The sequence below is a fragment of the Carya illinoinensis genome, chromosome 1 (genome assembly GCF_018687715.1).
Source record: "Carya illinoinensis cultivar Pawnee chromosome 1, C.illinoinensisPawnee_v1, whole genome shotgun sequence".
Classification (NCBI taxonomy): Eukaryota; Viridiplantae; Streptophyta; class Magnoliopsida; order Fagales; family Juglandaceae; genus Carya; species Carya illinoinensis.
Window position 1 is genome coordinate 37,581,674 of NC_056752.1, and position 69,721 is coordinate 37,651,394.

Below are 69,721 nucleotides of genomic sequence, written 5' to 3' on the forward strand. Positions count from 1 at the left end.
AGCCAAAAATAAAAACTACTGCCTTTTGCACTTCCAGAGAGAGAAAGAAAGAGAGATAGGAGAAATGAGAGATTTTGGGATTGACGCACTGCTGCATTTTACACTTTCAGAGAAAGAAATAAATTAGAGGGGGATAAGAGAAATGAGAGACTTTGGAATTGACGCAAGTAATGAGGAGAAAAGAGAAAGTAAATTAACGGGAAAACTAAACTTAATGGCAAATATAAGAAAAAATACTGTAGCAGTTAGATAGACACTTATATATAATAACTGTTTTTATCCTTCTTTTTGATCATAGTGGAGTTCTACTTTATTGGTTTGTTTTTGCATAGTTTCTATTATTTAATGTATTTTTACCGAGCCAAAGACAATTGGGGATGTAGCTCAAACGGTAGAGCGCTCGCTTTGCATGCGAGAGGTACGGGGTTCGATACCCCGCATCTCCATCTAGCTTTCAGATGTATCGATTTTGCGGATTTTCACGTCTCTGCCACTGCCGATCTACCCTATTATAAAGTGTAAACAAATTTCCCGCGCAATAATTCTGCATGTGGTCGACCTACAAGCTAGGGTTTCTGCTGAGCCACAAATCTTGGACAACCTCAATGGAGGTCGCTCAAATCGCTCATCTGCTAAGCGAGACGCTCAGCCCTGATGGTCACGTTGTTAGAGCTTCTTCGGAAGCTCTCGATCGCCTTTCTCAGCTCCCTGACTTCCCTTTTTCTCTCCTCTCCATCGCCGCTGGTAATAACCCTACACTTATTTTTTGAATTGCATTTCTTTCTTCCCCCTTCTCTTTTTATTGCCAGTAGAACTGCAAAAATTCCAATTTCCCATATTCCAAGTACCGCCTGCAATACAAGTTGGTTCAGTTATGCATTTTTCCTTGTCATTTCATACACTTATTGACATGTCTGTTGCGAAGAATTGAAGTAAAAATAAGGAACATGGGAGAGTTTAACGTCGAAAATGATTTCGTTTCAATTTTTCTTATTTCCATCATAACTCTATGCAGCCAAACGGACCCTAAGTTTCTTGTTTCTCAATTCCATGGCTAAATTAACAAATAAGAGGTCAAAATCCCATCTTATTTATGTTCGTAATTGGCTAACTGCGCTTAATTTTAATTTCGAATCCTTGAAAATGGTAAAATTGAATTGATATGATATTATTTAGCCAGTACTTTTTACGTGGCGAAAATCAAGGCCAGTGAAGAATTTCACTTTAGAAAAGGGTCCTTTTTTTTCGATCTTTCTTAACCACATTCTCTAAGCAGCCAAAAGAGACTGGATTTTATTTTGATCCTTTTCTCGATCCGTGCTGCTTGTGTTCAATATCGTGCTGTCTTAATAATAAATTGCCAGTGCTCACTTGCTCATAAAGATCATTGCTCAGCTGTACTTGGTTTAACATAATTTACCTGCTTGTTTTTAAATCTATAGGAGGCGAAAATTATGGTCAAAAAGTTGCTGCTGCTACATACCTTAAGAATTTCACTAGGCGAATTATCAATGAAGACAGCACATTGTCCTCAAAAGTCAGTAAAGAGTTCAAGGACCAGCTCATGCGAGCTTTGCTTCAAGTTGAACCAGCAGTTCTAAAAGTTTTGATTGAAGCGGTATGTTATTGTTTTATATTGTAACCTTCATTCTTTTATTGCACATCTTCCAAAACTTCTTTCAGCAATATTTCTTACGTATGTAAGCTTTGGATATTTATTCATCAAAAAAAATTTAAGCTTTGGATATACTGGCAGTTTCGAGCCATTGCTGTTGCTGAGTTCGTGAAGCAGAATTCCTGGCCTGAACTCGTACCTGATCTACTGGCTGCTATTCAAAATAGTAATCTTTTTAGCAATACTGCTGACTGTAAATGGAACACCATAAATTCCCTTACAGTTCTTCATGCACTGCTTCGACCTTTCCAGGTGCTTAACCTCTACCCATGCATAAACTAGCTTGCTAAGATCCCATGGAGAAAACTACCTCTTTCTGTTGTCCTTTATTTTTCTAGGAGGGAGGGAGGTGTGAAAACCGTTATATTTATATGGAGCAATGTAGGAAACAGTGTGGAGGTTTTTGTTTTGCAGATAATGATTTAGTGTTCTAGAAAAAACCAATAAAAAATGTGGGAAATGCACTGCCCATATGAGCAAGTGAGAAGAAGAACAACCTGGATAGTTGGTGATTTAACAACTTGAAATTAAACTATGGCCTGCAGTTTAGTGATAATCAATCTGCATAAGCCCATCATCACGTTGATTTATTTTTCTCTCCCATCCTTTCATTTCAGTTAATTTCTTCCCTATGTTGTCTTGCTATTTTGCCTCCAAATGAGATGGTACCTTTTAAGGGCTCTGTTTATGCTCTCATTTCTTATTGATACTGTTAATTTCTGTTTATGCAACAATGGCATGAACTATCTTGTTAGTCTTCTAAATATCACCATTTAATCTTAAAAGCGATTTGTTTCTCGAGAGTTTCAGTAGTTTATTAAATGCACGTGAAAGCTAAAGTTGGTAAATGCTGATGTACTCATGTGCATTTGTAATAATATTATTTAAGGTTCTCTTAATCATGTTAATTTCTTTCTTGCAGTACTTTTTGAATTCTAAAGTTGCTAAGGAACCAGTGCCACCACAGCTAGAGCAGATTGCAAAAGAAGTTCTAGTACCCTTGCTAGCCGTATTCCATCATTTGGTTGAAAAGGTAGTTGTATTTATCCTTCCTTTGTGTCTTTTGGTCGTTAAGTCCCCTTGGCATTCTTCCACAAGTCTCCCTTGTAATGGGTTATTTGATGCGTGTGACAGGCTGTAGCTATCCATGATAGAACAGAAATGGAAATGGAGAAAATCCTTCTCACTGTTTGCAAATGCATATATTTTGCTGTAAGTATTACTCTCTGTTTCTGATACTTATTTGATGGGATTTAGGAGTCTGTCAACCAATCATCCAATTATGTGTAGCATCCAGCGGAGCTGAATTCAATGATCAATAAAATTTTGTTTACTGATCCAAAAAAAAAAAAAAAAAAAAAAAAAAGATGCATGCATGGCCTGTGATTCTGGTATTTTCCTGTGGCAATGCACTCTTTGTTTGTGGCTTTGTGATAAGACCTGATGTTCAAATATGGTCGCGTGTTAACTATTTTGCTGATGAGATGATCAATAAATTGGCTTTTGCATGTTCTTTTGTTCTTTCTCTAAGACTGAGTTTGGAAGCTGAGGTGCTCTCATTGAGATGTGAATGATAGTATTTTGTGGGTTTCATTGAGATGTGTTTAAATAGGTTGAAATATGTGTTTGAATGTATGAAGTAGGTTGAGATGAGTTTTACTTTTTTATGAGAAGTTGAAAAAATAGCGAGTCCCATCAATGATTGGTTTGGGGTGAGTTGAACTCACTCCAACAACCAAATACAACCTTAGAGTTCTAGTGCTCTAATTTACCACGGTCACATCCTTGTTTCATTGAACACTTTTCTTGTTTCCTAAGCCAAGTATTTATTAGTTCTATCTCTTTTTTAAGTTAGGATTAGCCCTATTCATAATTCCTAAAATGTGGATCTCAACTACTTTTCTTGAGTCAAATTATAGCATAATTCCAATAGTTGACTTGGTTAGCGGAAGGCTTTATCGTTTTTCTAATTCTGCTGGTTGAGAAGTTGGAATAGGATGGTTGGAATCCAACTTCTAACCCGACTCGTTATATATAATTATATTTGTAAGTAATGGAAATGTTTTTATTAGAAAATGCAAAAGGAATGGCCTAAGTAGACAAAATGTATATAAGAGGAATACCTATGTAGAAATAGAAAAAATATAATAAAATCATGAAAACTCATCTTATTAAAATCTATAGCGGTTGCCCAAAGAATAAGTATTGAAAGATCCTCAAAATTTTGAGAAAAAGATCCTCAAAATTTTTACCACTAGTGTCCCTAAAAAATATACCATATTAGACAAGTAGGTATCATCTTCCACATTACTACAATTTGTGGGCTATCATATATTTTTCTCTACTGGGAAAGACATCTACCATAAAGTTACTGCACAAGACTTTGACAACCTCAACATTAAGAGCTGGTCTACAGATTCCATACCTTTTTGCACATTCGACGCCAATATGATACTATGCTATGATATTTCCCTAGATAACACACCCGGACCGGGTGTTCGAGAACAAGTCCCAACTAATCTCGGGGTGCACATGCCTTTGATAATGAGTTTCTAGTAAGTGCATCTTGGGAAATCCAAGGGGAAGTTCCCCCAATCCGATGGCCCATAGAAATTATTTGCACTCACGAGTATTTGAACTTTAGACCTAGAGGGAGCATACCACCAAGATCAATGCCTTTACCACTTGAGCCAAGCCCTGGGGTTGGATCACACACACACATTTCCAAGGAAAAGAGTTGCTATTTTGAGGTAGAAGGACCTAATATAAAGATCAAACAGTAAATTACCCTTTCTTGGGAGGTTCAAAAGAATCTTATTTGCATCTCCACATCTTGTTTAGTAGAATATAAGAAATTGAAAAGCTTTGTGAATACATCACCCTAGAGAACTCTAATAGGTTAGCCATTGAGACTTCTTTTGATAAATAAATAAATTAAATTGATCAAAGAATGGCAAAGCTAGTACACAACTTTGATGCCCTAAGTAGGTAGGCACATTAGAGGCAAAAAAATAATGAAGGGCCATGCCATTAAAATCCACAACAATAGCCCAACTATAAAGAGTTCTAAAAAATAAAACTTTAAGCTCTTCCAACGATTGTTCTTGGTCTTCAAAAGTTCACTCATTGTGCTCTTGCCACAAGCACCACATAATGCATAGATGGATCATCTTCCAAATTGCTTTAATCGGTTGCCTGCCTCTTATGTTTGACCAACTAGCCAAAACTGCCTCCATGGTCTTTGGTATAACCCAGGCCATATCCAGTCGAGCGAATACCTCATTCTAGAGAATCCTTGCTGTATCACAATGCAATAGGAGATGCTCCACCGACTCTCCTCCTCCTCTGCACATGCAACACCAGTTTACAATAATAATCATCCTTTTCCTCAAGTTATCAGTCGTGAGTATCTTACCTAAGAAAGCAATCCATACAAAGAAAGAAGCTTTGGGAGGTGCCTTGTGTCTCCAGATCTTTTTCCAAGGAAACTGGGTATTGGACTCTTGAGTAAGGGCCTTATAAAAAGAAAGAACAAAAAAAGTACATTTGTCTGCTAGAGTCCACCATATAACATCCTCTTGCTGCTTGTTTGCTATTATAGAATATAAGAGGCTGTAGAAGTCTGCGAAGTTGCTTATTTCCCAATCCTGTGCCGCCCTAGTAAAATTAATGTTCCAAAGAATTTGTCCCCCTGATATCTCCATAATTTCCACCACTGAAACATCCTTAACACTTGCAATCTGGAAAATAGAAGAGTACAAATCTTGTAAAGCCCTGTTGCCACACCAAGCATCTCTCCAGAATTTGATCCTCGAGCCCACACCCAACTGAAGCTTAACATAACGGTTAAACACCCCCCCAACCCTTTTCTTATGTGTTTCCACAACCCAACTCCATAGGCCCCCCTTACTTCTCTAGTACACCAATCCCCCTATAAACCACCATATTTCTTCTCAATCACCAATTCCCATAGTGTCTGGTTCCCTGGCAAATCTTCACAACTATTTGCCTAATAGCGCTCGATTGAATACCCTTAGATTTCTAACCCCAAAACCTCCACCAGAGATAGGATGACACACTTGCTCCCATTTAACCAGGTGAAATTTGAACTCCTCCCCCATCCCCCCCCCCCCCCCCCCCCCCCCCCCCCCCCCCAACAAGAAATCACGCTGAAGCTTCTCAATACGAGCCGTCGCACTTGCTGGAATTGGGAAAAGAGATAAAAAAATAAGTAGGTAGGTTAGAAAATGTACTATTTATCAAGATAATCCTTCCATCTTTCGACAAGTACATTCTCTTCCGCCCGGCCGATTTCCGCTCTATTTTCTTGATCACTGTATGCCAGACCGAAAGCGCCCTCAATGCACTTCCCAACGGAAGTCCCAGGTAAGTCATAGGAAATGAGGTTATCTTGCACCCCAACATTTTAGCCAACTAGCATATGTTAGAAACTTCCCCGATTGGCACAAATTCTGATTTTTCCAAGTTCACATTCAAAACAGAAACTGCCTCAAAGCAAAAGAGTGGGGCCTTCAGAACTTGCATATGATTTTGCTTCGCTTCACACATAATAAGTGTTATCTGCAAATAGTAAATGAGAAATATTAATAGTACTCCTATTCGGAGTTCCGATTGGGACTCCGTCTAGTAAGCCATTTGCAACCATAGCCAAGAGCATCCTGCTTAGAACCTCCGTAACTATGACAAACAACAAGGGTGATAATGGGCCCCCTTGTCTCAAACAGCGTGAACTATGAAAAAAGCCCACTAAACATCCATTTACCAACACGGAGAACTTTGCCGTAGATATGTAACAAGGGATCCACGCCCTTCATCGCTCCCCAAAACCACACCTCCTAAGCAAATGAAGAAGGAAATACCAGTTAACATAGTCATATGCCTTTTCCATATCGAGTTTGCACATGATTCCTGTGTTCCCGGCCTTCAGACTATTGTCAAGGCATTCATTGACAATTAGCACCGCATTCAAAATCTGTCTACCCTTTAGAAAGGCGTTTTGAGATTTCGTAACAATCTTCCCCATCACCTGACTCAAATCTATTTGCAAGTACTTTAGAGATCATCTTATACATCCCATTCACTAGACTGATAGGCTGAAACTCCTTGATCTCCGTAGCCCCCACCTTCTTAGGTACCAATGCAAGGAATTTGGTGTTAAGACTTTTTTCAAATTTTCCAGCCAAGAAAAACTCCTGAAACACCTTCATGAGGTCCTCTTTTAGCACTTCCCAACAATCTTGGAAGAACCCCATAGAGAATCCATTCGGTCTTGGAGCGTTATCCTTGGCCATTTTCCTTACTACTTCATAAACCTCTAACTCTCCAAAATCACTTTCCAAGCGTGACACATCGCTCGACCCAATGGTATCAAAGACCATCCCATTCAGTGGAGGCCGCCATCCCACTTGCTTCGTTAGTAGGTTTTCATAGAATTCAACTACATGATTGTGGATTACCTGCTCATCTCTACACTCCACACCGTCAATTTTCAGCATCTAAATATTGTTATTTCTCCTATGCGAGTTTGCAATTATGTGGAAGAAATTCGTGCTTCGATCTCCTTCCTGCAACCACAATGCCGTGGACTTTTGGCGCCAAGACATCTCTTCTAGTAATATCATCCTCTCAACATCTGCTACCAGCTCAAACTTCTGATCTTTTTTTCCTGAGTAAGTGGTTGTACCTCTTGAAGCCTCTTGATCTCTTGAATTTCCATCAATTTTATTTTTTTGTTTTCCCCTACATTACCGAATGGCTCCAAGGTCCACACTTTTAGGTCTCTTTTAAGTTCTTTCAATTTACCCACAAAAATGAAACTGGGAGTGCCTTGGAATTGATAGGAAGATCACTACTGTTTGACCCTATCTACAAACCCTTTCGATTTTAACCACGTATTCGCAAATTTAAAAGGCTGACGACCACTATGAACTCCTCCATAATCAAGCAAAATAGGCCAATGATCCGAGTCAATACGGGGCATACGCTTTTGCCATATATCCAGGAAATGACTTTCTCATTCTGGAGAAATTAAGAACCGATCCAATCGAGACCATGACTGGACCTGATAGCAGTACCCCCGGCTAGTGACAAATCCACTAAGTTCAGGTCAAAGATACACTTTGAGAACTCCTCCATAGCTAGCCGCAATCTTTTGCTTCCAGAAACTTCACTTGAGAATCTTATAATAGTAAAGTCTCCCCCTATACACCATGGGAGAGTTCCCACCATATATGGACCCCAGCTAGTTCTTCCCACAACAATCTTCTATCTGTATCCAAGTTAGGACCATAGACGCCTGCAAAAGTCCACAGAAAGTTATTGGAGACACACTTAAACGAGCATGCTACCATGTACTGCCCAATAAAATCCTCCTCCTTCTCCACCACCCGCCTATCCCACATCACCACAACCCCTCCCGACGCCCCATTAGAGGCCAAAAACACCCAATCCTCGTGAATTCCACTCCATAAACTCCACACAATTCTCCTATTAATCATTTTCAATTTCGTCTGTTGCAGGCATACAATATTAGCCTTCCACTCTCGAAGCAAGTTCCTAATCCGTAGACGCTTAATGATCTCATTTAGTCCACAGACATTCCATGATACAGTCTTGGGCTTCATTGAAGAACGGCCAGCCCCTTCCCTTTCACCCTACCCCTATTGGAGCTGCCCTCCATATTCATCGACCAAGTCAATCTTTTGAGTTCCCGATACTTCTTCAAGTCACCTTTAGTTTTTTGTTTATGTCCTGCTTCAATTGCTGTGAAAAAGCCATAAATTGCTCCTCATAGTCATTGAGACTTCCTGCACTCAGTGCAATATTGAACACCTTTGGGAAAGTTTCCTTAAGAGCAGTGTCTCCATATCATAAGTCATGCCAGAACTTGGTCCTAAAGTGCTATCACTTATCTTAAATCTTGTATGACTAGGAAACAAACCCATCTTCTTTTGATAAGTTTCCACAATACCACCCCATGTGGCCGGTGTGCCTCATTAGAACATCACTCACCTAGGCGTTATCAAATTTAGACTCCACTAAAGCTTTTCACATGGCCCCCCTCTCATGTTGATAAGGCCAAAGCCACTTCCCTAAAAGGGTTTGATTGATTAGAAGCAAGTTTCAAAATCCCAGTCCACCTTATATGTAAACTACCAATATATATGAATCCATCTTTTGTTAGGAGCCGGTGCAAAACTGACATTTTTGCCACCCACTGAAAGATTGACACCTCAACATTTCTTCACTTTTTTAAAGAAAAGAGAAACACTGTAGAATTTCCCTATACATTCTTTTCTTCCTAAAACCCCAAAACACGAAACTATGATCACTCTCTCCCTCATCTATTGAAAATCTCTCGACATTTGTGGCAAATACATCATTTATTTTCTTTATGTTTTTTGCCCTAAAATCCTTCTCTCAGTTACAATAATAACTAAACACTCATTCAAATCTTGTCTGTCTGTCTCTTTTATATCTTTCCCATTAATTCCATCGCACAAAATCTCCCTCACTAAAACAGGAGCTAAAGAACAAGAACCTGGTTTTTATCTCACAAAAAGAAAGGAACATTCATCAGAAACTGGGTTGAGCTTTACTTAGCCCTAATTTCCACCAAACATGGGCATCTTTGATTTGAAGTCCAGGAGGGCTGTCTACCTGATCCATTTTGTCGCCTCCATTTCGTTTTCTTTCTATATTTTTCACCACCTTTCCTGTTACCTCCGCCTTTATATAATGGAAAATGAAGTTTCTTCTTATGCCAAAAACTGCAGTCTAAGGAGAGAATGAGAGAGAGAAAGGGAGAGTGAAAGAGAATCCAAGGAAAGAAAGATGGAAATTAGGTTTTCAAATTTTAGGAAGAAAAGTAATTGGCATATGGGAGTTATAGTGTACAGTCGAGCTTTTGGAAAATACTGTAAAAAGCCAATGTGGGGCTTTTTTATCAGAGGGTGTAAAACAATTCTCTTACGCCTATGCCAGACTGAAGATATTCTCATATTATTTGTAAATGAGAAGTATACATCCCCTTTTGAAAAGTATTCTTTCCTTTTTTACTTTTGCATTGCAGCTTTATTTGGATTCCCAAGAAAAGTTAAAACTCTCCTTGAGCCCTTAAAAGTCTAATGGACGTTGATTTTTTTTTTATAAGTAATTTACATTGAAATTAAGATTTACTTTGTAGTTTACTCCTCTTTTACTGGCAAGTCTATGTTAGTGTATCCCAGAATCTTCTTTTGTTTTACCGCCAAGCTTAGTCTCAATCCATTTCTAGTCCATGCTACCCAGCTACCACCATTAAAGCTGAAACTGAGTCCAATAAGAAAAACCCCACTTCTCTCTAACTTGTCAACGTCCATGGTTATAGATTCTTCTCTCTAAATCATCAACATCCATGGTTATAGACTCTTCTCTCGACTCTTTCATCTCGCCCTATCATCTCTCTTGGGAAGTGAAAGCATATCTAGTATCCAGAGGATGCATTATTGAGTTTTTCACCCTACCAAGGGATCTTGTCTCATTGTGACCAGTAAGCATTGTAGTTTCAGGGAGAGACACGTAACTAGTAAGCACAACCTTCAAGTTCTTCAGAGACTTTGAAACCAGCCTTTGAATGCCGACTCATAATTAGGCAAGGTTGGGAGGTTTAAGGAGCTTTGCTCTTCAGACTTCCATTGGGCTGGAAAGTGTCTTCCATTTTGATCGAGTTGGAAGTACACCCCTAGTTATGAGACGCTGCCTTTCATACATTTGTTTAATAACTCCCATAATCTTTTCATGAGAAGCCACAGGGGATAGTATGACTATGATGCATTTGCATTTTAGTTCTCATTTTATGTTGCTACCTTGCTGGTGCTACCCTGCCACCAACGACTTTGTTTCCTGGTTAAATTTGGGTTCCTCCGTGCCAAATCCTATTTATTTTATACTGATCTCTTTTTTCTTTCCCTACTGGTCTTGCTCTTGAATCAGTGTTAGTTTTACAGGTGAGGTCGCACATGCCATCTGCTTTAGCTCCTCTTTTGCCTTCTTTTTGTCGTGATCTGATTGCCATTCTGGGTTCTTTGAGTTTTGAGTGTTCTGTTACCATAGAAGATGGATACTTGATGAGGCTGAAGACTGGAAAGAGAAGCTTGCTCATTTTCTGTGCTATCATTAGCCGACACCGAAAGTACTCTGATAAGTAATACGGTGATTTCTGATTCAATTTATTGGCTCTTGTATACATCCTGTGTACTCGGGCTTTGCCCATTCTTTTATTTACAATAATAAAATTTCCTACTTAAAAAAAATACTTATTGGATATTTAATATATTTGGTCAGTGTTAATATGCGTTCCATTGCATTTCAGGTCGATGCCAGACATCATCAACTGTGTTTTAAACATAGTCAAATATAGCAAAAAGACCAGTGTAAGTTTTATTTTGAATTTGTTATGCAAGAACACATATTTGGAATGTCTCATACTAGTTTTGCGTGTAATTTGTTCTGAACTGCTCTTAGTCTGATTTATCTTGCTTACATGAGTATAGAATTGCCATTTGGCTACTTTATTAGGCATTCTAGAACATCTAAAATAATTTTTCTCATGCAGGAGCTTAATTTTTTATCAGAGAGGATTGTTTCCCTAGCTTTTGATGTGATTTCACATGTCCTGGAGACAGGCCCAGTAAGTTACTCTGAACGTTTTTTTTTTTAATAGTTAATCAAAAAGTTTTATTCATAACAAAAGGCATAGCCAAGTACACAGGGCATATACGTGTGTAATACCTAACTAGGATTTACAACCAAAAAAAGAAATTCATGGACATTAAACCCATTAAAATCTATCGGCCCTGCCCAAATACTCTGAACTTGTTACATTCATCTCAGTGTTATCCTTATTTTTTTTTTGCAAGTTGGTCAATAGTACTCTTAAATGCAATTCACCCCTCACCACCCTCCTAAAAAAAGTGGCATTCACAAGGCCTGCTAGTTATTTAAAAAGTTAACCAGTGGGACTCTGAAGCTTTGCTTAAGTGCAACTTTCTTTATTTAAGGTATTCATTTTCATATGCAACAGGGATGGAGATTAGTTTCACCTCATTTTAACTTTCTGTTGGACTCTGCAATCTTTCCAGCGTTAGTACTGAATGAGAAGGTAAGGTTTCTGGAAGAAATTTGTGTTCTAATCTAAAGTGTGTTTTAAGGTGGACAGATGAGTTAGTTACATTAACCTTACTTTATAATGGTTATGCTTGGAAATAGGATATTTCAGAGTGGGAAGAAGATGCAGAGGAGTACATACGAAAGAATCTTCCATCTGATCTTGTATGAAAGTATATTGTAATGTTCTCAAAATACTTGTTCACCATTTTGATTAGCCATCATGTCACTGCTTCTAATTATACACAGGAAGAAATTTCCGGATGGAGGGAGGATTTGTTTACAGCTAGAAAAAGCGCAATGAACTTACTTGGTGTTATTTCCATGTCAACGGTTACTACTCAGTATTCCTCAATAAATGTCTTTGAACCGTCTCTCTTGACAAGCAGTGTTGTTTACGTTTTTTGTTTGGTCCCCCAGGGTCCTCCAATGGGAAATTCTAGTAATGGTTCTTCGGCTGCTTCAAAGCGCAAAAAAAGTGAAAAAAACAAGAGATATGGTCAGCGCCGTTTTATGGGGGAGTTGTTTGTGCTTCCATTTTTGTCAAAGTTTCCTATTCCTTCTGATGCAAATGCATACCAACCTAAAATTTTAAATGAGTGAGTTCATGTCTCTCTGATGAAGCCCATCAATTACAATTTGAAACTATATTGTAAAGTGAAAATTTAATGTTGGGTTCATGATATTTGTGTGCGTGCTGATTTTTTTAATCTTTTGGTTTTTTCCCTGCCATATGGAGGGGAGGATGGGGAATAAGTAAATGCTGGAAGCATTCCTAATGATCTTCCCTGAAGTGATGCCTTATTTGATTGCCATCACCTCCTCTATGTGAAATTGTTCTGGCTTTAGATGCCTTCTTTCATTGTATTAATTCTGTTCCCTTTTTTATTTGGGTGATAAAAAGATTCCAGCTGGCTCCCTTGTACAGTGTGTGCGTGCTTGTGCGCTTGTGTGTATACATATATATTTTGTTTTCTTCTCATCTTGTTGTTAAATATGACAGTTATTTTGGTGTTCTGATGGCATACGGTGGTCTACAAGATGTAAGCGGATCTCACCTCATTAGTTTAACCAGTGGTGAGATTGTTGTTTAATCAGTCTTTACACCAGAGTTTTTAATTGTATACCACATTACAGTTTCTAAGGGTGCGAGAACCTGGATATATATCAACTCTCATTTATACTCGGGTGCTTCCATTGTATACAATATCTGCATGCCTACCATACGTGCTTGCCACTGCAAATTGGGTACTTGGAGAGCTTGCACCCTGTCTACGAGAAGTGAGACTATTTTTTTCCTCATGTCATCCATCTTTTACTTGTTTCTCTCACACCAAAGAAGTGTTTGTCACTTGCTATATCACAGCTATATTACTTTCTTCTTTTGATCATCCAAGCTAATTTCTTGAACATTGAATTATTAATGGAAAACACCGTCATGCATTCATTCTGGTACTGAGTTTCAGTTTATGTTTCAGGAGATGAGTGCAGATGTATATTCTTCATTGCTCAAGGCATTGGCCATGCCAGATAAGGGGGATACTTCTTGTTATCCTGTCAGGGTTTCTGCTGCCGGTGCAATTGCTGCACTTCTTGAGGTAGGTCTCTAAATGAACCTTTTTGGACTTTGTAATTGCAGCAGTTGCAATGTCATTCTGAATTTCACCTGGCTTGAATTGTTCTCTTCAGAATGACTATGTGCCACCTGAGTGGTTACCTCTTCTTGAAGTTGTGATCGGTAGGATTGGTAATGGAGATGAAGAGAGCTCTCTTTTATTTCAGCTTCTTAGTTCCACAGTGGAGGCTGTAGATGAAAAGGTTGCAGTTCATATCCCATATATTGTTTCAGCATTGGTTGGTACAATCACAAAGTTGATACCTGGTAATCCAGAGCCTTGGCCTCAAGTATGTATGGATCTTCTTGGCTAGTCTGCTTGTTTGTATGATTCTCAGAATCTGATTATGCTATTCTGTATTGAACACTTTAATCTGGGCATGTAAACTCTGCAAGAAGATACAATTTTTTGCTATGTTTATTAGGTTTCACACATATGGGAGGAAAAAAGAAACAAATATTTGATTGAACCCGTCCTACCCAATTACATTTTCTTAATCAGAACTAAAATGATTTCAAGTAGAGTTTTATATATTTGAGCCAGTCGAATTTTGAACCATAGAGGAAGATAAGGAGCGGACAATAGAGGAACTTGGATCCTTCTTTTTTAGAACTTTATTTCTATGGGCCATAGCTATGGATTTTAATGGCCTAGATTTTCATGACTTTCTTGTTTCCATTACTGTGACCTAGATAGGTCTTATCTCTTGTATACCGTCTTGTGTACTTGGGGCTATGTCTATCATCATTAATAAAATCATTTACTTATCAAAAAACATTTTTGAACCATATTCTCGTTTGTGCCTTGCCCTCTGTTCCATCAATGTTAGGTTTTGCAATTAAATATAGCTCATTTGCTTTGAGTGAATATTGCTGATGAAAGATTCGGTTTCCATACATGTGTCTATGTGGCAAGCACACCTGCATTTGCAACCTACACATTGGTTTGTTGGTCTGCTTATTTCCATTGATGTTCTAACATATTTCTGAACCAAAATATATTATAATTAGGAACTTTGCTGGTATTTAAAGCATTTGAATTCCTGATCCCTGACTCATACAGTTAAAACAAAAGGGGGTTTGAAAATGGCATAATTGATGAGGAGTTAAAGTGTGGTATTACTGATTAATTGACACTGTGGTCGTGATAGGTGGTTGAACGGGGCTTTGCAGCACTAGCAGTGATGGCTCAGTCCTGGGAAAATTTATTTCCTGAAGAACTTGAGCAGAATGAACTTAGTGAAAAGTGGACATCTGGCCGAGCCACCATTGGCAGAGCGTTCTCTGCTCTCCTACAACATGCTTGGCTCTCACCCATCTATCAATCGGTTGGTCTTAAGTTCCTCTTTGTAATATGTTTTAAAGGATTACCTTTATAGCATCAAGCTCTATTTGAGTGAGCAAAGGATGGCAAATGATGCATGTGTTTGTGGGGGGTCAAAATCTCCCCATAATCTGATTCGGATAGAGCATTGTATGTGGTACAAATCACTCTAGTTTTGAATCAAAGCTTATTTTACTTAGTGTTTTTACCCTATAGAAATTTGTTACTTTGCGGTGATGCATATGATGTTATCTTAGGAATGCAAGCTTTACAGTCAATTGGTTTTTGTTTCTGTGCGGCATAATAGAATATAGACCATTACTAGTCTCTGATTTTATCTTATTATATATCTTTTTCCTGGAATTTGCAAGGATCGGGAAGGGGAGGGTTCTAGCCCTGCATCTTGCATTGATGATTCATCAACATTGCTCTTGTCCATTATGAACTCGGTTTCTGGAAGCAATGTTCTTCTAGAGCTTAAAGTGTCGGAGCTATTATTAGTTTGGGCTAATCTAATTTCAGACTGTTATTCATGGGATGAATCAGAGAATTTATCTATTTTTGACTGCATTAAAGATGTTGTGAATCTACACAGCAAATATGGGCTAAAGAATTTTCTTGTAGGAAGGGCGTTGTCCCCTCCAGCTCCACCCGTGCCTCAACGTTCTATGATTGAAGGCATTGGTGGTTTTGTCAGTGAGGCCATATCACAATATCCATCTGCAACATGGAGGGCTTGCTCATGTGTCCATATACTACTTCATGTCCCAAGTTACTCATTTGATGCAGATGGTGTGAAGCAATCATTGGTGATTGCTTTCAGTCGAGCAGCATTTTGCCGTTTCAGGGCAATTCGAAGTAACCCTTGTTCACTGTGGAAGCCGTTGTTACTTGCTATAGCATCATGCTACTTATGTTATCCTGATGTGGTGGAAGAAATTTTGGGGAAGGGCGAATGTGGTGGCTTCACAATTTGGGCTTCTGCCCTGGGTTTTCTCCTCACTAGCTCTTATGAATCTGGTCTGTCAGAAAAATCCGAGATAAAGTTGATTGGTTGGTTTCCTACTTCTTAAACTCTTGGGAAATGATTTTTTTTTTACCCGCATATAATTTTAGTAGACCTTTTTCTTCTATATTTGTGCCCCATCCAGTATATTTCTTCTCCTCTTACCCTCAATAGTGATGGACTTCTCAAACGCACTTAAAGCCAAACTCAAAGTAACAGATTCCTTCTTATATTCATTGATGCTTCTGATTTAGGATTTGATTATGTTTGCCTTTCATTGTTTTCTTGTTGCCCCCCTTGGTAATGTAATTTTCAGTGCACTCTGCGTACTTGGCTTGCACCTATGATTTTTTTCTTTTAATCCTATAATTAGATCTAAAGAACTGATTAAAATAAATAAATAAATAAAGAAGTCTTGTACATTGAATGCTTCAGTCCATTTGACTTTTGAGAAGTGTTGGGGTATGCTTTTCATACTAGATCGTGTCACAGAACAAAGAAGTGAGTTCATGTTACCTCACAGTTTGACCATGGTCAGCTAAGGCTGAGCATTGTTTGTCTGCCTTAGTTGGCCTCCTTTTTTCCCCCCTACTCTCTTCTATTACTACCTGATATCCATACATTTTTGTAGGTTGAAAAATTAAGGATACTAATGGTTATTTAATGACCTGCAGTGATGGCACTTGCCCAGGTGGTTGAGGAGCTGGGACTAAGGAAGCCAAGCAGTGGTGTGTTGCGCGACTGCTTTACTTCACTGTTGGAGGCATCTGCACGGCTGAAAGAAGTTCAGGAAGAAAATGAAGAAGCTGAGCAAGATGATGAAGAGGAAGACGATGATGACGATGATGATGATGAAAGCTCCGACTATGATGAGGTTTGACTTCCAAATTATTATGTATAGATCTAATTTGTGAGGAATGTTGTTGATAGCGTATATACCCTTTGGACTAGCTGCCTACAAATGACATCCTAATGAATGTAAAATGCCACTATGGGAAGTGGAATTTTTTCCTTGATTACTTGCACATCTGGCTGGATCGTATCCGTGACCTCAAGCCACCACCCAATATCCACGGGATGTGGAAGTTCCATTAGGCCCAAAGGCCATTTGCCTGGCAGCTGGATTCCTTATTCAACAGATCCCACTGTTAAGGTCTTGCCCCAACTTTTCCTAGGTGATTTTTGCACCTCGTCTGTTTTTAACTGATCTGTAATCACACTCTAGTTGATTATCAGAAAATAAAATGACATAAAATTCGAAAGTTGGTTCTTTGGTTATTTTGTTTTCTGTCCATCAGTACATTAATGTCACATACGTGTGAACTTATTATATTTTACTCTCAGGAGTCTGAGCCCGAGGAACAAGAAGAAACTGAAGAAGAGTTTTTGGATAGGTATGCTAAAGCAGCTGTTGCATTGGAAAATGGTACAGTTATTGAAGAGGGGGACGTAGAAGATCAAGAACATGAGACTGAGTTGGGTAAGCCTGTTGATCCCTAAATCAGTAACTCCTATAATTCGGTATTACATTCTCATGAAAAATAATTAGAAGTGACACATTGCCCAAAAACTGACTGCTCAAAAGGTAAAGCCTTTTTGCTCAAAAGTACCACTTTTGAGCATTTCCATCCAGTAACTCAAGCAAACTTTAATGACGGGAAATATTGTTCAAGGCCTAGCTTCATTTATCATCTGTTGTAGCATGTGGCTGTTTGACGTAAGGCTTTCCATAACTTCCGTCCAGCTTTAGGAGATCAACAGCAATAAAATTAAAAACAAATTAACCTGTCTGTGGCTAATCCACTATTGGGTTTCTCCAAACAACCCCCATAAGAATTTGATTGCTGGGTGACAGTTTCTTCTGTTCATGCTTGTGTGCTTGCACTTCCGTCAAAATGCATGCAATAGTTGTATGTTTTATTGCGACCAATAAAATATGGGGATTGAAGGTAAAAGCTTTCTGGTTGCCATGTGACTCGTCTGTGGTGGGTGTTGGATGATTAGCTTTCCCATGGAATTCCTACCTACTAGATGTAACTGTATGCCGACTACTTCATTCACCTGCTGTTGTCTTTCTTGTTGGGAGTGTAGGTAGTTTGGAAGAGGTTGATGAGCGAAAAGTTGTGCTGTCACTGATTGAGAAATACCATCGCGCTCTCATACAAGGACAGGCATTACCATTGGAGCTCATTTCAAGGTTCCTGAACGCCTACCCTGAATGTAGTTTATACTTCCAGAAATCATGGTGAGTGGAATTTATTTTTTATTTTTTAAGTTTCATGTCAAGGTGTGTAGAGTTAAAAAGAGAGGCTCTTCGGTAAGTTTTTGGGTTTGATTGTAATCAGGGCTGTGATTTGGTATGGGAAAATTTCTGATCTATTTTCTCTTTGTAATTGTTTTGTTTGCGATTCTATTGAAGCATTTGATTAAGAATAATGCTAGCTAGGAACAAGCTGCAAGTAGCTAGGTACAAGCTACTTGTCTATTTGGAGTTTATACAAATCATTTCTCTTCGATTAATTTGTATTAAAGGTCTTTGTCTATGGACGGGTCTCCGAGTGAGAAAACAGAATAGAAATGCATCCAAGAATCGATCAATATATTTTTTTCCATTTAGGTATATACTGTTCTTCAATACGGTATATATTTGATAGGAGATTTCTTTATGAGAAATTCAATACGGTTGTTTAGAGCATTCTCAATAGAAAATCTAAAATAACTAATCAAAGTCACTTTATCTATTTTAGATATCTTCCCTAACTGTTAATAAATTTGTAATATTCTCGTATTTTTCAATATTAAAGAAAATTAAAGAAAAAATCATTCATCCTAGTTTCAAACAAGAAGATCAGAGATGTCACCAACTGAACAGAATTTGAATATTTGATCGGTTACCATGCATCGTGCAAAGCAAACGCCAACAGATTAATTTGAACTTCTAGAGTACATATTAAAGGATAACAAAATAATCAAACCAGCAAGCGAACCCTGTTTTCTTGCCACAACAATTTCGACAGAAGTAGGAAAAAAAAAAAAAAAAAAGGAAAAAAAGAAGAGTACAGACCAAGCTGCCGTCCTCTAAGCCTGAATCAGAAAATGTTGAATTAGAATAACAAAACAGTTTTTTTTGAAAAAAATAAGTTAATGTGGTTTTGGAAGGTATGATGACAGCGTTATACCTTGTTAGCAATGTTGTTTGAGAGCCAATCCAGTCCCTCGTACAATCCTTCTCCGGAAGTGGCACATGTGCTCTGGATATACCTGCAAAACATCAAGTACAAGCACATGTTTGTCTCTTGGAGTGCGTTTCTGTGTATGTGGTTGACTGAAGTGGAGAGACGAGTTAACAACTTACCAATGGCGTTGCCGGAGAGAATGCAGGCCGAGTTTGTCAGTGATTTCAGCAGCATTCATTGCATTAGGAAGATCTTGCTTGTTTGCAAACACGAGCAACACGGCATCCCTTAACTCATCCTGCCCATTAAAAAGACATTCAGCTATTGTCAACAAGACCAGTTTTCAAATCACAAGTACGTGACCACTAAATTGATGGATGGTGTGGCTGATCAAAGGAAAGCGTGACAAATCAATACAAGGCCAACTTTCTTGTTACTATTACCTCATTCAACATTCTGTGTAGCTCATCTCTAGCCTCAACGACACGGTCTCGGTCATTGCTATCAATCACAAAGATAAGTCCCTGTGTGTTTTGGAAGTAGTGTCTCCACAAAGGGCGAATCTGAAACCAACAATTAAGCAAAAAGAAATTTTCAAATAAGTAAAGGGTGCAAACACCTTAACATAACATGACTGAGACAGGCAATCTAAGAACAAGATGTTGCTCACCTTATCCTGACCACCAACATCCCAAACGGTGAAGCTAATATTTTTATATTCCACGGTTTCAACATTAAATCCTGCCAAATAAAAAACAAAGGAAAAACAGTATTTTATGGCAGAAAATAGCGACATTAGAGTAAAAGTTATGATTCAATGGATACTATAGATCCATAATCCCCAAAAGTCTGAGCTATTCAAAAGGTACTGGAATTATAACAATCCAGATCAATAGAGTTCCAAGGAAAAGCAAAACCTTCACTTTTCACCTTGTTGTGCTAAATATTTAGAATATTTTTCTCGAAGAACTGAATCATAATCAAGGCTAGCAAAGATATATACAGAGATTTTTTTATTGATTTCAGATGTGCCATGAAAAGTAAACATACCAATGGTAGGGATGGTGGTAACGATTTCCCCAAGCTTCAGCTTATACAGAATTGTGGTTTTACCAGCAGCATCCAGACCAACCATAAGAATACGCATCTCTTTCTTGGCAAATAGCCGGCTGAAAAGCTTGGTGAAAGTAAGCCCCATTTTTGGATCTGATGTATCCAGCAAGGCTCAATCAGAGATCCATCAAACAATAACCGATCGGAAAATCGAGCAAAACTAAAGACGTGCACGCGATTGATTCGTGAGATATCAAGCAGGCCAATGGGAAAATCAAGCAATTAAACTAAATGCATGCACACGATTATATCAATATCAAAACGTTAAGTCCAGACCACGAGACTCACAGTTTCCATTCCAATCTAACTAAACGATAATTATATTCTATACGGAGAACTTAATGCAAAACTCATCGCTATAACTCTAAGCTGCCGCGATGTTGGGCCACCCCTTTCGAACTAAGGAAATTTTTTTCCAAAAGGTTGAAATCTCAAGTGGTCCTAAAACAATCGATACCAGGACATGATCATCCAAATAGACAATGCAATACATTGCAAAACTATTCTCATTAGCTCTTCTACGTTCCCGTGCATCATTTTCAAATCCAAGAAAACCATTTTCACAAGGAATACGTGATAGAATCGTTTGATGAGCTATATTTGGTTCAAATCCCAAAGAAGAAATTCACAAATAAATCGAAAAAGCACAGAGTCAAATTACATTGAGTTCATACAAATTCTCAAAATCAGATCAGATCCGAGCCGAAAAATAATAAAAAAAGATCAATACAGAGACTAGGTGGAGAGAAAAGGAGCTTACCTTTTACGAAAATGAGGAGAGAGAAGGATAGGGGGGGAAGAGTTGGATCCTACAGAGGAGCTGGCGTCACACGCTAGATCGAATTCAGATTCAGATTCAGAAATCAAATTTCAATCCCAGCTCTGCCTCTCCGTGCCAGGGTGTGTGGGTATATATAGTGGGGAGAGAGAGAGAGAGGTGTGGCCGAGCCAACAACGGACGGTGATTTTTGAATTGTGTGGACACGTAATTAAAATTTTGTTTTTAACTTGGGAATAAAATTAAATTCCTATAATAAGTCCAAGTTCGCCCCTATTTACTTTGGACCGCCGGCCATGTGTACGATAAAACACATTAAAATATTTCCATTTGTTCTCACCCATTCATCCTTAGAAATTTCAATTACGAATTTTATATGATTTTTTTTTATAATGAGTTTTATTTTTTTAAAGAGACTACGTGAGATTTATTCACTCTAAACTAACATCAAATAGAGAAATCTCAAGTATATTCACAAATCTTACACGCGTAATTTTACACACTAGTGTATTTTAATGTAATACAGTATATTTAATTTACAATAAAAAGAATTTTAGAATATGATATATTACATTAAATCATATTAGTATGTAAAATTTATTGTATAAGATTTCTGTATAGATCAAACATGTACATATCTTATATTAATCTTTTAAAATATCTAGGAAAAAAAAAAAGAAAAAGAAAAAAACACTACCACCCATGATGGTGTCTCAATATACATTGTCAAAGTGTAACCAGTCTTACAAAATCGTTTCAAATCCCACGATACGTTTGGTGGAGTCAAAATGAATTACAGTCCAATGTCCTCGTTACAGTGAAGAGTGAGCAGTGCTCAATGGTTTGTAACATTTACAAGAAAACGCCGGAAACTACATGGAGGAAGTGAATTGAAGTACTGAACTGCCTCTATCGGAGAACAACTAGAGAGAGTCTAACCATTCTTGTGCCGTGTGATGCAAGATGAGAATGCCACACCCCCATCTCCGTGTCTGAGAAATCGGAAAACTTGCATTAGGAACTAGCGCCAGAATCAGTTTCCTTGCACTTCATACAGCTTCAGCATTTCTGAAGCCAAGTTGGACTCGCACCTCCTCCAGCTTGAGATCTTGTTACTGCTGCCTCACGGATAGTCTCTCTGACAAAAGGAGTGTGCACAAAGGTTAGCTGTTAACCAGATGGAAGGTACAATGGCACACATACAAAATTACAATCGCTGATTTCTCATCCATAAAATTAAGAAGTGAAAAACTGATCCAAGTGGTAATACTTCAGCTGTTAATTGTTTTGGAATCAAAACACATCAATTTCTGTCCCAGTCAATACCAAAAGAATGTGGGGACAAATAAATTTATTTGAAACACCAACTTCTGTTCATGATAAAATCTGGTGATGTTTTCAGGATTTCAAAACAAAACTTGAAATTCACTTGTCGCACATTAACCAAGGGATAAAGTAGTTAGATACTTGTTGCAGATCAAAGCATTAATACCACATCCCAACACAAAGAAACTGATTAAAATGCAAGACTTTGCATTTAACCGTTTTAAAAAAAGAGAACCGGGAGTCAGAGATACTTGTAAGTTCATAGGAAACAATCATTGTTGTTCCATAGATAGACATATTTAAGAATAGAGGTCCAAACCCTCTATAGAAGCCCCACCATCCATCTTCCTTAAGGAGTGTCCTTGCAGTCTTGAGTACTGACGGTCTTCCACCCTCAAGATTATCCATGACCTTCAATGTAAGTGAGATCCAGGTTCAAATAAAAACTCAAACAATTAAAAATAGACTAAAAAAATTTAAGTTTTGACTCTTCAGAGTGTGACATATCCAGCAGGTTGCCATACCAAACATGAGATATGAAAGATTAATTTCTTTATCTTTAAGAGCAGCAAGGCCATGCAGATAGAGGATAATACACATTACTTTACCTGAAGTCTAGTCTTTACAGTGTCAATGGGAGTTGTGATAACCGATGAGCAAGCACCAGCTACCAATCCTGCCGTTGCCTGAACTGTTACCATCTCCATATGAGATGGTTTTTTGTCCATATCATCTTTGTAACCCAAGCGCCTACAGTAGTGAGGAAACCATAAACAGAGAACACTTTTAGTCTACATTTTGATGTAACAAGAGATAGTTGACCACCGGAACATTTGGAAGAACCTCCAAATCACGCGTTGGGCAGCTCCGTAGGCACCCCACCAAAGTGCAGATGCTGGGGATTGCGTCACAGCTGTCAATCCAAAGACCCTATACAATCTACGGAACCCTTCAGCCTCTATCACCTTACGTACAACATCAAATGGTCCATTGCAGACTGTAGTCCCAGGAATCCCTTGTACCATGAGTCTCTGGCAGACCTGAGAATTCATCAATTGCAGTTGGTTATATATAAGTCATCATCATAGGTTCATTAGGCACATAACTCTACAAAACAATACTTTTATTTTTATAGGTAGATGGTAACAATGTGAAAACCATGCATAATGCAAGATGTTTACGAAAAATGTCCATTCCAAATGCTGGCTCCTAACTACCAAGCTCACTAGTATCTGTCATTCATTCCACGAACAAAGCAACTCAAACAATTTATGAACTGTCACATTGCAATTTTAAAACAGCTGTAGATTTTGTACTACTTTTTGATAAGTTAGATTTTGTACCACTTAATACGAGTGAGCCCAACTTTTTTTTCCCTTTCATTTTTTCTTTCCTTCCAAATATATTTACCTCATTTCTGGACTTAAAAAAAGGGGAGAAACTGTATAGAAGTTTGAAAGAATGAGTTTACCCACCACCTCCAAAGGAACATAGTATACGCAAGAAACTAAATTTGACAACATCCCTGCCACTCCATTCGCAATTCCAATACGAGTTGCTTCGGGCATATCTAGACCTTCAGTATATTTTAACATCATACCTTTGAACACTTCAAGTGATGTTAAAGCCAAGACTCTACCAGGCAATGATCCAACAGCTGAAGTGCCAAAACCCCTAAATAGGCCCGGGATACCATCAGTCTTCAATATCTGTTCAAATACTGAAATACCGCGCATGTTAGAGAGACCAGAACCAGCTACTTGCATTCTAGCCTTTACAACTGCCGTAGTATGTAACAAGTCTGACTGAGCAGTAAAGAGGATAGCCCCAATAATGTGAAACCTTGTCTTGTCCAACCTAAATTGAGGCCAATACGATTGTAAAAAACTGTTAGTTCTACACCTACCTTAGCACGTAAAAAATGAAACTTCCCGCATAGAAGGCCAGCAATGTAAAATCAATTGAGAAAGAAACTAACTGAACTGAAAAGAAGTGGAAGCGGGTGGCTGAGTTTTGGTTGTTTCTTTTTAGGGCAGATTAAGCCCAATATAAGTCATAGAGTTGGCCCTCCCTGAACTGAAGAGTGTCCAAGAGTTGAGAAATGTACTTATAAGACATAAAATAAAAGTTTTCATCCTTCTAAACTGCATTCTTGATCAAGTCAGATATAAAACATTAAATTACAAAATTCCCACCTATTAGTTATTATAGGCCCACACGACCGGTGCAGGGACAGTGCCTTGAAAATCCTGTTCACTTCATAATTCTACTATTCGATCCTCGTCACAACACTATTCTGCTTAGAAAGTCACAAACTCAGCAGGACCAGCACACCTAATTAGTCTTCATGGCGGCAACAAGACCATTTCGCACGGTTCGTCGAAATTACCCACGACCATAAATCGTTCATGAAAAACGTACACATTATGTTTTTCTTTCCTTTCAATTGCTCCAGAAAATGCTTACGTTTTTTTTTTTCCACCTATAATTTTATAACGATAACGCAGAGCTCTTTTTTCTGACTGAAAATAATTTTCCGTTGCAACAAAAAGAAGCAGCAGCAGGAAGTATGAAGTAAGATTTTTCAACTGTGAAAATATGAGAAAATACGAAAACATTAATGTCTGAAAAATACTTGAATGCTGTAACAAACGAAAGTTTGATATCGAACAACACAACATAAGCAATCACAAATAACAATCTAATCGCTGAAACGATCCGACCGTCCATACAATGACCTTCTCGACACGAGCAAATAATGCCAGAACCAACCAATATCACATGCAAACCATGAGAACAAGATGAAGTATATAGTACCGAAAAAACAAATATAGCATATAAAATGAATAGAAGAACTGCCTGTCCCAGTTGATGTCGGTGTCAGCAAGTGCCAACTCTGGAGCATTTGCAGCCTCGACTTCCATAGGCATCAGACTTACGTCCCAAGGTCTCTCTACTTTGTCGGCAATGGGTTTCGAGTAGCTGTTATTCGGCTGGCAGTTCTTCCACCGTCTCATTCGATGGTAGAGAACGTTTCGGAAAGTTCCAGTGATTTTTTGGGATGTGGAGGACAGCCTCCTGTTTAAAAACTAGATTAACGCCAAAGATTGATGAAAAATATAACTTATAACATTAGTAATTATAATTTATAACTTAAATAATAAATTTTATATTTTAAAAGTTATTTAGTGCATATTTAAGATTTCAGGAGAAAATATAAGTTATAATTTTAGAACTCTTATAATTTAAGTAAAAAATTATATTATTAAAAAATTATTTACTATTTGGTAATTATATATTTAAAATACTTTTCAAACATGTTAGTTTGTTTGAAAATAATTTTAAAAAGTATTTTATGAGCTAGAAATGATGATTATTTGAATTTTTAAAAATTATAATCATAACTTTAAAAGTTTGAAAGTTGTAATTATCTTAAAATTGTATAATATTTTCGTCTATTTACAATTTTTCTAAAATTCAAATTTCGTTTCACATTATTCAAAAAAACACATTAGAGAAAAAGTATCAAAATGATACTTTTCCTCAAACGTACTTTTTAACTTATTTGAAATTAAAAATGTTTTAACATGTAACATCAAAACTACCTAATTTTTTTATTAAAGAACTTTTAAAAATATTTAAATATTTTTTAAAACTTATACTGCAACCTCAAACAGGCCCTTCCTGTTTGATAAACATGTATATAAAGTATTTTTAAAATTAGTTATATTAATTTTTTTAAAATATATAGTTATCTACATGAGTTTTTTGATAAAAGCTTCAATTTAATATTTAAAAAAAAAATAAATTTTCAATTTTTTAAGTGATTAAAGTACTTTTTATAAATTTACCTAACATATTATTTTTTTAAAGAGTTTTTAAACAGTTAAAAACATTTTTTAAGTTTTCAAACTCAATTTCAAACAGGCTCTAAAGATCCTACATGTGAGCCCCATATAAAGACGTGAGCTTTTTATCTAGGCGGGTAGATTTGGATTGGTGGTGAGATGCAATGGTTTTAGATAAAAAATGATGTTTAAATAAAATATTATTTTTTATTTAAAAAAATTAAAATTAAAATTGAAAAATTTAAATTATTTATTATATTTTATGTGAGAATTTAGAAAAATTCTAACAATGAGATGAAATAAAACGCATTTTGAATCCAAACAGGATCTTAAAACTATCGCTTGCTAAATCGAGTTGAAGGGATACTTGAAGAATGATATGAGATAAAGTTTTTGTAAATATTAGTAAGATAATTTGTGAATGATAATAAGATGTTTGAATTAAATATTTATTTGATGAAAAGAACTAAAGCGATTGATGTTGGGCACCGAGGATGGCTCCCAACTGAGGTGGCTGGCTTTGTTTTTTTTTTATTAAAAAAAATGAGATAATATTAGATGAATGATGAAAATGACCCTCATGAAAAAAAAATACTATTTATCATCTTTATATCGCACATTAACATGTAATTTATCATTTTTTGTTTTTCTATTTAAATTAATATATTTACACATTAATACGTGTATCTAAAAAAAAGGATAAAAATTATAAATCATATATTGATATGTGGTGTAGGAAATAATAAGTAGAAATTTTCCGATGAAAAAGAGAAATACTACTTATTATCGCTAAATCACATACCGATATATGATTTATTATTTTTGTTATTTTATTTAAAGTAATATATTTATACATTAATATTTGTATCTAAATAAAATAATAAAAATAAAAAAAATCATATATTGATGTATGGTGTAGAAAATGCAAACGGATTCCATTTCAAAACATTTTTCTTTTTCTTTTTTTATAATCAATAGTCACCACATGGCATGCCGCTTGCCAGTCGGGAGGATTCCTTGGTGACTGAAGAACTATTCTTATTGGATTTTGAAAAAATAAGAGTGAAAAAATTGCATAAAAATATTATAAATTTAAAATATTAATAGAATATAATTTTTTATAATTATTTTTGTTTTAAGATTTTAAAAATTAAATTATTTGTTATGTTTTGTTTGGAAGTTTGGAAAAATTATAATAATTAGTTTGAAAATTTATAATAATTAATTTGAAAATGTTTATGTTTGAGTGATATTTGAGGAAAAAATAAGATGAAATAAGATAAAAATTATTTTTAAAACAACCCCTAAAGATCAGTACCAACAATTTTTATGGCTTTGATTATTAAACTTAAAATTATTTTTAAGAAGAGTAATACTAAATAGAATGTATAAGTTTTGCATATTCCTTTTTTTTTTTTTTTTTTTTTTTTTAAAAAAGGGTTTATTATTAAAAGTTTTTGTTTTGAATTTACATTTTTGTTGTGAACTTATATTTTTAAATAGGGAGCCATTTTGTTTTGAATTTATATTTTAAAAAGTTTTTTAATCTTTTAAATAATTCATGTAACACCACATTGCCACGTTAAGGGACAAAGCTATGGTAACCTTATTCTTAAAATATACATTTTTTTTAATATATATAAACATTATATTTATTCTTTAAAAAAAAAAAGAATTTTCAAACTAATACATCCTATGTAAATCATTTCCTTTTTAGTAAATAAGTTTCAAAACTTGACAGAGACACTTGTATGTGGTGAGACTTAAAAAAAAAAAAAAAAACTTTTTTAAATATGAATTTTTATAAAACTAATTTTTTAAAAATCTTAAATCTTGAAATAAAAAAAATAAAATAAATTAAGAAAAATGCTTAGGCCACCGCTGGCTTTTTTTTATTATCATTTACTTTTACTTAATAATTAAGTAAATATTTTATTAATAATATTGTGAATTTTTTTAAATTATTAAAAAGTATTAAAAAAATATATGTTAAAAAAAACTAAAAATAAAAACACATATTATAACTAACGGTAGCTCTCAGCAGTAACCGTACCGCTACCCTAAAATCAATGGTTGCCGTGGATCACTACTAGTGTGAACTCCTATTGCTATAAAATTTAGAGACTAATTATATATTTAATTTAAAAACAAATATAAAACATCAACCTCACAATATTTAATAAAAAAAAGTTATTCATTATTTATACACAACATATTAATATATAATTTATTAATTTTATTATTTTATTTAAATACATATTAATTGGTAAATATATGTATTTAAATAAAAAATAAAAAATCACGTTAATATATAGTGTAGAAATGTTAAGTAATATTTCTGTATTTAATATTAGGGTACATGGACTGGGGTATCGGCCCATGGGTCCGGTCCAAATGAACAACGTGACCCAATATATTCGGTGAATCTCTGCGTTTTCTAATTTTTCTCGTAATCGACGTGGGCGATTAAACCATTCTGGACAATCAGGGCCGTTCATCGTAAAGGCTTAACTATAGTGTCGGTCCAGGGGATACCTCCTCCTTAACCCTAACATCGGAATGCCTCCAAGGTTTTTTCTTTTTCTTTTTTTTTTTTCTCCTGAAAGATTTTTCTTTCCCATTCTCCGAAACTAGGCTTCTGGTCCGAGCCTCGCACGGGACTAGAAGAAAGTTTTCGATCCTAGGGTTCTTATTCTGCTGCAACTTATTGTTAGCAGAAAGAAAGAAGGTACTCCGATTGGAAGCTCTGCTATTTATTCTGCTAGCCACTAGGTACGCAATTTCGACGAACTTTTCCTTTTCTTTTCCTATTTATTATAATTATTTTTCTTTCTTCATTTTTATTGATTTGATGTTTCCGGGGCTTGTGAGAATTGGTTTTGGCGTTCTTGAGATGAACTGTCGATTTTATCTAGGCCTAGTGTACTTCATGTGTTTTGGGGTTTATGATCGAAAGGTTGCTTTCTGCTCCTTTTTTTTTCATTTATTTTTTAAAAAATTATACTTGATTTTGTTTTGTCTCGATTTCACTGGGTCAGTCACGCGTTCTGGTCTATCGCTTAAGGGAATGGTAGTGGCATATTTCTTCTAGGGTTTATTGTTTTTATTTTCTTATTTATTTTTCAGAATAACTTGAATATTGGAATCCATCTTTTGGGGCACTGAAACGGACAATGCTTGCCAGTAGTTGCATTGGCTGGACTGGTTTTGGTCTTGCTATATAAATTTGCACGAGATTGTACTCAAATTATAAGTATGAGATGAAAAATAATTGAGCAAGGACTCGTAGGATAATATGTTGGGTTTTGCATGAATCGATCCAAGGAAGATGTTTAGTTGTTTTATCCTTAATTTGAATGAAGGGTATGGAGTTTTCAATTTTGATGTTTAAGGTGAGGATTTTATTTGGCTGTAGATAAATATTCTTCATGGCTACAGCGGAGTCTGCTCAAGCTTCCCTTGGTCCACGGTATGCACCTGATGATCCCACCCTTCCGAAACCTTGGAAGGGTTTGATTGATGGAAGCACAGGTGTGTTATATTACTGGAATCCTGAAACTAATGTCACCCAATATGAAAAGCCATCCTCTTTGCCTCCACCATTGCCAGCTGGCCAGCCTCCCATTGCTTCTACACCTAAGTTGGCTTCAATACCGGTAGCCCAATCGATGCCACCAAATGGTGTGGTGGCTCAGGTTGGGCAGCAGATAACTCAAGCCCCACAACAGCAGGGGCTACAAGCACAAGTGAGCCAATTATCTCAGCAGCACAGACAAATGGTGGCACAACAGCAGAGTTCAATGGCAGCACAGGTTTCTCCCCAGCAGGGATCTCAAATCGCACAAGGTGGACCACAACAAAGTTCACAACTGGGACAACCCATGCATCAGCAAGGGCAGCCAGCACTGCCACAGCCGCAGCAATTAATGCAACACATGATGATCTACCCTGGTCAACAAATCCAACAGGCACAGAGTCAGCACATGCCTCAGCAGCCAGCCCAGCAGTTAACACAAGTTGTTCAACAACTTCCCCAGCAACTGGGGCAACAACCACAACATCAAGGCTCTTACATGACCCAACCACAAACACATCAATTTACACACCAGCAACTGCAATATATGGCATATCAGCAAAGCATGCTTCCCCAAGGACAGCACAATTCACAGCAGCATGCCCAGCATAGCGCACAAGGGCAGCCATTTGCAAATCAACAGGATTATCAGGTGGCATTTCTAAATAGGGAGGAAGTTGATTTCCAGAATGGAAACCAAATTGGATTTTCTCCATCCCAGGTCCAGCAACCTGGTACCTCATCTGTTCAGAAGCTTCCTTCTGGAAGCAACTCGGTTCAGATGCCACAGATTTCTGTTCATCCAGGTCAAGCCCAACAGTATGGTGCTTCTTTGGGGAACATGCAGCAGCCTCCTATGGTTCAATTGCAGCAAACTAGGATTGATTTGGCTCCCCAACAACATGGTCCTAGAATTCAGAATCAGATGGGCCCACCAATGATGCATGGTCAGAAGCCTAATTTGCCTGCGGTTGGATCAAAGATGCATGAGGATAATTTGCATGGTAGAACTGCAAATGAATATTACTTTAATGCTAACAAGGAAGGGCCTGTCGGTTCCAAGGATCCCAAGCTTGCAGGGATACCTATGGCAAGAAATCCGCAGGTATTGTTCAACCATAAGTTTTGATCTCTGGTAGCATCCCAATGAAATAATGGATCTATTTTTTCTTAGATAATAATAAAATATTATTGTTGTCCTCTGTATATCTATGCTTCTATATACATGTTTTGACCACCAAGGTAATTGAGGAAAATTTTGTGATACCCCATATTGAGTGAGTATAGGTTGTGAATTGGGGATCCCAATTTGCTTAGGAAGGAGAAGTTCTTGCTTTTTATGATAATTCTATTGGACTTCAAATATATCGTTAACTAGTCCTTTTTTAGTATGGCCTAGATGTGGCTTGGGCCTTTTCTTGATACATTACACTGATAATATATCGAAGATTTTTTTTTTTCTTGGTCAACTTGAACAAATAGGGATTAGGACAATACTAGATGAGAAGCTTGTTTCATTTCCTTTTGCCATTCTCTTTTTATCTTTTGCTTATACTGATTTTTTAAATTTTTTTTGGGGAATACAAATTACTTTTTAATATCAAGATATATGGGACCACTAATGGCAGTTTTTTTTTTTTTTTTTTTGTTGCAGGATAAGTGGATCGGTGGTGTCCCATCTCATAATGTGATGCCTGGTCATACCAGTGGGCCGAATGCCATCACAGGGCATGCCATTCATAACTCATTCGCTCATTCAACTGGTGGTCCGCCATTCTCAAATAATGCTTTGATGAGGCCTCCTTTTTTAGCAACTACAGATGTTTCTAGTCTCACGCCTGTTGAAGCTTACCGCCAACAGCATGAAGTCACAGCAACGGTCAGTACTTTGGTGGCTTGATTATTGCTAGTTTGATTAAGTGAACGCAAGAATGCCTATTCAAATGCTTCTATTTTTCCTTCTTCTCTAAAAGATTTGAGTATGTGTTAAAATAGATATGTGGGATCCCCAAAGATTTATACTAGTGTCTGATGCCTTGTTATTTGTTATTTTGTATTAGAAATGAAAAGTAGATCATGCCAAATGCTTGCATAAATAAGGAGTTTCTAATGATGTTCATATTGTTGGAGTTGTTATATTTTCTTATTGAATCGTTTTGAGTTTGATATATTTCTTAAAATGAATAGGGGGACAATATTCCAGCACCATTCATGACATTTGAAGCCACTGGTTTCCCTCCAGAGTTATTGAGAGAGGTTAGCTTTCATTGTGCTGTGATTTAATGTTCTTTTGCTTGCAATTATAATGCAAAACATAGGATCCATTCCTTTTTTTGATTATTAATTTTGTATTACTTTTAAACTCATAAATTCTCACTTGTCGCAGGTGCGATATTTGCTCCGGTGGAGGAGCATATGTCGTACGCTGCACTGCTATTGGCACACTTACACATGCAACAACTATCCTGATTTTTCGAGGCTGCAAAATGTACAGTTGGAGCCTTTCTTGAGCATCTTCTAGAAGGGTGGTTGGCCCTTCATCCAACTCACACCTAATGTGACTGGCATTTCTTGCTTATTGGCTCCGCCTCTTATGTCTTTATTGACCTCTTTTGTTGCTTCGAGTTGCTTCTGTAAGCAACCGTATACCCATGATTTTTTCCCTTTTTTCTAAGTTATATTCACACTCTTGTGGTACACTATCAAACACTACTTTTTATCTGGAAAAATGACTCTGACATGCTTAATTTTCTTGGGGCTGATTACCTGCATGTTCTTGTTTCAGATATATTCTGCTGGTTTCACATCTCCCACGCCAATTCAGGCACAAACATGGCCAATTGCGCTGCAAAGTAGGGACATAGTGGCAATTGCAAAAACAGGTTCTGGAAAAACATTGGGGTATTTGGTCCCTGCCTTCATTCTCCTTAGACATTGCCGTAATAATCCTCAGAATGGCCCAACAGTTTTAGTTATGGCTCCAACCCGTGAACTTGCTACACAAATTCAAGATGAAGTCATGAAATTCGGTCGTTCATCTGGAGTCTCTTGCACGGTATGTTCTAAGTGCTCGCCTATCGTCTTTATTATACAGAAAAATTTCATTGTAGCTTTGTTTTCTTTAGAGTTTCGGTTCATCATGGGACTGAAGCTCAATTCCCTGTTTCAGTGCCTGTATGGCGGTGCTCCAAAAGGCCCACAGCTAAAAGAATTAGATCGAGGAGCAGATATTGTTGTGGCAACTCCTGGTCGTCTCAATGACATCCTTGAGATGAAGAAGGTTGACTTTAGACAAGTTTCCCTTCTTGTCCTTGATGAGGCTGATCGAATGCTTGACATGGGTTTTGAACCTCAAATTCGTAAGATTGTGAATGAGATACCCCCACGCAGACAAACTCTTATGTACACAGCAACTTGGCCCAAAGAAGTAAGAAAGATAGCTAGCGATCTTCTTGTTAATCCTGTTCAGGTTAACATTGGCAGTGTTGATGAGCTTGCTGCGAACAAGGCCATCACTCAGGTACCTTTGGGCTAACACAACATTGCTTCTATCCTACAAATTTGATGCAGAGAATGATAATTTTTTTTTATCTCAATGTGGTAATGTGTCATAGTTACCATTGCTCTTATATATAGCATACCCTTTCTTTATAGTTTTTTTTAATCAGTAAATAAGAATTTTATTAAAACTGGCGAAGCCAAGTACATGAGACATATACAAGAGCAGCACCCATGCATGAGTGTCTAAAGATACGAGGAAATCATGGACTTTCATGCCATTAAAGTTTATTACAATCAACCATTGGAATAAACTATGAAGGAAAAATGTTCTAATTTCGTCCATTGTCTGTTCACGATCCTCAAAACTTTCTTTATAGTTAAATGTTGATCTGTTCCATACCCACATTTATGGATTCTCATCTGTACGGTGAACAGAAAAGAATCAAAAGTAAAGGTAGTTATGATACTAGATTTAAATTTTTATTATTTGGCTAACACGACCATATTCTGGAAACTATAAAAGTTATGAACAATAGTTATTAGTTATAAACACCACGTTTATGCTAGATATACTTGAGGAAATTGTGAGATGCTGTCCAACTGGTATCTGGCTGTCTGTTAGTTATGACACTGCACCATCGGTTGCTTTGACAATAAAGTGTAGTCTGGTCATCTTATACTTAAATGTTAGGCTCTGCAACCACAAATAAAAGCTAAAAATGTCATTATTATAAAGATTTTCTGTAATTCATCCACATCTTAGAATCAATGATATTTTTTTATTTGGCAGTATGTTGAAGTAGTCCCACAAATGGAGAAACAGAGGCGCTTGGAGCAGATCCTTAGAGCCCAAGAACGGGGTTCCAAGGTTATTATTTTTTGCTCCACGAAGAGGTTGTGTGATCAGCTTGCACGTAGTATTGGGCGTAGCTTTGGGGCTGCTGCAATTCATGGGGACAAGTCTCAGGGTGAGAGAGACTGGGTTTTAAATCAGTTCCGTAGTGGAAAGTCCCCTATATTGGTTGCCACTGATGTTGCTGCCCGTGGGCTTGACATCAAAGATATAAGGTTAGCTATATTGTCTTTGCAAGATCATAAATCATATATGTTCCAGGTTAGAAATGAGTTTAATATCTATTGTCCTGGTGTTTAGCATCATTTGTATCATGCTTATATTATTTTGAGTTTCATGTTACAGGGTGGTGATTAACTATGATTTCCCTACTGGGGTTGAGGACTATGTCCACCGAATTGGAAGGACTGGGAGGGCTGGTGCCACTGGAATGTCATACACCTTCTTCTCTGAGCAGGACTGGAAATACGCTGCTGATCTGATCAAAGTTCTGGAGGGAGCTAACCAGCATGTGCCTCCAGAGGTGAGAGAGATAGCTTTACGTGGTGCACCGAGCTTTGGCAAGGATCGGGGTGGCATGAACCATTTTGATTCTGGTAGTAGTGGGGCTGGTTATGGTCGTTATGATTCTGTTGGCCGTGGTGGCATGAGGGATGGTGGCTTTGGTGGCCGTGGTGGTATGAGGGATGGCAACTTGGGCGGACGTGGAGGCACGAGGGGTGGTGGTTTCGGTGGACGTGGAGGTATAAGAGATGGTAGTTTTGGTGGTAGAAATGATTTCTTTTCTGGTCGTGGCAACAGGGGACGGGGATTTGGTGGTCCTGGTGGTACGCTTGCTGGTCGGGGCAGGAACGAGCGTGGCCCATATGATCGTTATAACAATATGGATGGGCGTGGACGTGGCCGGGGACGGGGAAGATTTGACAACAGAAGAGACATAGCTGATAGGAGTAGAGGCAGAAGTTATAGCCGTAGCCCTGAAAGAGTTAGAACATGGGGTCATAATCGCAGTCGCAGCAACAGCCGTAGCCGTAGCCGTAGCCGCAGCCGAAGCAGGAGTAGGAGCTGGAGCAGGGGTCGTAGTCATAGCCGAAGCTGGTCTCGTGGCCGTAATCGTAGCTACAGCCGCAGCCCTAGCCGCAGCCGCAGCCGCAGCCTCAGCCGCAGCCGCAGTCGCAGTCGCAGTCGCAGCTATGACAGATATGAGAGGTCACATGAAAAAACTCCAGATAAACAAGATCTTACAATACCTGAATTTGAGGTTGCTCCTGAATCAGGGATGTCACCTATGTCCCCAGGTACACAAGGTAATGTGTCTCCTGGGGCCAATCTCATTGCACAGCCACCTATGGTTGCAATTACCGACGCACTACATCCAGAGGATGGGCTAGACTCTTGCCATCAATCAGCAGCAGAACCTTAATTGTGATGCATTTCTTGGTTTTGGTGTTGGGGACAGTGATTTCTGGTCTGTACTTGTTAAGTGGCTCCTTCGATCTCTCACTTTTGTTAAGACTGGCTTCCTTCGATAAATTTGTTGACAGCAAAGTTAAAAATTGGTAAAATGTGATCGTTGTGATAAGCTGGTCCACTGCTGCTTCCTTGGGTGATGGTTGTTTTAGGATAGTCGAGGCTTATTTCTGGATATTGAATCGTGTTGTGGCTCGTCAAACTCATTTTTCACCGATAGGATGACTTGAGATTCTAATCTAGTGATGCTTAAAATTATGTATTGGAAAGGATTTTTACTGTGATTAGGTTAAGGCTTCCAGCGTGGGATTTTCTTTTTTCTTTTCAATGACGTTATAGTTCCTGCGCTGTAATCTTTTCATTGTGCACACATTTACAGCGCATTGTCATGATTATATTATTTGGAATATATTCTGTGTCATAGAACTTTAGTTGCTGGTCCCAATGTTGTTTGTGTTGTTGGCTGCTTTCATACTCTTCATTTAAAACTATATTTTTTAGAGTGTGCTACACATAAGTCCATATACCACATATTTTGTTATTTTTTATTTTTGAGTTTATTCTTCATAAACTATTTTTTTTTCTTATTATCTATATACCAAACATTTGATAAAAGAAAAAAAAAATAAAAAAAAATATGGTGTGGTGTGTAGGTTTATGTTTAGAATTTTTCTATTTTTTAATCCCAAGGATTGGCTCAAGTGGTGAAAATCGTAGTCTTGGGATATCACTCTCTTCAAGATCTAAGGTTTCATATTTTATGGGTGTAAATAATTTTTTTGAAAATACACGCCTGGTGAAAAGCATGCAATCGTGAGTATGTAAGTGTTGTGTAATTACTAATTATTTTGAAAAACGTGAATAAATATAAGACTTACATGATAAGAAATTAATTTTTTAATAGTAAATTCTATTCTTTTTCAAAGTGACTATACAATGCATGTATACTTCATGACTATAAGTGACATTACTCAAGTATTAATTCTTTCTATATATGGCAGCAATATTAGCTATATCTTCTTTTTTCAAACTCATTCAAAGTGTTTTTTTATTTTTTTGAAAAACAGGTCAAACTTTTCATTCCACAATAAATTGATTACATAGAGTCATAAGAGACCACTTGTTCAATACAGTTAGGAATAAAGACCAGATCACACACATCAACTACATTGTTAAGAGCATCCTTGGCTAGCAAATGTGCTGCCATATTATAATCCCTCTTCGTGTGCATAATGTCCCAATAAGAGAAAGACTTCTTGGCTCCAATCCTTCTCAGACCTTTTCATTTTTTGAACCACCTGCAATGAGTCCCCTTCAAGGATTATGTTGGTAAACCCATGATCCTTGCAGAACTGAATAGCCACCATCATAGCATAAGCTTCAGCAGATAGAGGAGAGAGTCTAAGATTTCTATATGTCCTCACTGACCCGAGAACCTTGCCATTCCAGTCCCTGACCAGTGCACCAATCCCTGTCATTCCCAAGGAGACATTTAAGGCAGCATCCCAGTTGAGCTTATACCTCCCCACTGGAGGTTTCCTCCATTTCTACACTATCTTTGAACTGCTAGTAGCAGGAGGGGGACCAACCTGGGACATGGCTAATTGATAGACTCTATGATCATCTTTGGCCTTTTGGATGATGGAATTGGGGTGTTTGAAGCCTTACCATGGACAAATTCGTTCCTTCTACTCTAGAGGAGTCTAGCAGTTAACCCAGCCAGTTCAAGTTCAGCTTTTGGAAGTTTTTCTGTTAGATGTGCCCATATGTCTCTAAACTGATCACATTGCATAGACATTTTCATAATTTTGATGCTAGCTTGGCCCCACACGTCTTTTGCAGCACTGCAGCCCCAAAGGGTATGCCCTGAGGTTTCTCTTTCAATCTGGCATATTGGACATAGGAAGTGCTCACTCACCTTTCTTCTCTGTAGGTTGTCCATGATAGGAAGAGCCTCACTGCTGGCTCCCCAGAGGAAATTTCTGACCACATTAGGGACTTTCAATCTCCATATTGATTGCCAATTTTCACAAAGGGCATGGTCTTTCGAGCTCCCACTTTCTAGGAGAGAGGAAATCTCCCTGTGGAGATGATACACTCTGTACAGAGAAAATGCCATTTTTAGTCCCACCCAAGTAAGTATGTCCTCTCTATTTCCCAAGCTAATGGGAATGGCTTTAATATGGTCTATCTCCTGTTGAGAGAAGTACTTGTTGAGTGTGGAATAATTCCAGCTTTTTGACACAAGATCAGTAAGTTCAGATACCCAATTAACCCCATTAGTTCCATTGGGTTTGTTTGTTGTTGCCAATGAGATTGGTTTAGGGAGCCATCGATCCTTCCATACATTAACTGAACATCCATTGCCAATCCTCCATACCACACCCTCCTTGAGTAGCTTTAGTCCTTCTACCATACTCCTTCATGCTAGGGATGACCTGTAACCTAGTTTTGCATTCAGCAAATTGCTTGAGGGGAAATACTTTTGTTTCCTCACTTGAACTGAGAGGGAATTTGGTTTTGTGAGAATATTCCAACCTTGCTTTGCTAGAAGGGCAAGATTGAAGCTGCTAAAGTTTCGAAATCCCATCCCTCCCTGATCTTTGCTATTGCTTAGTTTACTCCACTTCACCCACTGAATTTTGGACTGATCCTCATTAAAACCTCACCAGAATTTCCTCACCAGCTGATCCAATCTCTTTATTATGGACTGAGGAAGTAAAAAGATCCCCATTGTGTAGGTAGGGATGACCTGAAGAACAGACTTGATTAGAATTTCTTTGCCTGCAGAAGAAAGGCTTTTGGTCTTCCAGTTTGTTATCTTTGTCCAGGTCCTATCAATAAGTCCATGGAAGGCTACTGTTTTTGCTCTCCCAATCATAGCAGGTAGTCCCGGATAGTTTTCAAGAGAAATTTTTGGTTTTACACCAGCTATGCTCAGGAGAGTCCTCTGGTTTTCTGATGGTGTATTTTTACTAAGAAAATAAAGGAGTTCTCCTTGTTTAGCATTTGACCCGAGCCCATCTCATAGGTCTCAAGGATCCCCATCAATCTGCTCCATTCAAGGGAGTTAGCCTTACAAAATATCATACTATCATCAACAAAGAAAATGTGGCTTACCTTTTGGGGTCTTTTTCCAATGGGGACACTAGATATGGTGTCAATACTTTCAGCTTTCTGTAGCATGCAAGATAATGCCTCTGCACATAGTATAAAGAGGTAAGGGGATAGAGGATCCCCTTGCCTTAAACCTCTAGATGGTTTGAAGGATGCTTGAGGTTCTCCATTGATGAGGATTGAGAAAGTTACTGAGGAGATGCTTTTTAGCACTAGAGAGATCCAGCTTTGGTGAAAGCCCAGCCTGCTCATCACAGAAGATAAGAAAGACCACTCGACATGATCATAGGCCTTACTCATATCTAACTTTCAGGCCATGTAACCTGACTTCCCCTTCATTCTAGTAGACATAGAGTAGAGTGTTTTGTATGCCACCAGAATGTTGTTAGTGATGGATCAACTTGGGACAAAAGCACTTTGATTGGGGGATATTATGTCAGGCAGGACAATCTTTAATCTGTTAGAGAGCATTTTTGCAACAATTTTGTAAATAACACTACATAAATTGATGGGTCTAAAATCAGAAACTCTCTTGGGGTCTTTGATCTTAGGAATTAGAGTAATGAAAGTTTCATCAACCCCTTCCAAAGAGCCCACATCATTCAAAACATTAAGTGCAAACCTGGTTACTTCTTTGCCTATGATTTCCCAATGGGATTGGTAGAAAATGGCTGGGAAGCCATCAGGGCCAGGCGATCCCAATCCTTTCATTTGAAAAACTGCATTTTTGACCTCCTCTTCTGAGAAAGAATGTAGTAGGACCTCATTCATCAGGGGAGTGACCTTTGGGGGTATGTCCTCTAAGCATCTTCCTATGTCATAGGGGTTAGAAGAGTTGAATAAATATGAAAAATGAGTGGTGAATACTTCCCCTATCTGTTGCTTCTGAGTAACCAGGTTATTATTGGGGTCAAACACCTGAGATATTTTGTTTGTCTTCCTTCTTTGATAAGCATGCAAATGATAGAACTTAGTATTCCTATCTCCATTTTGCAGCCAATGTTGTTTGACCCTTTGTTTCCATTTTAATTTTTCCTCACCAAGTGATTGTTTGATCTCCTTTTGAAGTAGAGTGATAGCATCCACTTGGTCCCCTTGGTTAGACTCTTGCAGATTCTCCAGCTTCTTCATCTTCTTTTTTATTTCTCTTGAGGCCTTGTTGGAGTCAGCCCCCTTCCACTTCTTTAGAGCAAGGCTGCAGTTTGAGATTCTTTTGTGCATGCTGATTGCAACATCATCACCCACTACCACTTTACCCCACGCCTCTTTAATTATGTTAGAGATCCCTTCTTTAATGTTCCAAGCTGCTTTAAATCTAAAGAGGTGAGTATTACTGGACCTTTGGCTAGTTGTATTTTCCACATGAATAAGGATGAGAGAGTGGTATGACTTTATAGCTGGGATAACTTGACAGCAAGATTCAGTAAAACATTGCAGCCAGTTGTTATTTGCCAAGGCTCTATCAAGCTTTTCCTTAGTAAAATCACCCTCTTTTCTATTGTTGGACCAGGTAAAGAAGGGGCCTTGAGTCCGGATTGAGTTCAAAGAACAGTCCATGATGGCATGTCGAAAGGTTTCCATTTGCCTATAGGGTATGGGACCCCCACCTTGTTTTTCATTTTGGCACAACAGTTCATTAAAGTCTCCACAACACAGCCAAGCCATTGGTGGAGCAGGCTTGAGGGACCTTAAAAGCTCCCAGCTCACGTGTCTTTTTGTTGTTTCTAGGTAGCCATAGAAGCCAGTAAAAAGCCATGGGGGGTGTCTAGGTTGATAGTGACATGGGCACTTATGTGCCATCTTAAATAGTTGAGGATGGACACATTAATCCTGTTGTTCCACATTAAAGCTAAACCTCCACTACTGCCTACACTGTCCATCACCAAGCAGGATTCAAATTTTAACAACTTGCAAATTTCTTCTATTCTACTTTTCGAGCACTTGGTTTCCATTAGGAAAACCAAGTTGGGGCACTTGTCTTTAATCAACACGTTAAGGATGTTAACTGACCGAGGGTTCCTAAGCCCTCGTCAATTCCAACTTAGGCATCTCATTGTGGTTGGTGGTGCTGCCTAGCAGCCACCACCTTCTTCTCAGGTTGCACCCCTTTAGGGGGGGGGCATTAAGCTTGGTTTGTTTAAAAGCATGACCAAATGAGGGAGAAAGGGTACATGGCTCCACTTTCCTCTTAGTTACTCCACTAGTGGGTGCCTCTGGGGAGGCCAGAGAGTCACTGGCAGCAGATTTGTCTCGTGCCCTCCTCTTCCATGATGCCTTCTGTCTCGAGGTAACCAATATTTTAACCTGCTGGTCCAAGAAACTGTCCAGAGATTTGATTTGACTAGCAAGGGAACAACTAGCCTTTTGGGAAGCCACGAAGGGACCACCTCCTTGACATTTTTCACCAACCTTTTCCTGCTTTATCTCAGAGTAACTCTGACTTTCCTTTTTTGGGGAACAGACTTTTTGTTTTGGCATAGGTTCCTTATTGGACGCCAACAGGTTGGAGAAAGTTGTTTGCTGCTTTTCCTCTTCTAGAACCAAATCAGATTTTGGGTTGTCCTGCGCCCCCTCTTTCCTTAGGTTCTCACTGGCACATTCCTTTTTTGGCTTTCCCACATTCTGTTCACTTTTCTCTGAATATTGTTCTGCAGGTTTGGCTGCCATTTTTGCCCTTATCCTTGAGCTGCCATTTTTGCCCTGCACTTCACCACCATAGCGTTTTGCTTTAGACCCAAAAGGTCGTGTTGAAGAAGCCTTGAGCCAAGTACCATATTGGTTGTTCATTCCCAGTTTTGTGTTGCGACTAGATCCCTAGCAGTTAAGAGTATGAATGATAGACCCGCAGCCAAAACAAAAGGAGTGGAGGCGTTCATACTTAAAAGGGATCCATCGTCGGACACTATCAACCAAGAGAAATCTTCCTCGAATAAGAGGTTTGGTAATATCAACCTCCACTTTGGCTCTCAGGACACACCCCCATCCACAACCCCCTGCATCTATCTCCACCTCGTACACATTTTCCATTCCCGAGAACAGTTCAGCTCCCACCTCCTTTGTCATGCATGCCATAGGCATGTCATGAGCCTGGACCCAGAAAGTTTCCCTGGTGAAGGTGAGATCCTTTAAAGGAACCAAACCATCAATCTTCTGAATGCACACTAGACTCCTATCGAAGGTCCAGGGTCTCCCATGTAGAACTTTTGCCTTATCATGTTCAAACTGGAACTCCACTACAACTTTGTTTTCTCCCTCTTCTTTGAATTGGATCCACCCCTTCGGACGCCAAACCTTGGACATGGTTGTTCTGAAAGCCTCCTTATTCACCACCCTATCAGCATTAATCTTCGTAATGAGGCACCTCTTACCTTTATTTACCAGAGTTTGTAGAGCTTCATTTTTCACCTTCACTAACTCTGCTTCCTGTTCTGTTAACGTGAAGCCTTCTCATAACATGTTAAGCTCCTCCTCCATTCTGCTTTGCTCTTCAAACCACGTTGAAGAGACTACCCTTTGCACAACAAAGACTCACCTCACCTTGGTTGAGAGAGGAGCTAGTTTTTCTCTACAAAGACCTTCTTTTTGGCACTTGGACTCACCTCTGTTGAATGATCGCAAGTAGCCTTTCAATTTCTCCGAAAGTCATTCAAAGTGTTGGCAATTTATGAAAGTGTATTGTAATGTTTTCAAAATACTTGTTCACCATTTTGATTAGACAGCATGTCACTGCTTCTAATTATACACAGGAAGAAATTTCTGGATGGAGGGAGGATTTGTTTACAGCTAGAAAAAGCGCAATGAACTGACTTGGTGCTATTTCCATGTCAACGGTAACTACACAGTATTCCTCAATAAATGTCTTTGAACCATCTCTCTAGACAATTAGTGTTGTTTACGTTTTTTGTTTGGTCCCCCAGGGTCCTCCCATGGGCAATTCTAGTAATGGTTCTTCAGCTGCTTAAAAGCGCCAAAAAAGTGAAAAAAAAAAAAAAACAAGAGATATAGTCAGCGCCATTTTATGGGGGAGTTGTTTGTGCTTCCATTTTTGTCAAAGTTTCCTATTCCTTCTGATGCAAATGCATCCCAACCTAAAATTTTAAATGAGTGAGTTCATGTCTCTCTGATGAAGCCCATCAATTACAATTTGAAACCATCTTGTAAAGTGAAAATTTAATGTTGGGTTCATGATATTTGTGTGCTGCTGATTTTTTTAATCTTTTGGTTTTCTCCCTGCCATATGGAGGGGAGGATGGGGAATGAGGAAATGCTGGAAGGATTCCTAATGATCTTCGCTGAGGTGATGCCTTATTTGATCGCCATCACCTCCTCTATGTATATGTCTGTAACTAAGGTAGCTCTGCCTACCAAAGATTCTCTTTGTTTAGTTTAATACAACATAACTATCTTGCCTTCAAAAAAAAAAAAAAAATCTGTTCCCCTTTTTATTTGGGTGATAAAAGGATTCCAGCTGGCTTTCTTGTAAGGTGTGTGCGTGCGTGTGTATACATATATATAGATTGTTTTCTTCTCATCTTGTTAAATATGACAGTTATTTTGGTGTTCTGATGGCATACGGTGGTCTACAAGATGTAAGCGGATCTCACCCCATAGTGGTGATTATTGTTTAATCAGTCTTTACACCAGAGTTTATAATTGTATACCACATTACAGTTTCTAAGGGTGCAAGAACCTGGATATATATATAAACTCTCGTTTATACTCGGGTGCTTCCATTGTATACGATATCTGCATGCCTACCATACGTGCTTTCCACTGCAAATCCAAAGAAGTGTTACTCATGTCATGTGGATACTTGGAGAGCTTGCACCGTCTACGAGAAGTGAGACTATTTTCTTACTCATGTCATCCATCTTTTACTTGTTTCTCTCACACCAAAGAAGTGTTTGTCACTTGCTATATCACAGTCATATTACTTTCTTCTTTTGATCATCCAAGCTAATTTCTTGAACACTGAATTATTAATTTTTAATGGAAAACACCGTCATGCATTCATTCCGGTACTGAGTTTCAGGAGATGAGTGCAGATTTATATTCTTCATTGCTCAAGGCATTGGCCATGCCATATAAAGGGGATACTTCCTGTTATCCTGTCAGGGTTTCTGCTGCTGGCGCAATTTCTGCACTTCTTGAGGTAGGTCTCTAAATGAACCATTTTGGACTTTGTAATTGCAGCAGTTGCAATACATTCCAAAAGTATTTTCGTTAGCTTGTCTACGTTTCCGTGCATCATTTTCAAATCCAAGAAAACCATTTTCACAAGGAATACGGGATAGAATCGTTTGATGAGTAACACAAACAAACAAATAGGGCCTATATATGGTTCAAATTCCAGAGAAGAAATTCACAAATAAATTGAAAAATCTGAGAGTCAAATCACATTGAGTTCATACAAATTTTCAAAATGGGATCAGATCCGAGCCAAAAAATAAAAAAAGATCAATACAGGGACTAGGTGGAGAGAAAAGGAGCTTACCTTTTACGAAAATGAGGAGAGAGAAGGGAAGGGTGGGAAGAGTTGGATCCTATAGAGAAGCTGGCGTCACGCTAAATTGAATTCAGATTCAGATTCAGAAATCAAATTTCAATCCATCTCTTCCTCTCCGTGGGTATATAGAGTGGAGAGAAAGAGAGGCAGGTGAGGCCGAGCTAAAAACGGACAGTGATTTTTTTTTTTTAAAAATAAAATATTTTAACTATAAAGGAATTATATAAAAATAATTTTGTAAACTGATGTAATATGATATAATTCATCAAATTATAAAATTATTTTTGTTAGAAAATAGATATAACGAATCATATAAAATCACGTCATATTGTAAAATTATTTTTGTTTTTAGATGGAAATTAAATTCCCCTAATATAGTACAAGTTCAGCTTTGCCCAATTGCCCCTATTTACTTTGGACCGCCGGATTACAAATTTTATATGATTTGTTTTTTTTTTTTTTAATGGTGAGTTTTATTTTTTTGAAGAGTCTGGATGAGATTTGTACGCTCTAAACTACATGCCTAATACAGAAATCTTAGGTATATTCACAAATCTTATACGAGTAATTTTACATACTGGTGTTAATATATTATATTTAATTTACAATAAACAAAATTTTATAATATGATATATCACATTAAACTATGTCAGAATGTAAAGTTTATTATATAAAATTTCTGTGTAGATCAAATATGTATATATCTTATATTACTCTTTTAAAAATATCTAACCAAAAAAAAAAAAAAAAAAAAAAACACTGCTACCCATGATGGTGACTCAAAATTCATTAGTTTACTCTCAAGTGCTTTGACAAGCACTAAATAGTTTGAATCAGTACTTACCTTAGACTATTAGTATTAGCTTTCTATGGATTCATTAAATTCTCTAGTAGAACTAGGGTCTAAGCCATAACTCAAACCCGATACGAGTGTGACTTCTCATCATCTAGACATTTCATATCCGATTTCTAGCAAATACGATGTTTGTTATGATCACAACTAGATCGAGAAGCCACCTTTGGTCGCCCCCTCCTACCATTATTGCCTATAAAAAAGGGAAAAGACCCTCGCTCGCTGCCTTGTGTACACAAAATTCGATTATATGCATTATATATACAAGGGATATAATATATTCACTTGAATAACACTAATTAGATAGTCTCTTCCCAATCATGGTTTGTCTTCACATACCTTGTACACAAAATTCGATTGAATGCGTAATTTATGCACTTGTACAAAACAGCCAAAATGAAAACATTACACCATCAAACTACTAATAACTGATTCCAAAAATCTCAATCTAGTTATGATAATTATAATCATTAAGATGGATGAAAATAAATAATATAATACAATCTTAACAATAAAATCTCTGAAGTGTTTTGAACGATGAAAGGATAATTTTGCTATAATAAACCATATCACCATCTATTACTTTTAGAAAAATGCTAGAGACAGTTGGCACGCATAAACAGTGCACAAACATTGCTTGTGTGTGAAAAAAAAATGCACATTTTGGGCTTGAATGAAACAACGCATTTTGACTCTTATTCTCCCTCCCTTTGTCTTCCCCATTTTCCCGAAACTCGCCTTTCCCATTCTCATTCCCCATTCTTTTCCACCTCCTTCTCACCCCCATCTTTCTTCAAACTTATTTTCCCTGCAAATATTTCCCTCCCCCAACTCCCTCAAAGACCAGCTCCCCCATCAGAGGCAAGCCCCAGCAACAGCAACCCAAACTCGAATCTAAACCAAACCCCGATAGATTACCAGCTAGAAACCTGCCAAAGCTCCCGATAGGCACGACGCCGTCGAGGTCCCCAGACCCATAGACATAATAGTCTTCAAGCTCGGGTCCATTGTTGCCACAACCGACAAGGTCACTCTTGCCAATTACTACCCCGTCCCGACAAGCTCGAGCCCTGATATTGGGAGATCCTTCCCGCGAGCACTTCTGACACGCCCCAATTTCATGTGTTCTAAGAGAGACACAGAGGCAGGCTCCAAACTGAAATTGAGAGAGACCCTTTTGATAGAGGGTCTTCCTGACACTATGTGATCATTCTTCTGCTTCTAGATTGGGCGAAAAAACGAAATGGATTTAATATGAATAATATTTTGTTTCTATTACTTTTCTATAACTCTTCATAGGTGGGATTACAACAACAATAACATGTTTCATTGGTTTTGAACATTTCTTTCATATAATTTGAACTTTTGTTGGACTGCCATGTTCAAGATGATCGTTCTTTCGGGCGTTAGGTGTCAAAATAAATAAATAAATAAAGCAACGCTGCATGGGTTTTGAATTGAAAAGCTCAATCAAGATACCAAAACCAAAAATACAGTAATTAAGAAGAAAAAACATAGGGAAGAAGAAAGAGGGAGGGAAATGGAGAGAAGAAAGAAGAAAGAGGGAAAATCTGAATCAAGATCTCTCTCTCTCTCTCTCTCTCTCTCTCTCTCTAATGTAATGGATGAAGTGGCATGCCGACTACTCACCGTTTGCACAGGCCGATTGCCCCTAGAAGAACTGTTATTTTTACCTCGACTGAAAATATGATTGTCCCTACAAGAGCTAATCTGTGTAATGTCCCTATGAATATGAAATTGACTTGCCAATGAAAAATTACAAAAGAATGATTATGAAAAATTAACTCCTCTTCTAAGAATGATTAAATGCCCATTCACCAGCAATCAACCTTCTGCGTGGCTGAATTACAATTCTGTTTCATGGTCTAACAAGTCTTACAAAATCGTTCCAAATCCCACGATACGTTTGGTGGAGTCAATGAATTGCAGTCCAATGTCCTCATAACAGTGAAGAATGAGCAATGCTCAATGGTTTGTAACATTTACAAGAAAACACCGTAAACCACATTGGAGGAAGTGAATTGAAGTATTGAACTACCTCTGTCTGATAACGACTAAAGAGAGTCTAACCATTCTTGTGCTGTGTAATGCAAGACGAGAATGCCACTCCCCATCTCTGTGTCGGAGAAATTGGAAAACTCACATCAGGAACTCACGCCAGAATCAGTTTCCTTGCACTTCAAACAACTTCAGCATTTCTGAAGCCAAGTTGGACTCGCAACTCCTCCAGCTTGAGATCTTGTTACTGCCTCACGGATAATCTCTCTGACAAAAGCAGTGTGCACAAAGGTTAGCTGCTAACCAGATGGAAGGCCTAGTCAATACAAGGGCTGACACAGAGTGTAAGTTGCACCGTAAAAACCTATCCACAACCAATTTAAGATACAATGGCACGCGTGCAAAATTGCAATCACCGATTTCTCATCCATAAAATTAAGTAAAAAACTGAACCAAGTAGTAACACTTCAGCTGTTAATTGTTTTGGAATCAAAATAAACCAATTTCTGTCCTAGTAAATACCAAAAGAATGTGGGGAAAAATAAATTTATTTGAAACACCAGCATTCTCGATAAAATATGGTGATGTTTTCAGGATTTCAAAACCAAACTTCAAATTCACTTGTTGCACATTAACCAAGGGATATAGTGTATAGATATTTGTTGTAGATCAAAGCATTAATACCACATCCCAACACAGAGAAGCTGATCAAAATGCAAGACTTTGCATTTAACCATTTAAAAAAAAAAGATAACCGGGAGTCAGACATACTTATAAGTTCATAGGTAACAATCATTGTTGTTCCATAGAGAGACATATTTAAGAATCGAGGTCCAAACCCCCTATAGAAGCCCCACCATCCATCTTCCTTAAGGAGTGTCCTTGCAGTCTTCAGTACTGACGGTCTTCCACCCTCAAAATTATCCATGACCTTCAACGTAAGTGAGATCCAGGTTCAAATAAAAATTCAAGCAATTAAAAATAGACTAAAAAAATTTAAATCTTGACTCATTCAGTGTGTGACATATCCAGCAGGTTGCCATACCAAGCATAAGATATGAAAGAGTAATTTCTTTATCTTTCAGAGCAGCAAAGATGCTATATGCAGATAGAGAATAATACACATTACTTCACCTGAAGTCTAGTCTTTACAGTGTCAATGGGAGTTGTGATAACTGATGAACAAGCACCAGCTACCAATCCTGCCGTTGCCTGAACTGTTACCATCTCCATATGAGATGGTTTTTTGTCCATATCATCTCTGTAACCCAAGCTCCTACAGTATTGAGGAAACCATAAAGAGAGAGCACTTAGTCTACATTTTGACGTAACAAGAGATAGTTGACCACCGGAACATTTGTATGAACCTCCAAATCATGTGTTGGGCAGCTCCGTAGGCACCCCACCAAAGTGCAAATGCTGGGGATTGCGTCACAGCTGTCAATCCAAAGCCTCTATACAATCCGCGGAACCCTTCAGCCTCTATCACCTTTCGTACAACATCAAATGGTCCATTGCAGACTGCCGTCCCAGGAATCCCTTGTACCATCAGTCTCTGGCAGACCTGAGAATTCATCAATTGCAGTTGGTTATATATCAGTCATCATCATAGGCTCATTAGGCACATAACTCTACAAAACAATACTTTTATTTTTATAGGTGGATGGTAACAATGTGAAAACCGTGCATAATGCAAGATGTTTACGAAAAATGTCCATCCAAACGCTGGCCCCTAACTACAAAGCTCACAAGTATATGTCATTCAGTCCATGAACAAAACAACTCAAACAATTTATGAACTGTCACATTGCAATTGTAAAACAGCTGTAGATTTTGTACTCCTTAATAAGAGTGTGCCCAACTTTTTTTTCCCTTTCATTTTTTCTTTCCTTCCAAATATATTTACCTCATTTCTAGACTAAGAAAAAGGGGAGAAACTGTATAAAAGTTGGAAAGAATGAGTTTACCCACCACCTCCAAAGGAACATAGTACACACAAGAAACTAAATTTGACAACATCCCTGCCACTCCATTCGCTATGCCAAGACGTGTTGCTTCGGGCATATCTAGACCTTCTGTATATTTTAACATCATATCTTTTGACACTTCAAGTGATGTTAAAGCCAAGACTCTACCAGGCAATGATCCAACAGCTGAAGTGCCAAAACCCCTAAATAGGCCAGGGATACCATCAGTCTTCAATATCTGTTCAAATACTGATATACCGCGCATGTTAGAGAGACCAGAACCAGCAACTTGCATTCTAGTCTTTACAACTGCCGTAGGATGTAACAAGGCTGACTGAGCAGTAAAGAGGATGGCCCCAATAATGTGAAACTTTGTCTTGTCCAACCTAAATTGAGGCCAATAAGATTGTAAAGACTGTTAGTTCTACACCTACTTTATCACATAAAAAATGAAACTTCCCACATAGAAGGCCAGTGATGTAAAATCAATTGAGAAATAAACTAACTGAACTGAAAAGAAGTGGATGCAGGTGGCTGAGTTTTGGTTGGGTTTTCTTTTTAGGGCAGATTAAGCCCAATATAAGTCATAGAGTTGACCCTCCCTGAACTGAAGAGTGTCCAAGGGGAGAGAAATGTACTTATAAGACAGAAAGTAAAGGTTTTCATCCTTCTAAAGTGCATTCTTGATCAAATCAGATATAAAACATTAGATTACAAAATTCCCACCTATTAATTATTATAGGCCTACACGAACAGTGCAGGGACAGTCCTTGAAATTTCTGTTCACTTCAGAATTCTACTATTCGATCCTTCTCACTACACTATTCTGCTCAGAAGGTCACAAACTCAGGAGGACCAGCACACCTAATTAGTATTCATGGTGGCAACAAGATCATTTCGAAAAACCGTACACATTATGTTTCTCTTTCCTTTCAATTGCTCCAGAAAATGCTTACGTTTTTTTCAATTCACCTATAATTTCATAGGGATAATGCAGAGCCCTTTTTCTGACTGAAAATAATTCAGTTTCAACAAAAAGAAGCAACAGCAGGAAATATGAAGTAAGATTTTTCAACTGTGCAAATAAGAGAATATGAAAACATTAATGTCTGAAAAATATTTCAACGCTGTAACAAACGGAAGTTTGATATTAAACAAAACAACATAAACAATCACAAATAACAATCTAATCACTGAAACGATCCAACCGTCCATACAATCACATTCTCGACATGAGCAAATAATGCCAGAACCAACCAATATCACGTGCAAACCATGAGAACAAGATGAAGTAAATAGTACCGATAAAAAAAAATATAGCATATAAAATGAATAGAAGAACCTGCCTATCCCAGTTGATGTCAGTGTCAGCAAGTGCCAACGCTGGAGCATTTGTAGCCTTGGCTTCCATAGGCATCAGACTTATGTCCCGAGGTCTCTACTTTGTCAGCAATGGCTTTCGAGTAGCTGTTATTCAGCTGGCAGTTCTGCCACTGTCTCACTCAGTGGTAGAGAATGTTTCAGAAAGTTCCAATGGTTTTTTGGAATGAGGAGGAAAGCCTTCAGTTTAAAAATTAGATTAAAGACCCTGCAGGTGAGAGCATTATCATTGAATTAGCCATCCCAATCAAATTTGACTAATACATAATTTTTTTTACTTTTAGCTAATCACTCAAAATTTGAAGTATACATTGGATTAGCCATCACACTCTCTATAATAATAAAATATTATTATCTTTTATTATTTATATTTCTTTAATTATTTTTTATTTTTATTTTCATAATATCCAATAGCCTCCATCAATCATATTCATTTTCATCAATTGAATCCAACAATCTATAAAATTAGCATCTCTAGTTGACAGTTTTTGTAGATGTTAACAAAAAAATTATTAGCACATTCACAATACCATATGCAGTCAAAAGGTTGAGATGGAGAACTCATCTATGACTCCTTCAATATGCGACCCTGCTGAAAAGAACTCTTCCATAAGCGATATTGCTTAAAATAAATAGATCTATGACTCATCTAGTAATATCACAATTCTTGCAAAACAGCATGACAAAGTAAGCACCACATACAAGGATACATGCTAATAGTTGAATGCTTTTATTTTGTCGACCTCAAAACTATTCAAGAATTGTAAGCCGAACCACGCTCGAGAACCATACCCGCTGAAACCTGTTCAAGAAGGATCTACTGCAGCGGCATTCACACCAGAAGTATCAAAGTCATGCTTCAGTGCGTCAAACATATATGATGCATTTAGTAGCCATTTCAAAGCATTCCTGCATATAATCATGAAACACCAGCAGCCTCAGCAGCCATTTTTTCCTTCTGTTTCTCCCTTTTTTTCTTGTTTCTCAAAGCATTCTTGCTCATTGCTCTAAATTAATCAAACAATTCATTAGCATTTCACAATGAAAACCCAAACCATGAACAAATGACCAATAAGGATTGAACTTGCTCTTGAGGACTCTCCCCAAATAGCTGTCATTACAAAAAATATCAAAGTATGAGAACCACGAATAGCAATTAACTAAATCCAACTGAAGCTCAATCTAAATAGTAGGGAACGTGTCTTATCTTCAGTAAATACAAAATCAAGTAATCTCAAATATAGAAAATCTTGTTGTATGTTGTGTCTGCACACAAATATTTGGTCTGACCATGAAAGACATCCTTGATTCAAGTAAAAATTGTACAAAATCAGATCTAAACTCATAATTCCAATATGCTCAGTAAACAAAGTCTCATACTATAATTAAGCTGTTCTATAACTTGGATGCTCAGTAATGGAAACAAACACACATAATTAAGCTGTTCTATAAGCAGCAATGTGACAGTTAAGGTAAATAGATGGTGCAATGTGACAGTTTTTGTAGGTAAGAGTAAGAAGTGTTCTTAAGCCAATCAAACAAAACAAGGCAAACTCTATAATCTGTTGCTGGTTCATGCTGAAAGAAATAAAACAGAACAAGGCATTTTGTCTACAATCTGTAGGCAGTCATATGTAGGCATCAGATGTGTGCATAATAAAAAAATGTGCGCATAATAAGGATGTATAAAAAAAACGTTGCAACAGAACAGCAGCTATAAGCACTTGCTATAAAGCTGCTATAAGCACCGAGCAAAGCTTAAACAGTAGCTGCTATAAGCACTTGTATTAAATTTAAGTTTTTCTTCCTGTTTCTGTTTTGCTTTTCTGATTTTTTGACTAAGGAATGGCAAGGACTAAAGTACCTGGGCAGCAACCTCCAAACCAATCTCATATTTAGTTTGACTTCCAAAACAAATACCAAGTACCCATCAAAGTTTCAGTACCGAATAACGTGGGTGACTGCAGACACTATAAAATATAGCAAGTATTTTTTCCTTCCATTTTGTCAGCAAAGTAATTGCAACCTGTTAACTAAAAAAATTAAAATGCACTCGAAAGATAAGTCTTTCAGCAATTAAGTTGATGTTAATTTTACTCTCTTTTTTTTTTTTTTCCTTTTTTTTACTCATTAAAAAAAAGAGAGTAAAATTAACATCATCTTTTTCTTCATTGTGAGGTGGCTAGGGAGTTACGGGTGGGTATTCTTTGTAGAGCTGGGCTGAGTTGGGTATGTCTAAGAGGGTTGTGGAGGTTTTAGCCTGCTGGAACAGAAATCACAATAGCTCTCAACTGGATGCAGCATGGAGGATGATACCATTGTGCTTATTGTGGTGTTTATGGACGGAAAGGAATGACAGATGTTTTAACAACAAGAAAAGAGCAGTGGGGGATATCGGGAATTTCTTCTTGTCTTCTCTTTTCCAGTGGTTTTCTGGTATTGTATAAAGGGAGAGAATGTTAATGAGTTTTTGTTTTCTTTTTAGGTTTCTAGAATGTAATTAGGTGTTCCTGTGTCCATGGGCTCTGCCTAGTTTTCATTAGTTTCAATAAAGTTTATTACTTATCAAAAAAGAGTAAAAAAGAAAACCTACGGAAGTTCCAATAGCAGATCCGTAACCTTATATGCTAAAAAAAAATCAATTGCGTAGCCATTTCCTTGGGTTAATCTAATGGCCCTCCCTGTCAATCGAAAAATAATTATTCAACAAGTCCCCTAAAAGCCTGGAGAAAACTGTTCGGAGGTTCCCTTCAGAATAGACCATTCAAGAAACTTTTTTCAAAAAAAGAACACTAATGAAAGGATTTTATTAGAAAAAGGCGGAAACCATGCATACTGGATGTAGATAAAAAGAAAACTACCCAAGAAACTTCATATTTGACAGAGATGAAGCTAGGGCTTGGGATGTTACCCTGTTGCTGGAATCAGACCTGAAGAGAAGGTTTGAGTAGCTGCGGGAACGGAGCTGCGACACGAGGAGCTGTGGCCAGGGGGCTGCAACACGAGCTGCGGGAAAGGAGATAGAGCTGCGAGAAAGGAGCTGTGCGGGAGACAGGGACGAGGAAGGAGCAGAGCCGCGGGCAGGGGTTGAACTGGAATTTGGTGCGTGCTTTTGTTTTAGGGCGGGGGGTTGTAATGTAGCAAAATATGTAACGGACATTGAACATTAATTATATAAGATAGGGATAACTAAATTTTTAAAATTGTTAATATGAACCTCTCACTTGAACTCTATTAGCCTTAAGTGAATGATAAAAATTATGATAAAAATAGTTACATGAGACTTGTTAAAACAAACGATAAAAATTAAGTAAATGATAAAAATTAATTATGTGGTTTTATCTTTACCTTTACTCCTAATTGTTAATTTGATGGTAATACATATACACTTACTAACAAAACTAATCCAAATTAATAAATTAGTTCATAGAAGGTAAAGATAAAACTAAATAGTCTATTGTAAATGAATAGGAAAAATAAGGTTGTAATTTATTAAATAGCTTATAAAAAAAGACCAAGATATTTTCTTGCCTCTTATGAGATGTAAAAAAAATGAGAATGTAATATTTTATTAATGACAAAAAATAGGTGTAAGTATGAAAAATTGTTGAAAAACTAAAAGAAACTTAGACAACTAAGTACTAAGTAAGATTTTTGAAAATGTTTTTTTTTTGGGGGGAGGGCAAGCATCAATGTAGGTTCGCCCCGAGATAGGAAGGGATGAAGGAGATAGAGCCACTGGAGATAAGGAGGGAAGTATGAGATAGACACGGGAGATAGGGAGGGAAGAATGAGACTTGGCCGTGGGAAGGAAAACGAAAGGGAGCCGTGCGAAGTGAGCTCAGAAAATTATTAAAAGGAAAACTCTTTTTGCAAGCGCTTAGCATATCAAATCGCGCACTAATCTGACATGAAAAATGAAATGGCGCGTTTCATTAAAATAGTGATTTTGTTGCATATGGAGCCGGAAGAGATTTTATCTTCATCAAACGGTGTGTTTTTGTGTTTTTCCTCCATCAGAAGATTGAGATGCTCGAAGACTCCTCCCCCATTGAAATCTCCTTCCCCATCAATCTCCCCCCACACTCACTCTCGCTCTCGCTTTCGTTTTGCTCTTCAATTTCTAAAGAATTCATTTTTATCGTTGTTATTCCTTGACTCCATGGCGTGGATCCAAGGAGTTTGAGAAACCCTAAATCCTTCGCAAAACAAATCTCTCTTTGACTTTAGCTTTTCACATATCAACAAGTCTCTCTCTCTCTCTCTCTCTCTCTCTCTCTCTCTCTCTCTGTGGGTTGTTTTTGCATGTTGCCGATGGTTGTTGGTCTGCAGTTTGGGTTGTTGTTGCGACAGAGGCTCTGCTTTTATAAAGTAAAACAGAGGCTTGTGGTGTTTAACGAGGCTTGGTGGCGTTTAACGAGGCTTGGTGGCGGTTCCTAGTGGCGTGGGTTGGAGGTTGGTGGTGGAAGGTAGTGGCAGTGATTTTTTTTTTTTTTTGGAGGTGCAGGGGTTGCTGATCTTCACATGGGTAGCTACGGGTTATTTCTGCATATTGCTGATGGATGTTGGTTTGCGGTTTGGGCTGTTGTTGCGACAGGGGCAGCTGTTGTTACTGACAGGGGCTCTGTTTTTATAGAGTAAAACAAAGGCTTGTGGTGTTTAACGAGGCGTGTGGTGGTTGATGGGTTCTAGAGAATAGCATATCGGCGTTTCGCCACACTTTGGACGGAAAACACAACAAAAACTGGAGAGAAAAAAAATCACTACACATTGTCTGCTTTACTGGTTTAAACAGATAGGAGAAGGGATGAAGGAGTCGAAGCTCCACCCCCCCCCCCAACCCCTCTTTTGGCCTGGTTTTTGCTAGAGGCGAGACTTGAGAGAAAAGGGAGAGAGAGAACAGCAGAAACCTTATATGATTTGTGTTTCGGATTTATGGTATCTCATCTTTTATGTTTAGTTAATCTAATGTAGTTCATTTTTTTACACATTAATTAAATTACAATTTTCACTAACATTTGGCTAAGTTAATACTAGTGTCCTGAGCCCTTTATAAATGACGAGGGCTTTTTATCTGGACCCATTAAAACAATTGCTTGCTAGACCGAAATTAAGGAGATGTTTGAGGAATGAGATGAGATAAAAAAAAAATTATGAATATTAATAAGATAGTTTGTGAATGATAATGAGATACTTTAAGTTAAATATTTATTTGATAGAAAAAGTTAGAGCCATCGACGTTGGGTACCGAGGATGGCTCCTAACTGAGGAGGCTAGCTTTTTTATTTTTAAAAAATGAAACAAAATTAGACGAATGATGAAAATGATCCTAATGAAAAAAAAAAATTATACTTATCATTTCTACACCACACACCAACATGTGATTTGTCTTTCTATTTAAACTAACATATTTACACATCAATATGTGTATCTAAATAAAAGAATAAAAATAACAAATCACATATTGATATGTGGTGTGAGAAAATGTAGTTGCATTCCATTTCAATATATATATATATATATTTTATAATTAACAGTCACCACATGGCACGTGGCATGCCATGTCAATCAGGAGGATTCCTCAGTGACTATAGAACTATCCTTATTGGATTTTAGGAAATGAGAGAGAAAAAATTGAATAAAAATTATTATAAATTTAAAATATTGTTATAATATAATTTTCTAAAATTATTTTTGTTTTGATATTTGAAAAAGTTGAATTATTTTTTGCATTTTGTTTGAAAGCTCGAGAAAGTTGTAATAATTAGTGTTGATGCTATTTTTTGGTCAATAGGCCAAATGAGAGAAGGATCCCTCCCTGACTCGCTAAGGTGGTGCTCGGTTTGGATGGATGCTGTGTGGGCCCCTAGTGAGCTTGGCTAGAATCGGTGTTGTGTGGGCCCCGGCTGATTCAGTGCGGCTGTACAGTGTCGGTGCATAGCCATAACTGTGAACAGTAGATAAATGCAGATGAAATAGAGAGAGATAGACATACAGATTTACGTGATTAGGCATTGGGCCTACGTCTATGGAGGCTTGGGAATGAGAGAATCCACTATAATAAGCTTGATTTATAGTCTCTCATGATATCTCATCCTTACTATAAAATAGATCTCTCTTCCCAGTCTTGTCTCTATAGCTAGAGCCCGTGTCTGAAGGTTGAAGAAGCCTTCCCGAGAAGTCTTACCCTTGAAGCCTAGCAAAAAGTATACTAAAAAGCCCTTTTGAAGTCGTAAGTCCCTTGTCTTTTATCTTCTACCTTCCATTGCTTTATGTCACATCATCCCCCATTTATGTCCCCTCCTTTCTTTTTCTCATAACATCTTGACATCACCTTACATTTCCTTCCTTCTACTTCTCCTCTCATTTTATTCTCTTTTGTCCTTTAGTGATAACTCTTTGATGGGCTGGGCCTTGAGAATCCTTTTGGGCCATGTGACAAAAATCTCTCTAACAGATGTTTGCGATTTTTAAGGGTAATTTTGCTTAGAAATTAGACCTTGAGAATCTTTAAAAGTAAAATATGTATCCAAACTTATCCACCCCAATCTGTAGAGAAATAAATTCTGAGAGTTAGTCCTTATTCATCTGTTCCATGCGCTAAGTAGTAAAGATTTCGGAGCTGGGACTAGGCGGGAATTGGGGTCAACCGCGTGAAATGTGAGCGAGTAGCTCATCTAAGGCTGGAGATGGGCTCAACCGCTCAACATGCGAGCGCGAAACTTATCTAAGGCAGGAGATGGGCTCAACCGAGTAAAATGCAAACGCGAAGCTCGGCTATGCGGGAGATAGTGATGCCGGACAGAATAGCGATTATCCTGCAGGCTAGTTCCAACAGATGATTCACAGGAGAAAAATTGCCCAAAACCAGAGAGAAAAGTCTCTAGGGTTTAACGGAATATTATAAAATCAAGCAAAAAATGAAAATCAGTCCACAAGCCGGACTGTTATAGCCAAAAATCATGTTTATCCAAATTTTGTCAAAAATAGCAAAATCTCAAAAATCACTCTAAATTGAAATTCGAAATAAAATAAGCAATCTACAAAAAATCTGGCCCAAATCGGATTTAAAATGACTTCCTAACTGACAAGCGAAATATTACCATAAATAGCAAAAAATAATAATACTAGTAATTCGGAGGGAAAAACATCAGAATTTGAGATTTAAAAAAAAAAAAAAAAGGCACATGAAGCCATACTCAATGTGGACAGCATGTGCGCTGAAAAGAGCTTTCAAAATTGGGGTCTTATGTGCGATTTTGACACCCGTAGCCAAAGTTATGGCTAAAAGACTGAAACGCACTCAAAACGGCCCCAATGAGGAACATATCACAATCAATTCTCGCCTTTGCGCTGATTTGCCAACTCATGGTATCTTAGCGCCATCAAGGTGCAATCTGACAGCTCAGCATCATCTGTCTCGGATCTCCCTACATCAATCGCCCCGGGTTGGAAAGAACTCGTCCTCGAGTTCAGAGTAGTGTCATCAGAATCCACAAAACAAGGACTTAGGTGCTTCACATTAAAGACATCAGAAGTCTTCAAGTGACTGGGAAGGCGCAACCTGTAAGCGTTATCATTGATCTTCTGCACGACCTCACAAGGTCCAATCTTCCGATCCTTAAGCTTATTATACTCGCTAACAGGAAAACGATCACGAGTTAATACAGCCCAAACAAAATCGCCAACATCAAAAAGTACCTGACGACGATGACTATCAACCCGAGTCTTGTACTTGGTATTGCTCTCATGAATGGTCTGTTTCACCTGCTCATGGATACCCCGAAGATACTATGCCATCTCATCTGCTTTAGGATTGAAACGTCCTATACGTGGAATAGGGGCTAAGTCCAGCACCCCGGATGGGTTCTGACCATAGACAATCTCAAATGGGCTTAAGCCTGTGGTTCTGTTTTTCGATCTGTTGTAGGCAAATTCTGCTTGAGGCAATGCTAAATCCCACTGCTTCGGCTTAGTTCCTGCCAAACATCTCAAAAGGTTGCCCAAACTCCGGTTCACCACCTCGGTCTGGCCATCCGTCTGGGGGTGGTAGGCGCTACTAAAATTCAACTGTGTTCCCAGTTTCCCCCACAGGCTCTTCCAGAAATGACTGATGAACTTGGTATCATGATCTGAAGTGATGGATCGAGGAACACCATGTAAACGCACAATCTCCCTGAAATAAAGATGGGCAATCTGGATAGCATCCATAGTCTTCCTGCAAGCTACAAAATGGGCCATCTTGAAAAACCTGTCAACCACAACAAAGATAGAATCTGAGGGCCTTTGGGTGCGGGGTAAGCCCAATACAAAATCCATGCTGACATCGAACCAAGGAGCTTCAGGAACAGGTAAGGGAGTGTACAAGCCCGCATTGGTGAGAACTCCCTTAGACCGCTGGCACACATAACAACGGTCCACATAATGAGCCACATCACTAGTCAACTTGGGCCAATAAAAGTAAGAAGAGATAAGGGCCAAGGTCTTATCTCGGCCAAAGTGTCCCTCATTATGAAGCTCACTTATAATTTGCTGCCTCAATGAACAATCTGGAATGCACAACTGTAATCCACGAAACAGATACCCATTATGCAAAACAAAATCATAACGGTGACCATCAGTTACCTCTTGAAATATCCTTTCAAAGGAAGGATCAGCTACATACATATCTGTGAACGTCTCAAAACCTGCAACTTTGGTACTCATGGTGGTGAGGAGTAAGGTACGACGGCTCAGGGCATCTGCGACGCGGTTCAGACTCCCTGCTTGGTGCCTCAGTGTAAAGGTGAATTCTTGCAAGTATGCCACCCACTTGGCATGACGTCTACTCAGCTTGTGTTGGCCATTGATGTACTTTAGGGCCTCATGATCGGTAAATAGAATAAACTCCTTCTGTACTAGGTAGTGACGCCAATGCTTCAGGGACTGAACTATGGCATAGAACTCCAGATCATAAGTGGAATAATTTTTCTTTGATCCCGATAGCTTCTCACTGAAAAAAGTAACCGGACGACCTGCCTGACTCAGAACACCACCAATGCCAACACCAGATGCATCACAATTTACCTCGAACACTTTGTCAAAATCAGGGAGTGCCAAAATTAGTGCCTCGGTCATCTTCTGCTTGACCAGTTGAAAACTGGCCTCTGCCTCCTCAGACCACTGGAAATCACGCCCCTTGAGGCACTCTGTGATAGGGGCAATCAGGGTACTGAAATTTCTAATGAATCGACGGTAGAAAGATGCCAATCCATGGAAACTTCAGATGTTATGTAGGGTCCTTGGTTTGGGCCACTCCAAGACTGCATTTATCTTTGACTGATCTGCATGAACACCATCAGTAGACACAACAAAACCAAGAAAAGTCACAGAAGTAGTGAAGAAAGAACACTTCTTCTGATTGACAAACAGGCACTCCGTTTTCAGCATCTCAAAAACAGCATAGAGGTGATCGAAGTGTGAAGCCCATGTCAGACTATAAATGAGGATATCATCGAAGTAAACTACAATGAATTTCCCCATAAAAGGCCGCAAGACCTGATGCATAAAACTCATGAACGTGCTGGGCGAATTGGATAGCCCAAAAGGCATGACCATCCACTCATACAACCCTTGTGGAGTCTTAAACACCGTCTTCCACTCATCTCCAGGTCTTATTCTGATCTGGTGGTATCCGCTTTTAAGGTCAATTTTTGAGAAGACCTTAGAACTGGATAGCTGATCCAACATATCATCCAGACGGGGAATTGGAAACCGGTACTTCACTGTAATTCTGTTGATCGCTCGGCTGTCAACACACATACGCCAAGAACCATCTTTCTTTAGCACTAGCAGGGCAGGGACTGCACATGGGCTCATACTCTTTCAGATATAGCCCCTCTCCAACAACTCTACCACCTGTCGCTGCAACTCTTCAGCCTCCTTCGGACTGAGGTGATATGCTGGTCGATTTGGCAAACTTGACCCATGAACAAGATCAATTTGATGCTGAATATCTCTCATAGGCGGTAGCCTAGGAGGAAGATCCTCTAGCATCAAGTCAGAGAATTCTGCTAGCAGCCGCTACACCTCTACTGGTAAATCTGTATCCACGTCTACTGCACTATTCTCGCAAGGCAGTAAAGCATAGACCACGCCTCCATGCTCAACCTTATCTAAAAACCTGGACATGGAAAGCAGGTTAGTATTATTGGCTACCGGGGTAGGAGTGAGTCCTTCCCGCCGGGGCGCTAACACAATCTTTTTCCCTTTGATGTTAAGGGAATACGTATTCTTCCGTCCATCATGAACGACACTGCGATCATACTGCCAAGGTCGACCCAACAATACATGACACGCATCCATAGACACAACATCACACCAGGCATTATCGAAATATTTTCTACCAATTGAAAAAGACACGAGGCATCGCCTATCAACTGTTACCTCACTTCCTTTATTTAGCCATGACAATTTGTATGGCTTAGGATGACGGTCCGTCTTTAACTGCAATTTTTGGACAACCTCTTCGGACACTACATTCTCACAACTGCCGCTATCAATGATCATTTTGTAGACTTTATCTGCAACTGTGCAGGTCGTATGAAAAATATTGGTTCTCAACCAATCGTCCCCTGAATCGCCCTTGGGAGTCAGTAGACTCTTGCGAACAACCAGAGTTTTATGACCATCTCCATACATCACATCATCAATCTCATCATCATCATACATGGGCTCACCAATCTCCTCAGTCTCGTCTACCACGTTTTCCTCAATCAACAAATTTTTGCCATTTTGATTAGCAGGCTTTCTGCAATTAGTCGCCCTATGCCCCTGTTCACCACAACGAAAACATCTAATAGTAGGGTTAGAATTACCCTGCGGGGGCTGCTGGACAGGACGGGAATCCTAAGGGTGAACTGGTCGACTATTTTGATCGCTCCTAATCACTGGTCTCCTGTTTTCCTATTTTTCAACAGCAAGTGCACGCTGGTAGGCCTCCGAAACATTCCACAGTGAATGAAGGTTGAGGACATCTTGTAAGGGCTGGCGCAAACCCCCCAAATACCGCGCCACCATCTGCTCCTCCGTCTCAGATAAATTGTTCCGGGCGACCAATTGGTAAAACTCCTCCGTGTAATCATCGACTGATCGCGCGCCCTGCCTCAACGCATGAAGTTTCTGAAACAAGGTTTGCGTGTAGCCGAAGGGAAGGAAGTGACCCTTCATCTTCTTCTTCATCTTCTCCCAATCAGTGATCTTGGCATTGCCCTGCCTCTCTCGTGAACGTCGCAACTGCTCCCACCATGCAGATGCTCTGCCCTTGAGTTTGATGGCGATTAGTTTCACTTTCACACAATCGGAGACTTCCTTATAATCAAAAATACGCTCCACTTCATTAATCCAATCCACGAATCCCTCGGCCTGTAACGTACCAAAAAACTCGGGCAGATCGACTCGAAAACTGAGGTCTCCATGACGCTCCTCCCGACCACGGTGCTTCCTGAATAGAGCACAATTGTGATATGGGTTTTCGAAAGTGGAATTAGAATCGTGATCAGAGGCCTCACGATCCTCGAAATCCTGGGCCGCTAGGCGCTGGGTTAATTCTGCAACTTGCCTCTGCAAATCCTCAATCATCGCATCCTGAATGCTACGATCACGACGTTGGGCTTCCTCATTCGGAACCTACCCACGATGACCACGACCACCAGCCATTGAAACTGGTGAAATTTTCCAAGAAGATGTTGAAGCTCTGATGCCAACTGACGCCGGACAGAATAGCGATTATCCTGCAGGCTAGTTCGAACAGATGATTCACAGGAGAAAAAATCGCCCAAAACCAGAGAGAAAAGTTTCTAGGGTTTAACGGAATATTATAAAATCAAGCAAAAAATGAAAATCAGTCCACAAGCCGGACTGTTATAGCCAAAAATCATGTTTATCCGAATTTTGCCAAAAATAGAAAAATCTCGAAAATCACTCTAAATTAAAATTTGAAATAAAATAAGCAATATGCAAAAAATCTGGCCCAAATCAGATTTAAAATGACTTACTAACTGACAAGCGAAATATTACCATAAATAGCAAAAAATAATAAAACTAGTGATTCGGAGGGGAAAACAGCAGAATTTGAGGTCGAAAAAAAGGCACATGGAGCAATGCTCATGTGCACAGCATGTGCGCCAAAAAGAGCTTTCCGAATTGGGGTCTTATGTGTGATTCCGACACCCGTAGCCAAAGTTATGGCCAAAAGACTGAAACGCACTCAAAACGGCCCCAATGAGGAACATATCACAATCAATTCCCGCCTTTGCACTGATCTGCCAACTCATGGTATCTCAGCGCCATCAAGGTGCAATCTGACAGCTCATCATCATCTGTCTCAGATCCCCCTGCATCAGATAGGCTCGACTGCTTACCGGGCATGCGAAATATGAGTAGTCAAGCGACCTGCCTGCCTATTTGGGCATCAAGGAAGCTGGGCGGTCCCTTTCTCACCTATTGACTTCTTCAAAGGTGGCTAGGCCTCATGTTAAGGTTGAACTCATTTTGAGTCTTCAGAGGAGGTCGAGCAACACATTAAGGCTGAACTCCCCTTAAGTTTTTAGAGAAGGTCGAGCTGCAAATAAAGGCCAGGCTCGCATAGAATCTTTGGTAGAGGTCGAGCGGCGCGTAAGCTAGACTCGCCTCATTGACCCTTGCGCTCGGCCAGAGGGAGTCAAGCGGCATGTAAGGCCAGGCTCGCCCACATACTCTGACGGAGGTCGAGTGACTCGTAAGCCTAGTTCGCCTTATTGACTTTCGTGCTTGGCAAGAGGGGGCCAAGTGGCATGTAAGGCCAAGTTTAGGAGTGGCAATATGTGATACAACCCATTACCCCAACACGAACAAGAAACAATAAAAGTGGGTTAAGATTTAGCCTTAATGAGTTAATATCAAAATGGATTGACCCGTTAAGACACGATTGCTTAACGGGTCACTAACGTTATGACGCATTAAACAAATTAAATTTACCTTTATACCCTTGACCTAAAATTCAAAAAAACCCTAACACTTAAGTTCCTACTTCCTGAATCCTAATTCCTAACCCACACTGCCCCTCAGTTTTTTAGTTTTTTTTTCTCAACCTCTCAAATCTAATCTCGACTACTTCAAGTTCTCACTTCTCAACCCATAGCTTCTCACGTCTTCCCCCTCTTCGACTTTAACCTAGTAATGCGTCGATCACGGCGCCACACCCATCGCCCACGTAGTAGAGTCACGAACTCAAGAGTCCATAACTATCCCACAGTGCCAGACTCATGCCTCGTCGCCCAAAACTCATGAGTAACTCGATAGGACCATAACCCATGCATTGGCACAGTCGGCCCAGAGCTCAAGTCTCTCTGTCTCAAACTCTCACAGTTGCCCAAGCCATCGGAGTCCTCCTCACACAAAGCACAGATTCACAGCGTCCCAACCTCCAGCCAGCAGTGCTTGCTATGCCACAGCCACACCTAGTGGCACACAGCACCACGCCCACGACTCATGGACCACGTCACGACTCTCAACTCTCGACTTCTCCTTCGCCCAGATCTATCTCTATCCTAGGTTCTGATTCTCAAAGCAGCCTTTTTCTTTTCTTTTGATTTTGATTTTGATTTTTGTTCAATTAAAACTTTAGGAAAATCATGAAGTACTGGAAGAAGAATTGTTAATAACATCTTACATATATATAATCTTTGTTGAATATGGGAATATGGAAAAATCATGTTGAATGGAAGAAGATTTTATCTCCGTCTCAGATTCATGACCATATCTATCTCTGTCTCAGATTCGTGAGTTACACTTACAAGCGGCATCCCTCTCCTCTTCTTCTAGATCTTCAATCTTTTCAAAGGTACTTAGATGATGATATGTGATTCTGTGTATGAACAATATCTGATTCAATGGGTTTTTGATTTCCTGCATAATAATTAGATGATAATATGTTGAATGCAATTGTTGTTATAATCTATTGAATGCATAATAATTAGATCTTCAATTGTTAATAATTTTGGAATCAATCAAGCATCACTAATAGGAAAAGGCACCACCATCCAAGTGAAATGAGTCACTAATAGGAAAAGGCACCACCATCCAAGTGAAATGAGTCACTAATAGGAAAAGGCACCAACATCACTAATAGGAAAAACATCACTAATGGCAGTTTTCAGATTCATTTGTAATTCATATGATTCATGTGTTCTTGTTGTTTGTTGTTAGATGAGTGAGGTTGGAAGGTGAAAATTATGGTTTTATTGATTTGGACCCGTTAGACTCATAAAGTTTTCAAAATGAGGAAGCTAAAGTAAAATGAAGGAAACTGTCAAACGTGTGGAGTATTTTTGAAACGGTTCATGATTCTGACAAACACAGTGATGGCAAGCCACAAGCTAGGTGCAAGATGTGTGGAATTACTTACATGGCAGTGAGCAAATATGAAACTGGAAATATAAAGCGTCATATTAACACATGCCCTAAGAGAAGTTCAAGAAATTTTGGTCAGTTGATGTTATCACAAAATAATTTGGTAAGCAATTCTAAATTTGACACTAAACGATATAGAGAAAGGTTGTTAGCCACTATTGTGAAACATAAACTGCCTTTTCGATTTATTGAATATTCGGGTGTGAGATCTTTATTACAATATTTGTGTCCAAAAGTTCCAATTATTTTTAGGAATACTGCCAAATGATGATTTGGTTAAGATGTATCAGCGAGAAAAAAAATTAAATGCATATTAAATGATTCTCCTAGTAGAATTAGTTTGACATCTGACTTATGGACTTCTATAACCACTAATGGTTATATGTGCATTATAGCACATTTTTTGGATAAGAAATGGGTTCTACAAAAAAGAGTTTTAAACTTTTCTTTTATGCCACATCTACATAATGACATATTTTTGTCTAAAAAAATTTATAATTTGCTATATGAGTGGAGAATTCAACACAAGATTTTTGCATTGATTTTATACAATATTTCTTCTAATGATGTTTCGGTGAAATTGTTAAGAAAATTGAATATTAAGAAAGCTCCTGTTTGTGATGGTGACTTCTTTCATCTTGGTTGTTGTGCTCAAATTCTGAATTTTGTGGTATAATATAGGTTAAAAGAGATTGATTATGCTATCCAAAAAATTTGTGAAAGAATCAAGTATGTTAAAAGATCACAGATAAGGAAAATAAATTTTTTAGATTCAACAAATTAAATGTTTTTTGATAACAAGAAATGGTTGAGACATGATATCCCCACTAGATGGAATTCTACTTATCTTATACTCGAGAGTGCTATTTTTTATCATTGTGCCTTTAGTCATTTGGAGTTGACTGATTCCAATTTTAAGCATCGTCCATCGACATCTGAGTGGAAAAAAGTGGAGAAGATTAAAAGTTTATTGAGTGTTTTTTATGAAGTCACTTGTGACTTTTCTGGGACCAAATACCTACAGTCAATCTGTACTTTCTAGCATTATTTTTTATTTATTTTACATTAAAGCAGCACTCTAAGGGTGAAGATGACTACATGAAGAAAATATATGAGAAAATGCTTGCTAAGTTTGAGAAATATTGGTCTAAGTTCAATGTGTTGTTGGCTATTGCAGTTATAATGGATCCTCGATACAAGCTTCATTTTGTTGATTTTTCTTATACAAAACTTTATAGAAATTGTTCTATAGAGTATATGAATGTTTGGACCAAAATGATATTTCTTATCATGGAATATAATTCTTCTAGTGCACCCACATGTTTTATCATGACTTCTAAAAGCACTGTTAGTGGAGTGAAAAGTAAGTCCTCATTTAATAAACAAGTATTTCAGGTAATATCAAATAATATTTTTTGTGTAATGATTTATATTATATTATTGTTTCATATCACATATCATTAAGAAACAATTTTATTTATTTTTTGTGTACATGAATTTGATTAATTTAGACATGATGATCTTACTGTCCATTTGCAAAAAAATCAATTGGATCTTTACTTGGATTAATCTATGACAAATAGAAATGCAAAAATTGACATTCTTTCTTTTTGGAAAGGATATGTATTTCGTTATTCTGACCTTGCCAAAATGGCTCGTGACATTTTGAGTATTCTAGTTTCTACAGTTGCATCTGAATCTACTTTTAGTATTGGTGGGTGTATCATTGATCAGTATAATAGTGCACTAAAAATAGGTATTGTTGAAGTATTAGTTTGTACAAGAGATTGTTTATATGACGATGAGCAAGGTAATATTATTGATCAGTTTAAATGATTGTAATTTTTCAATACAATAATATTATTTGATATAAAACTTGACTGATACATTTTTTTTTAATAGAAACACAATAAGAAGTTAAATTCGATGAGTTAACCAAAGGTGTAATGGAGTTGGATATCAACAAGGGCAAGAATGACACGCCACCCCCTTCTGCAAGTTCTAAATTTGTTTAAATTTATGTTTTTATGATCTTTGGGATTGTAACATTAATATGTTTAGAATGTGTATTGTTGTTATTATATTTGGGATATAATTTTAATATTTTACAATGTGTGGATCATAACAGTGTGTTTATGTTTGGTATTGTACTACCGTTGGGATAATAATGTTGGTATTTTTATTATTTGGATTATAATTTTGAGCTTGTAGTTAGCTTTTTTACTTTTTATAACTATTATTTATATTTTAATATTTGTATAAAATCAATTAATCAGGTCAAAAAGTCAACCCATTAATGTAAACGGGTTGAAACAGGTCGTATTGTGTCGTGTCAACTTATTTTTATGTTTCTTAATGTGTATTAATGGGTTGTTTCATGTCAACCCGTTATCTTAAAGGGTCGTGTTAGGATTTAGGATTTTAACACGAAACCCTTAACGGGTCCTGTTCGTGTTACCTCATTAAGTAGAATGTACATGCCTTAACATGACACAAACACAACACATTAACACAATTTGCTACCCCTAGTTGGGCTTGTCCAAATACTCTGATGGAGGACGAGCAACGTATTTGGGCAAGCCTGACTAGGGCTGGCATTGTGACCCTAGCGCTTGACAAGAAGGGGGTCGAGCGGCATGTAAGGTTGGGCTCGCCCAAATACTCTAACGAAGGTTCGAGTACGTTGCAAAAATCAAACCAGTTAGTGTAAATAATCACTGAAGTTTGCAAACCTGATCTGTCTGGCTGATGTGCAGTGAAGATGCTTATCTGTCTAAGCTGTCTGGCTATAGTGTTATCTATCGCAAGAGATGTCGTCCTCTAAGTAGTGTCGAGTAGTCTAAGGACTAAACCCGCACTCTGCCGAGGGAGGGGTGAGGGTGCTTCAAACCACACCGTCCCCTTTAGGCCCTATGGGGAGGTAATTAGCCCTTCGCCGTGATGAGACGGAGTAATGTTTGGGCAACCTCGGGCTTAGACCCATTCTTCTACGTAGGGGAGGTCAGGCTATTTGGGGACTAATCATGCCTATTGACCCTCGCATGGAGGTAGTCTATTTGGGCAATGTGTCTGACTGGATCTGCTCCCGTCCATTGATATCACATTGAAGGAAGGTGAGGGCCGGGTCGGTGTCATGCCCACTCTTCGTCATGGCAGGAAGTAGTAATGTCCGGGCAGCCTCGGGACTGGTCCCACTCTCCTCGGTGGGGGAGGTCGGACTAGCCCGGGACCTGCTTGTTGACCCTCACGTGGATATAGTCTGTTTGGGTAGTGTGTCTGATTGGACACACTCCCGCCTATTGACGACCACGAGGAAAGTAAGTTGTTGGGCAGTTGAGGATTGCCCGCACTCTGTCGTGGGAGGGATCAAGGAACCATAGGTATTTCACCTATCCCTTTGGTATCCCACGAGGGAGGTAATTAGTTGACGGCCTTAGAGTCAAATTACTCTTCATCATGGCGAGACGGGGTAATGTTCAGGCAGCCTCAGGGCTGGTCCCGCTCTCCTCTGCTGGGGAGGCCGGGTTTGTCCGGGGTTAGTCCCATCTGTTGACCCTCACGTGGAGGTAGTCCGTTCGGGCAATGTGTGTGACTAGACCAACTCTAGTTCATTGATACTATAGAGAAGGTAGGTGAAGGATGGGCCGGTGTCATGCCCACTCTTCGTTGCTGTAGGACGGGGTAATGTTCTGGCTGCCTTAGGGCCTAATCCGGTCTCCCACTGAGAGGGTCGAGATGGCTTCTGGCTCATCTCACCCTTTGGTACCTCATGGGGAGGTAATCTGTTCAGGCAGTCCCAGACTGGACCCGCCCTAGTCGGTTGACATCCCAAGAAAGGTAAATTTCGGGCAACCTAGGGCTGAACCCGCACTCCTTCGCAAGAGGAATAAAGCATTATGCTACCTATAGGCTCTTCCAGTGAGCTTACTGCGTACGCAGGCACGCACTAAGTGCACTGTGCACATGGTTGACATGTGGGGAGTCTCCATCGGAGGTAGGTGGTCGGGGACCACTCCCATGGTGAATCAACGAACTGGAGATGGTCTCGTGTGCGGTGTGCTCTCGCATGCCTCTCGTGTGTTCTCTTCCTTGCCATGGGCAGCCCTCCGACCATGGATGTGGTAGACGACTGCACCTGCGTCAACAGAATGTGCTAGAGGACCAAGGTGTAGTTGTTGGCGTGCTCGTTGGTCCCTTGGTCATTGGGCGCACATTGCATGGCAATGTGGTTCACAACTGTGAGTGCGACCCTGCGAGCAGGGGCCACTGCGTACCAGACAGAACCTTCAGCGGCCCACAAGGTGGCTACTGACAGGTTTACCTTGCTTACAGTTGGCTGCCTTGAGCTCCTGTCGTAGTGCGGGGGCGTGCCCACACTGTGCATGCCATGCACAGTTGGGACGTAATGGCCCTGCAGGCATTGTGCACTTAAGTGCATGCCATGCACAGTCGGGACGTAATGCCCCTGCAGGCACTTGCTCACTATGCATGTGCGTGCTCCCAGTACATACTAGTGAATGGTATTTATGCATACTTAAAAGCAGTTCAAATAGCGGGCACTTTTTAAGCTCAAGTGGCTGGGGAGTTTGGGCTTCCGGCTTACATGTTGTGCATACAAAGTGCAATATGCTCAACTGATTGGGCAAGGGAAGGCTCACGCTATCCTTTTTCGCAACAAAACTTTTCATTAAAAAAAAAGAAGTGAGAGGGCTGAGAATACTTATCTGGAGAGCTTCGTTTGTTCCTTCGGAGATTATTGAGCGCGCCGAGAAATTATCCTTCTTTTGCTTTCGATGTAAAAAGTAACTCGATCTCATAGAGGGGGCCAACTGTTGATTTCATTTTTTGGTCAACAGGTTGGAAGGGGAGAAGGATCCCTCCCTATCACTAAGGTGGTGTTGGGTCTGGATGCATGCTGTATGAGTCCCTGGTGCATTGGGCCTAGATCGGTGCTATGTGGTCCTCCAACTGATCCAGTGCGGCTATATGGTGTCAGTGCATATCCATGGTGGTGAACAGTAGA

At 38.6% G+C, this 69,721-nt stretch overlaps 5 protein-coding genes, 3 long non-coding RNA genes and 1 other non-coding gene across 29 annotated transcripts; 4 read left to right on the plus strand and 5 right to left on the minus strand.

Moving 5' to 3' along the window:
* The first annotated feature begins 373 nt into the window (after window positions 1-373).
* Window positions 374-446, plus strand: TRNAA-UGC. Its single transcript has one exon. It is a non-coding gene; the product is annotated as a tRNA-Ala (tRNA).
* A 6-nt stretch (window positions 447-452) lies between these two features.
* On the plus strand, window positions 453-18,307 carry LOC122317172 (importin beta-like SAD2 homolog). 4 transcript variants are annotated; one of them, XR_006244386.1, is made up of 21 exons: window positions 453-744; window positions 1,443-1,618; window positions 1,757-1,927; window positions 2,598-2,708; window positions 2,810-2,887; window positions 10,684-10,880; window positions 11,049-11,109; window positions 11,292-11,366; window positions 11,760-11,837; window positions 11,945-12,007; window positions 12,092-12,175; window positions 12,263-12,441; window positions 12,846-12,885; window positions 12,980-13,123; window positions 13,321-13,440; window positions 13,532-13,747; window positions 14,609-14,785; window positions 15,153-15,834; window positions 16,462-16,661; window positions 16,739-16,962; window positions 17,132-17,270. XR_006244386.1 is itself a non-coding variant. In XM_043134130.1 (21 exons), exons 1-21 carry the CDS (start codon window positions 549-551, stop codon window positions 18,034-18,036), a joined length of 3,342 nt encoding a protein of 1,113 aa, XP_042990064.1. In that variant the 5' UTR covers window positions 461-548; the 3' UTR covers window positions 18,037-18,307. The 4 variants fall into 4 exon arrangements, 1 of the variants encoding a protein (XP_042990064.1); XR_006244388.1 differs by having other exon boundaries at window positions 16,739-16,940; XR_006244389.1 differs by having other exon boundaries at window positions 454-744; window positions 16,787-16,962.
* Window positions 18,308-18,642: 335 nt separating this feature from the next.
* Window positions 18,643-20,995, minus strand: LOC122317197 (ADP-ribosylation factor 2-like). The gene is made up of 7 exons (XM_043134162.1): window positions 20,837-20,995; window positions 20,014-20,169; window positions 19,634-19,704; window positions 19,407-19,526; window positions 19,143-19,261; window positions 18,967-19,048; window positions 18,643-18,871 (listed from the first exon to the last, which is right to left on the minus strand). The coding sequence occupies exons 2-7, from the start codon at window positions 20,159-20,161 to the stop codon at window positions 18,866-18,868; spliced, it is 546 nt and encodes a 181-aa protein (XP_042990096.1). The 5' UTR covers window positions 20,162-20,169; window positions 20,837-20,995; the 3' UTR covers window positions 18,643-18,865.
* A 536-nt stretch (window positions 20,996-21,531) lies between these two features.
* Window positions 21,532-25,240, minus strand: LOC122317192 (solute carrier family 25 member 44-like). Its single transcript, XM_043134149.1, has 6 exons — window positions 25,040-25,240; window positions 23,656-24,037; window positions 23,006-23,220; window positions 22,789-22,930; window positions 22,500-22,591; window positions 21,532-21,992 (listed from the first exon to the last, which is right to left on the minus strand). Exons 1-6 carry the CDS (start codon window positions 25,195-25,197, stop codon window positions 21,914-21,916), a joined length of 1,068 nt encoding a protein of 355 aa, XP_042990083.1. The 5' UTR covers window positions 25,198-25,240; the 3' UTR covers window positions 21,532-21,913.
* Window positions 25,241-28,600: 3,360 nt separating this feature from the next.
* Window positions 28,601-35,857, plus strand: LOC122317166 (DEAD-box ATP-dependent RNA helicase 46). The gene is made up of 8 exons (XM_043134118.1): window positions 28,601-28,800; window positions 29,444-30,707; window positions 31,257-31,481; window positions 31,790-31,858; window positions 32,388-32,657; window positions 32,772-33,122; window positions 33,894-34,171; window positions 34,302-35,857. The coding sequence occupies exons 2-8, from the start codon at window positions 29,457-29,459 to the stop codon at window positions 35,377-35,379; spliced, it is 3,522 nt and encodes a 1,173-aa protein (XP_042990052.1). The 5' UTR covers window positions 28,601-28,800; window positions 29,444-29,456; the 3' UTR covers window positions 35,380-35,857.
* Window positions 35,858-42,351: 6,494 nt separating this feature from the next.
* LOC122317212 lies at window positions 42,352-43,245 on the plus strand. The gene is made up of 3 exons (XR_006244398.1): window positions 42,352-42,647; window positions 43,093-43,132; window positions 43,215-43,245. It is a non-coding gene; the product is annotated as an uncharacterized LOC122317212 (long non-coding RNA).
* LOC122317207 lies at window positions 43,134-44,225 on the minus strand. The gene is made up of 2 exons (XR_006244393.1): window positions 44,038-44,225; window positions 43,134-43,775 (listed from the first exon to the last, which is right to left on the minus strand). It is a non-coding gene; the product is annotated as an uncharacterized LOC122317207 (long non-coding RNA).
* Window positions 44,226-45,299: 1,074 nt separating this feature from the next.
* Window positions 45,300-46,621, minus strand: LOC122317315. The gene is made up of 2 exons (XR_006244416.1): window positions 46,553-46,621; window positions 45,300-46,123 (listed from the first exon to the last, which is right to left on the minus strand). It is a non-coding gene; the product is annotated as an uncharacterized LOC122317315 (long non-coding RNA).
* Window positions 46,622-46,693: 72 nt separating this feature from the next.
* LOC122317216 (solute carrier family 25 member 44-like) lies at window positions 46,694-53,412 on the minus strand. 18 transcript variants are annotated; one of them, XM_043134276.1, is made up of 10 exons: window positions 53,199-53,410; window positions 51,324-51,379; window positions 51,061-51,177; window positions 50,799-50,857; window positions 50,235-50,476; window positions 48,893-49,274; window positions 48,289-48,485; window positions 48,056-48,197; window positions 47,693-47,852; window positions 46,694-47,188 (listed from the first exon to the last, which is right to left on the minus strand). In XM_043134276.1, exons 5-10 carry the CDS (start codon window positions 50,303-50,305, stop codon window positions 47,166-47,168), a joined length of 975 nt encoding a protein of 324 aa, XP_042990210.1. In that variant the 5' UTR covers window positions 50,306-50,476; window positions 50,799-50,857; window positions 51,061-51,177; window positions 51,324-51,379; window positions 53,199-53,410; the 3' UTR covers window positions 46,694-47,165. The 18 variants fall into 18 exon arrangements, with proteins under 18 accessions (XP_042990210.1, XP_042990188.1, XP_042990217.1 ...); XM_043134254.1 differs by having other exon boundaries at window positions 53,180-53,410; XM_043134283.1 differs by lacking the exon at window positions 51,324-51,379.
* Window positions 53,413-69,721: the final 16,309 nt, after the last annotated feature.

Bases quoted from the DNA above. Each gene is read 5' to 3' on its own strand.
- LOC122317172 (XM_043134130.1), top strand. From the start codon at position 549: ATGTGGTCGACCTACAAGCTAGGGTTTCTGCTGAGCCACAAATCTTGG. The intron at 12,886-12,979 runs GTAAGCGGATCT...ACCACATTACAG, and splicing joins CATACGGTGGTCTACAAGAT to TTTCTAAGGGTGCGAGAACC. The intron at 13,748-14,608 runs GTATGTATGGAT...TGGTCGTGATAG, and splicing joins ATCCAGAGCCTTGGCCTCAA to GTGGTTGAACGGGGCTTTGC.
- LOC122317192 (XM_043134149.1), bottom strand. From the start codon at position 25,197: ATGAGACGGTGGAAGAACTGCCAGCCGAATAACAGCTACTCGAAACCC. The intron at 22,592-22,788 runs GTAAAGTAATGT...CTTACATTGAAG, and splicing joins CTGTAAAGACTAGACTTCAG to GTCATGGATAATCTTGAGGG. The intron at 21,993-22,499 runs GTTTGGACCTCT...TCCTTTTGTCAG, and splicing joins TGGTGGGGCTTCTATAGAGG to AGAGACTATCCGTGAGGCAG.
- LOC122317197 (XM_043134162.1), bottom strand. From the start codon at position 20,161: ATGGGGCTTACTTTCACCAAGCTTTTCAGCCGGCTATTTGCCAAGAAA. The intron at 19,705-20,013 runs GTATGTTTACTT...TTTATTTGGCAG, and splicing joins TACCACCATCCCTACCATTG to GATTTAATGTTGAAACCGTG. The intron at 19,262-19,406 runs GTAATAGTAACA...TTTAATGGGCAG, and splicing joins TACACAGAATGTTGAATGAG to GATGAGTTAAGGGATGCCGT.
- LOC122317166 (XM_043134118.1), top strand. From the start codon at position 29,457: ATGGCTACAGCGGAGTCTGCTCAAGCTTCCCTTGGTCCACGGTATGCA. The intron at 32,658-32,771 runs GTATGTTCTAAG...TCCCTGTTTCAG, and splicing joins CATCTGGAGTCTCTTGCACG to TGCCTGTATGGCGGTGCTCC. The intron at 33,123-33,893 runs GTACCTTTGGGC...TTTATTTGGCAG, and splicing joins CGAACAAGGCCATCACTCAG to TATGTTGAAGTAGTCCCACA.
- LOC122317216 (XM_043134283.1), bottom strand. From the start codon at position 50,305: ATGCCTATGGAAGCCAAGGCTACAAATGCTCCAGCGTTGGCACTTGCT. The intron at 49,275-50,234 runs GCAGGTTCTTCT...GCCTCAATTTAG, and splicing joins ACTGACATCAACTGGGATAG to GTTGGACAAGACAAAGTTTC. The intron at 48,198-48,288 runs GTTCATACAAAT...TCAATACTGTAG, and splicing joins GCCCAACACATGATTTGGAG to GAGCTTGGGTTACAGAGATG.